The sequence below is a fragment of the Camelus dromedarius genome, chromosome 10, assembly GCF_036321535.1.
Source record: "Camelus dromedarius isolate mCamDro1 chromosome 10, mCamDro1.pat, whole genome shotgun sequence".
Lineage (NCBI taxonomy): Eukaryota > Metazoa > Chordata > Mammalia > Artiodactyla > Camelidae > Camelus > Camelus dromedarius.
Window position 1 is genome coordinate 21,348,420 of NC_087445.1, and position 72,089 is coordinate 21,420,508.

The window sequence follows — 72,089 nt, forward strand, 5'->3', positions numbered from 1 at the left end:
ATTATCTCTCCAAAAGGTCTGAAGTTGAGGCCAAAAATAATTCATATTAAAAAGCAAAAAAAAAAAAAAAAAAAAGAATCACCATCAAAATCTGGAGCCACAGAAGAGATGTTAACGGAATAATTTGTCAAGAGAATTAGAAAATAACTAAGAGAAAAAAGAGGAAGCTAGGCATAAGCAGGCCTGTCCTTAAAAACTTTAAGTGTATATAAAAAACACCACTATTCAGGCCATACACATCTAAGGGCATGACAGGTTGCTGTTTCTAATGCTAACTCCCTCTTTTGTACATCTATCTTGCAGTTCCAAACACCGACCAGGCAGCTTTACTTGTAGGACACCCTTCCAATTCCAACTCAATAAGTAAGAAATAAACTCTTTACCTACCCACCCCAAATTGACTTTTCTTCCTGTATTCCTATCTCAGTAAACTGCATTGCCACCCACATAAGCTATGTAGTTCTTAAGAGTCATCAGCTGCTTCTCCCTCTCTACTTGGCCCCTAAATTCAAACTGCTACCAAATTCTACTGCAAGAGGTCTGTCCTTCTTTACAGCTCACTGCCCAAACCCTCATTATCTCCCATCCAGATCCTTGAAATGCTTACACCAATATTCTTCTCCCCATCTGGAGCCTTTTCTCTTCTTAAGACCATTCTCCACAATGGTGTAAGGGTTACAATCTTAAAAATAAATTAAATCATCTCATTATGCTAAAATAAACACACAAACGAATGAAATAACCTTAGTAACTCTGGGCTAACATCAAACTTCTCACCAAAGTTTACAGAGCTTCTACAAATCTGGTCTTACCTACCACACTGTCTTATGTCCTACAATTGGTCCTACCACACTTATTATTTTATTCTTCCTAAAACACCCTTCTTCATGCTTCCATGCCTGTATCAATGCTACCCTCTACCAGTACCCTGGGTCTCCCCATTCCTCCAATCAGCCAGGAAGATTCAAGTCCAATGTCACTTTCTTAGTGACACTCTCCTTTCTTGAGCTGGCTTTATTACTCCCTCTTCTAAGTGCCCACAGGACTCTGCTAAAATATTCATCATAGTAGACATAATCTAGTATAATACAGTTCATACATGTCTGTCTACCTCTGATTATTACTTTCCAAGGGTGGGGTAATGTATTATTCATATTTTCATCTTTAGTTCTTAATACAGCGTAAGAATATGGTGTAAGTTCAACATATGTAAGTAAATGAATGAATGATGCAGAACATCAAACACCAGCTGAAAAAACAGAAATCCCACCAAGATTCATTATGATCACTACAATCATTCTTTCATTAAATGAGCTAAAGCTTCCCTTGAGGCAGACTTTTATATATCAACAGTCATACATCATTATTACCAGCCAAGTATACATTATATTAAAAGAGAATCTTGAAGACTTTTGGATGAGATGAAAAGACACTGATGAGGTGAAAAAGTCAGTATTTTAGACATTGGAGGTAGCAGAGAACATACTTCCCAAGTAAGAAAAGGAGTGGGGAGGGGTGGATATAGCTCAGTGGTAGAGCACATGCTCAGCACGCATGAGATCCTGGGTTCAATCCCCAGTACCTCCACTAAAAGTAAATAAATAAAAACCTAATTACCTCTCCGCAAAAAAACCCAAACAAACAAAATCAACAAAAAGAAAAGGAGTGAAGGGGGCCCAAGAGGAGATTCTAGTTTGACTAGAATCAAAGAAACCAACTGGAAGCCACAGGGGTTAAAAAGTCTAATGAAGGAAGGCTTTGCAAGGTTAAGTAGTATCACATTTATGCTCAAAGAAATAGTTCACTAGCAAAAGGAAAGCGACCAAGTAATAAACAAAATAAAATGATTTGAAGATATACAGTTTTCTAGAAATTGATAAAGTAGGGTAGTCCTAGTGAAACCAGATGACTAGACTACCTACAAAAGTTACCAGGCTGTACAAACGGACAGTAAAAGTGGGAACTGATGGATCTGTATGAGAAAGAAATAGAAAGCCTTGAAAGAAGTTCAGTGTGGAGGGAGCATAGCATAAGGAGGGGTGTTTTCCCTCCCAACAGGGACAGAGGCATTAGGCAGAGAATTGTTTAATGATTGGCCAAAAAAGGGTCTTCTCCATGTCTAGGTTAAGATGGTGGCAAGACACCCAGACAGAAATATCAGGGGAAAGCAGTGGACCAGATTAGAGTTACTAGCTCCATAATTTGGGGGGAAAATGTGCTCTTAAAATGTCACCATTTCCCCAGTTCCTCAAAGATCCAACAGTAAGGTCACCCAGTCAATAATGAAGGACAGTGACAGGGTGAGCTCTTCCAATACACACCTTTTGTTTGGTCAGGAGGATTTCCTGATATCCAACTGACACCTCTCTTGTAGTTTTCCAGTTTACAGTAAAGTCAAAGTTAAGTCAAAGTTCACAGGAACACCTGCGGCTAGTGAAATTATGGAGAATATTGGCTTCAAACGAAACTGAAACAATGACCAAAGGAACTGAAGAAGAATCTGTTACACACAAGGTTGTGGAGAAGACACTCCACCCTTGGCAGAGGGATGGAGAGTAAAGATGCCCAGCACAGCACCTGGATGTATCCCTTTGAAACTGTTTCCACTTTCACACACAAAGATTGAGGCAAACCTTATGAAATTTTCAAGAATCAGATTACAGGGAATTCATGTTACTCAATTCCCAAGAACTCATGTGAAACGAGTTTGCACATAGGGCCCTTGTGCCTTATGTCATTTTACAGGACTGTTACGCCTCCCTGACAGCAGCTCCGCAGAATAGTTTAAATGCTCTACTTAGGCACACACCCCATCTAAATTAGAGACGAGTGCACACAACTACTTGCAGGAGCCTACGAAAATCTTAAACTCTAATTCAAACATTTGGACTTGAACAAAGAACATTTTTTTTCCAAGAATATTTTCCCTTGGTTTTTAAACCCATGTGGATTTCAAGGGGGGGGGGGAATCCATCTGTTTCTGATTCATTTGTGCTTAACTCATCGGGATACCACTGGAGAAGAGTGACTGGGTGCCCACGTCACATTCCCCCCTCCTTACACTTCTTTTACTTCTCATATTAAAAGTAAGCACGTGTACTGTGTCACAATTAAACAGATATGAATGGTAAAACACTATCATTTTGATTAAAACCTCAAGCTCCATGTGCCTTAAAGGAAAGCTTTAGAGTCTTCCCCTTTTCCTCGTTTCTAGTTGTGTGACAGTGTTGGTGGAGGTGATATTTTGTTCTTTATTTTAAGCAAGAGAGACATGAGGAAACATAATATGGCCAACAATACTCAGTAGGACAATCCTCAACTCACCTGAAATGTCTACATTTTTTAGAAGAGGTGCCTGTGTAATGATCAAAAAATGGAACTTAAATCAACAAGTAAACCAAGTTCCTTCCTGTACATCCTACAAAGGGCCAATATTACAAAAGTTTCTATTTTTGAAAATCATAATTCATTTTTTCCATATAACAGTGTTGCATAATTAAGAGCTGGGCTTCTGATCAACCCATGAAAACGTAATTAACTATAAGGGGTCTTAGTCTAGCACTGGCTGTGTCTCGCAGGCAGGGTAGAACAGTTCAGTGGGGAACGTGCACTACAGAGTCAGAAAGGTTTGGATTCCAACTCAGCTCAACTCTTCACCGGTCGCTAATTAACATCTAGGTCACTTTCATCATTCCATCATTTCTAACACAGACAACAAGCCTCCCCTGGAAGGACTACCTTGGGGATTAAAGATAAGGCCAGTCCAGAGCCTGGCCCACAGCAGCATGCTTCTGGGGTTATCCCTCCTCATTACTTGCAACATCATTTTAGGGAAAATCCTTTCGGAGAGCTGACTCAGCATGTCTAAGTTGAGTGGTCTGAGTCTCTCTTCGGTGGCAGCCAGGCATGAAACACACCAGCAGACAGGCTGGCAAAGGCCACAGCTGCAGACATAGCTATCAGCATGCACAGAGACTAGCAGAGGGCCAGAAGAGCCAGGACATCTCCTGCCACACTCAGCTTCCTCCATGGATGGCAGGTGTAAACCATGTCCATGGGAAACCTGTCAATACAACCCAACCAAACACATCACCCTCAGACCCAAAGTCACATGGAAAGCATCAAAACATCATTATAAAACTCACTGCCAGTACCACTGGCAGCTTCTCACTCTTCAAGGGAGTACTTTAAAGTTTATTTGTGGAAAGGGACTGAAGCTGGCCAATTTCTCGCAAAAGCCCATCCAGACAGGCAGTGGCTAGGTAGGAGAGATACTTGGCAGTCAGCAGGGGTGATACCTGCTGTAAGTCCTTTGCCTCTGCTGTTCCTGTTTGGTGGAAAATTTTAACATGAGAGCTGGCAGAGAGCAGGTAAGAAAAGGGAGAGACCTCAATATAATGGAGCAGGTATTTACAGCCTGAGTGGTGCCCCTGCCCACAGTCACAGGTTGTTAGGGCTAAAAAGAGCCCCAGAGATTAACTGGTTCAAGCACTTTCCCCTCTACAGATGGGAAAGGAAGGCTCACAGGGGTTACAGGGTTTGCCTGAGGTCACATGGCCAATTGTGTGGCTGAGCCACACCCAACCTGTGTTGTTTCCCTTTCCCTCACAGGCCCTGGATGAGAGAAGACTTGGTCACGACCATGGCCTCCATCATCTGTGAACTTCTACTTATGTTAGGGGTACCTTCAATTCTTCTTCGTTTATGGTGCCAATGAGTTTTGAGTACACCCCTAATAGTTAGAGAAAAAAAAAAAGAATCACAATTTTAAAGTGAGCCACAATGATTAAAAAATGCATAAGACAATGAGGATTTCAACTATTTTGTGAAGTTGCAAAAAAGGAGAGTTAACCAGCCTGTAAAAATGACATAAGACACCAGTGTTGGGTATAAATTCATTTCACATAGAAATAGTTTTTATTTAGCAAATAGCGAGGAAATCATGCTTAGAAAAATCACATACATGCATGTGACTGTCCACAAACTGGGTGAGTATAGATGAGCATAAATGGAGATACTGGTTTTATTTTGTTTTGTTTTCATAAAGAGCTAAATACTAAATAGAAAGCCCTGTGGGTAGGGGCATGCATGGTATGTTTGAGGAACAACATGAAGCATAGGCGGAGGGAAAGCGAAGTGTGATGTTCTAGAGGCCAAGCAATGGGAGATTTCACAGAAAAAGGGAAGGACCATTTGCGTTAAATGTTAAGGTGATAAGTCAAGTAAAATGAGGACTGAGAACTGTCCACTGCATTTGAGACAATGAAAGTTATTGATGGCCTTGATAAAAATCATTTCAGAGAAGTAATGGCTTGAGAACTTGACTAAAATTGTTTCAAGAGATAATTATAGCAAATATAGGTGACTCTTTTAAAGAGTTTGAATGTACAAGAGTGAGGGAAAATGTTGAGTAAATGAAGTGGCAAGTAGCATCAAGAGAATACTTTTAAGATGGTGGCATGTTTGTGGGCTGACGGGAGAAGTCCATGACATAAGGAAGGAGGAGGGGAGGGAGGGAGGATGGATGCAGAAAGGAGGGGAAGAATGATCAGAGCAGCATCTTTGAACAGGCAAATGGGATGGGATCTGGGACACCAAGTGGAGAGACCAGCCTTTTTGAGAGGAATGGATGAGTGATTGATTCACAAGAATTAGATGCAGGTAGGTGGGAAATGTGGAAATTTTCTTCCAATAGTTTCTATTTTCTCAATTAAATAGGAATCTTTAAGTGGGAATTTGGAAGAATTGTAGGAGGTTTGATCAGAGAAAAGAAAGAAAATAATTATCTGGGGAGCATGAGAGTGGATGGACCAGGGAAATACAGTGTGACTGCTGAGCAGCCTAGGGGTCCAGCAGGATGCTGGCACTGGAGGATGGTGATCATCAATTTGAAGCAATCACATAGGTAGGATTAACTTGGGTTAAGGTTTAGCCACGTGAGTGCACCAAAGAGAGAGGAAGAAAGAAATTGAGGGAGAAATTGAAATAGAAGTAAGGTGAGTGAGGTACAGGAAAAAGGTGGCAGGAATTAGGGCCTGTAGGTACAGGTAGAGTTGAAGAATTGTGGAGTTGGGGATTCTAGAGGAAGTCAATTGTGAAAAACAGGGGTGAAGTTGAGAGAGTAAAATGCTCAAAACTGAGATTATGGGCGGATTGCATTTATTGTTACAGATAAGACTTTGATGCCATCTAACCTACGCAGTCATGATAAATCTGCCCTGGACACCAACACTCAGCTTGTCAGGAGTTTCAGGGTTGATAGTGATATCACTGTCCACAGCCCCATACATGTAAAACTCACTATCAGTGACAAAGACTGCCAAGACCAAAGCCATTCTCACTGCAAATAACTTGATACCCTAAAGACAAGAGAATAAAGAAGAGAATATTGTAACAGCAGTGACTTGAAATAAAAAGCTCCCTGCCCCCCAAATAAGATAGAAGCAAATATCTCTGAAGTCCTTCAGGTGGAGATCCAATGAGTGGCCATGGGAGTATGTGGAAACCTTACACAGGTGTGGTGAGCTTGATAATGGCTCCCACAAATACGTCATTGTCACACCCAAAGTCTAGAGAGAGGGTCTTTGAAGATGTGATCAAATTAAGAGTTTGGAGATGAGGAGACGATCCTGGATTGTCCATCTGAGTCTTGAAATTCATTACAAGAGAGAGGCAGAGTGAGGTGGATACACACCCAGAAGGTAATAGCAAGACAGAAGCAGAGATTGTAATGATGTGGCCACTAGCCAATGAAAGCTGGAAGCCACCAACGGTCAGAAGAGGCAAGGATAATATCCTCCCCCCCCCCCCCGAGTCTCTGGGTGAAACATTGTCTTGCTAACACCTTGATTTTGGATTTCTGGCCTCCATAACTTTGAGAGAATACATTTCTCTCATTTGAAGCTACCTAATTGGTGGTAATTTATTACAGCAGTCAAAGGAAATGCATACAATTTAACCTGAGTAGTGTCTATGAGGCATAGTGCTAGTAGGGGCAATTTGGGAGGATGCAAGATGTACAGGGCTTAGTCCTTTCCTTAAAAGTTTTAACTATCAAACTCTAATTTGAAAGATACATGCTCTCCAATGTTCATAGCAGCATTATTTTCAATAGCCAAGACATGGAAGCAACCTAAATGTCCAGAGACAAATGACTGGATAAAGAAGTTGTATATTTAAACAATGGAATACTACTCAGCCATAAAAAAGAATAAAATAATCCATTTGCAGCAACATGTATAGATCTAGAGATTGCCATACTAAGTGAAATAAGCCAGAAAGAGAAAGAAAAATACCATATGATATCATTTATATGTGGAATCTAAAAAAAAAAAAAAGACATAAATGAACTTATTTATAAAGCAGACAGACTCACACTCACAGACATAGAAAACAAACTTCTTATGGTTACCAGGGGGGAATGGAGGGGTGTTGGTTGGCAGTTTAGGATTTGCAGATACTAACTACAATATATAAAACAGATAAACAACAAGGTCCTACTTTATAGCACAGTACATTCAATACCTTGTAATAACCTATAATGAAAAAGAATATGAAAAGGAATATATGTGTACAACTGAATCACTATGCTCTATACCAGAAATTAAACATTGTAAATCAACTATACTTCAATTAAAAGAGGTTTTACTTATTCAGCTTAATTGCTCTGAAAAAACTGATCAATAAAATCCAGAAAATAAGAAGTCAAAACACTTGAAGAAATGTGTCCTTAAATGTGGGGAACATATCATATATGAGGTCACACTACAAGAAGAATTATCCAGACTATGGATTCCTGAATAAATTCCAAAGAACTTGCATGTTGCTTTTACATTTGTTTCCCCACCCCCCAAAAAAACAACATGGAGAATAATCTGTTGTAATAACCTGATTACTTAGATCACTGTATTCAAAATGAAAACATTTTCTGGGATAGCCTGCACAAAAGGGAATATATTTATCCCCACCCAACACAGAGAAAAGACTTACAAAATGAATGAAATAAATTTAGTGGAAGGGCTTCCTGTCATCTGCTCCAAAGTCTTCACTTCAGAAATCATTCAAGAAACAAACGACTCTAGAGGAGGAGCCTTTAAAGTTCAGGGAGATTTTTGAATCTCTATGGCATCTTCAAACCAAACTGAGTTTACCCCTCAGGCAGCCTTCTATTTGAAAAAAAAGTAACCAGGACTCAAAAAGTGTTAAGAGGTTGAAACTGTAACTCGTAAATTAACCGATGTCAAATTCAATTATTTTCCATTTTCCCTCAAAAACAGTCCGAAAGAAACGCATGCCCAACATTCAGCTTTATGTGTTCCACACCCTGGATGCTCTCTAGAGCAGCTGATAGAAAGGTGGCAGACCACCCTGGAAATGCCAGCCCCGGCGCTGGGCAGATGCTGCTCTGGGCTCATTACCAGTGGCAGCTAAACACATAATGGAGCACAGCTGTAAGGAAGAACCGCTTGAGCTCATGGTTGGCTGAGAGGCTCCCAAGTTCCCATGCAATACACATTTCTCTGAACAGCCATCTCCTACCTGGGGAAGACCTACAACAAAATCGAGCAGAAAATGGTATGTTTCCAAATAGAGGGACACCTAAAGCTTTTCATGGGTGGATTCCAATTAAATTTAAGTCACATACTCCTGCTCAGCCATTTCCACTCATCTTCTACATGGCTGCCTTGTTCCAAATAAGACCTTTTTTTTTTTGTTCTGTTTTTGTAAAACGTTTCTTCGTAATAGCAGGAGATCATTATCACCCTCCATCTTGTTACATACAAGTCAGCACTGCTGTGCAGTTCTGAAAAGCCAGAGAGCCTAGAGTTTTTACTCCTTGCTAATCCTACCAAGGCACCAAGAAGGATGCCAGCAAGAACCCGCCAACCTGCTTTTGGGGTTATGTTCACAACTACCACATCCATCAAATACTTTTCAGCTTCATCAGAAGCACAGAAAGCAGGGCAACACTGACCCGAAACTGTACCTGATGCAAAAGGAAAAACCAAAGAGCTGTAAGAGGTAAGAGGTGGGAAAAACATTCAATTTGCTAATCAACTTGCTTGAAATTTTTATATTTAAAATGCACAATTGTTTTCTATTTGGTGGTTAGAGACGGTTTCCAAATGCTGTTTGTTCCTCTAACTTTTCTAAAGGGATCACTAGCTACAGAGTTAGATGGATGGTAGAAGGGAAAAGAAAATAGCAAGTTTCAAAAGCTGGTCAAGAATAAATAGAAGAAACACCAGAGCTCATCTAACACACCAAGCTCTGAACCCTCTCTCTTTCTGCTAAGGACAGGAGTTAGAGAGAGAGGCTCACGCACAGCACAAAAGAAACACCAAGGCTCATATTTCCGCTCCCATCCCATGGCACAGGGGAGAATAGCAAACTAGAAGGATGGCCAGGTAAATTCTGGCCCAGATAAAAGCACAGTATCATGATTTTGCAGATCAATTACAACTGCCTTGTGGTATTTTGAGCCAGACATGTGATAGGTCTTTTTCTTCTTTCTTTAAACAGACATTATTTGATTAACAGCCCCATGGGATGGAGAACCAGTTTTTATTTGTAGTGCATCAAAAGAATAGGACTTATCAGGTGATTTGGGAACTGAAAACAGACCTTTTGGTTAGAAAAACAGTCTCCATTTTATTAATGACATCGCTGCCAGCAGCCCAACCAGAACCCCACCTGGGCTTGCATTCACCTGCCGGGATGCCAGCCTGCAATCTCATGAACACAGCAATGTTAGAAGAGCCTGGGAAGATACGTTGTCACACCTCAATGAACTGTTTTGTTGAGTTAGATGTACAGAGCACCTCTCTAACCCAGAGCCCATTCTCCCCTAATTTTAGCCCATCTTCTCTCTGCTTATAATTTTGAAAATAATGAAGCAGACAGATTATTGAAAATAATGAAGCAGACAGTTCTCCTAACATAAAACTCACATACTCCTAACTTTAGTGATTCCCATTCTCTGCTTCCTGAACTTCCACAAGGGCACCTAAGTTACTGAAAGTGATTTGTAAATCCACAGACATCTAGAAATCAACTACACACTTGCACATATATGTGCAACTTTCCAAGTGTCTGATGGAGGAGGCCATCTGACCTCCTGAGTTCACAGCTGTCTTCCCAGCCTCCCTGGCTAGGAAGTATAGCCAAGTGACTGGGTTCTTGTGGTGGGATAATAGGGATTGGGACCCTCCTGGAGATCTGAATCTCGGTCAGGAATGCAAAAAATGGATGTGGGCAGAAGTGATGCATTCCACTCCCCAGATTACCCCCAAGAAAGCCTCCCATGCAATTTTCAACATCCTCCTCTGACATCCTTCTCCCCCATCATCCAGACTCAGGCACCAGGGTGACCTTGGAAGCCATGGAATGAGAACACAAGTCTCCATCAACCCAGTCCCTAAATGGCTACTTGGAGCAGACCCTCTACCCCGACTTTGGTCCTGCCAACTGAACTTTTATGTGAACAAGAAATAAACTATTTTATCAAAACACTGACCGTTCAGGATTTTGTTGTTATAGCAGCTAGGGTTTCCTGACCTAGTACATGCATATAGGTGCTGCTGTGATTAGCAATGTATATATTTTATTTTGATAAGAACACTTAACATGAGTGCATACATCCGGTTAAAACAATACAAAATTCAGAGCAGGTTTTTCCCCCCAACTGCGTATTTTCACAAAAATACTTCATTAGCCCTTTTTTTCAACAATTCCAGGCACTGAGCTAAATGTGATACACACAGAGGAAAGTCAGTCTCTGGTCTCAAGCCTACAATATACTGGGGATGGCAGACATACAGCAAACATACAAATAAGGCTATCATTACAAATTTCCTGTGTTTGAAGGACACCAGGCATTGTGAGAGCACAAGGGAGGAGATGGAATATAGACTAGGGCGAGGGAGTTGGAGGACAGGTTCTTCCAGGGCAATGTATTTGAGCAGGAGAACAGATGTATGAGCATCAACTAATTAAAAAGAAATATCCTTCCAGCAAAGAGAACAACTTGTGCAAAGACCCTAAAGTAGGAACAAACTTGATGCCTCTGAGTTACTGAAAGGAAGTCAGTGGGGCTGGATAGGAGTGAACAAGGGGAGGGTGGGAGAGGAAAGGGGCAAGAAGGAGCCCTCAGGAGGAGATAACTCATGTCAGGCCTTGAGCACCAGTAAGGATTTGCAATCTTAGACTAAGCATGTGTGCTCAATGGGGGATAATGCCCCAAATCAGGTGAAAAATTGGTTCTTGGAAGTAGGAGAGGAAAGGACTTGAAGAGTACAGTAGTGTTAGGCCCTACAAAGGACCACAGCACATGTAAGCAGATCTTTTTGCCATGTCCCTAGATCTATAGAGGAAAAATAATGTGCTAGCCATATATTGCCACCTATCTTGGAAAATGTCAAGATTTGCAGGGTCCATGCAAGACTAAACAAGAACCCCTTGGCTCTGATGATTCAGTTGAATGTGTAGGAGGCGGGTGGAGTCTGGCTCAGTTTTTGTTGGAACCATTGGCAGACGATTCCCAAGGTGAGCCTACTAGTTCAATATTTAAATAACTATTTCCTGTCCCTCTCAAATAGTAGAGATCTGAAGGGGCTGCCTCCCTTTTATACAGAAAAAGCGGCACACATAGAACAAAATGCAATACCCATGTTCACAGCAGCATTGTTCACAACGGCCAAAAGGTGGAAGCCACCCAAAAGTCTATCAACATTTGTATAAATAAACAAAACATGGTAAATACATACAATGGGAGACTATTCGGCCTTAAAAAGGAAGGCAATTCTGACACAAGGTACAACCTGAACGAACTTTGTGGACATTATGTTAAGAGAAATAAAACAATTACAAAAATACAAATACTGTACGATCCCACCTCTACGAGGTACCTAGAGTAGTCAGATTCATAGAGACAGAAATGGTTACTGCCCGGAGTGGGTGGGGGACCACAGGGAGTTATTTAATAGTCAGAGAGTTTCAGTTTTGCAGGATGAAAGAGTTCTGGAGATGGGTTACAGAACAATGTCAACATACTCAATACTATTGAACAGTACATTTAAAAATGATTAAAGGTGGGAGGATATACATACTCAGTGGTAGAGTGCATGCTTACCATGCACAAGGTCCTGGGTTCAATCCTCAGTATCTCCATTAATACATACATACATACCTAATTGCCACCCTCCCCCCAAAAATCAATTACAATTTGAAAATAAAATAAAAACTATTAAGATGGTAAATTATACGTATATTTAAATTTTTTTTTAACTTGAGAAATCAAAGGTAATTTCACGTGGTTTCACAGTCATGACAAAGAACCCCTGTTCACATACACACCCACGAGAAAATTTAAAGTCTAGGTCATATCTAGAAAGTCTGAAAATTCGTAAAAGCTAATGAGGTTGAAATGGAAGCAAGAAAAAGAACATTCTGGGTTCATGATAACGTTGGGTTACACTTCCAAAACTCCTGAATTTGCTTTGGCCAATACAATGTGAGCAGCAGCAGTATCTGTCACCAGGTAGAAGCATTTAGCATTAGAAGCAAGGCAGAGCAGCGTTCCCCTCTCCCTGCCCTGGCAGCTGTGAAAGCAGGAGGGTTGAAATGGAGCTGCAATTAGCATGGATTCCTGAGTGCACACAGTGGGCTGAGCCCCACTGACAACCCACACGGGATGCGTGGCCTGATGGGAAGTACACTTTGGTTGTGTTAAGCCACCATGATTTGGGGAGGGGGGGTTGTAACCACAGCATAATCTAACCCATCCTGACTAATAAGGAGTTTAAAAAGAGAGAGAGAGAGAAGAGAGAATTTGAATATCACCTTAATCAATAGATACTCTTTAACTCTAAAAATTCTTTATTTCTCTGACATTTATTTCTAAAAGAAAATTCACAAAGATTCTTCTTCACAAAATGTGGAAGATGTTAGCAGTCAAGAAAACTCTCCTTTCCACATGCAGGACTACATTGCAGACCGTGCATGACTCAGCAGAGAGCATGCGTGTGTTTTGTTTGGCTGGCTTTGGGTAGAGATGGGAGGACATCCTAAACAACAGGCACATGAAACATTTCCTTCCTTCCCTCCAAGAACGTAGCAACCGTTGCTACATCACACTCAGGCAGAGAAGGTGTTCGGAAGCACGTCCTCCCCCTTTCAACAAGTGTCAAGTTCCTGGATGCTTTGGACAGTTTTCTAAATAAGTATCTGTTAATCTTCCAGGGGCATGATGACTCGCAGAGAAAATACACAGAAGGCAGTTTCCAGCAGGTTAGGTGAGGAGGGTAAGGACAGAGGGCTTTCCCTTCGCCTCCTCTGCTGCAGGCAGAGTGACTGGGAGCTGAAGCTGTTCCCAAACATCTGAAAACCATTTATAAAAAAATGGAGACTACCACAAATAAAGACACTTTAAGCTGATGGTTCATATCTTTAGTTCATGATGTAACTAGACACTCAAATAATAGTGCATGCTTCAGTGGGAAAAATCACTGATCTGAATTCTGAGATGTATGGCTCACTCCCACCTCTCCCACTAACAAACTGGGACATGTCACTCAACTTCCTAGGACCTTATCTCTCACATCTGTAAATAAGACAGATCGGGCCAGTGTTTCCCAAAATGTGGTCTTCGCTCCAACCGTGTCTGAATCCTCTGTGAGTACGTGGTGAGGGGTTGGGGGGGGTGGGTGGTCTATAACACAGGCAGATTCCTAGCACCCATCCTTTTCCTATGGAATCAGAATCTCTGAGTGTGAGACCCAGGAATCTGCATTTCAAAGCTTCTCAGTTTCTACCTGCACAGCTCCAGTCTTTGGTGACCTTGTGCAGTAAGATCAAACTGACTTATGCACAATAAGGTTTGTGAACCAAAAGACTGAAGAATCTCTGAGGCGCTTTCTGGCTTTATAATCCTACAGCCATGAGCACAGCTGAAAAGAAATATGTAGCTCCTACACCACCCACTTCATCCCCCTCAAAAAATGAGTAATTCTCTACTTAGAGATCATCCTGGTGCAAAATAAAATATTAAAACTGATATGGTATTACGTGCTAACCATTCAAAACTACTTCCCCATTCATTTCACCTCATCTCCATTCTTCACCACAAAAAAAAAAAGCCTGAACCTCAATCACACCTTAGAGAATAAATTTTAATACCGCATATAATATCATATTATACAGCCAGATCTTTACATCATGTTAACTCCATGTTCTCTCATAAAACTGTTTCCAAATATGAACATCAAAATTTGTAAAACGATATAGTATTTCTGTACTATATGTGTGAGCAAATAGGTTAGACTGTATTTATTTAAGCAGGGAATGGGAAATAAACAGTAACTGAAAGACTGAAACCTAAAACATAAAACAGGGGAGGAGAGAGTACCTGTTATCATGTTTGGCAACTAGCAGGCAGTCAGTAGCACAGATTCCCTTCCCTAAAAAGGCTGCTTCTCTATTTGCAGAGAGGATCAGTAAATCCAGAACTAGAACCTGGGTTTTTGGACCTCAAATTTAGTGTCTTTTTTGTAATACTGACCAAAGTTTCACTTGCACTGGGAAACAAAAGTCTGAGTTTCTGAAAAGTGTGCATAATAACCAGAATGAGCTTTAATGGGATTTGGAAATGGATCAAGACAGGAAAATAGAAATAATGAAAGAGAATAAATAGTGCTAACTTCCAGTAAAACATGGCAGGTTGAACACCATATTTTCTCCATTCTCTCCCAAATGTCCGCTACAATAACAGTAAATAAACGAAAATGACAAGAGAACTGGAAAGGAGACAACAGCAGACAAAAGACGCCAATAAAATTTTGGAATACGGAAAGCTGGTGGAGGAATTGTAACTGATGAAACAGAATTGCGCCTGCAACAGGATATAACAATGAGAAGCAAGACCATTTGGCCTGTAAAACCTCAGAAAAGCTTCAGACATGCAGGCAGCTGGTGCTGCAAAAGAGGGGGCACAATGTTTTGGTTACAACTAGGAATAGTGGTTGGAAACCTACCAAAAGAAGACCCTGTTGAAAAATGAAATTGAGAAAATCTTTCAGAAAGTATAACAAAAAGATCATGATAAAGACAAGAGAAAAGACTTTAAGAGATATATAGTCCACCCAGGAGGCTTAATAACTGACTCAAAGGAGTTTCACAGAAATCAAACACATACAATGCTGGAGAGGAAATTATCAAAGACACATGAAAATAAATATTTCCCAAACTGAAGAACAGATCTATTGAAGGTCCATTAAGAACTGAGCACAACGAATGTAAATAATTCACACCAAGGCACAGCATCATGAAACTTTGGTCTGGAGGTTGGCAAATTATGGCCCATGGTTCAAATCTGGCCCACCGTCCATTTTTGCAACTAGGTCATTGGAACACAACCAGGTTCATTCATTTACATAGTCTATCACTGCTTTCCTGTGATAGTAGCAGAGTTGAGTAGTTGTGGCAGAAGACAGTATAGCCTACAGATCCTAAAACATGTTTCCAAGAGAAACGAAACTTATGTCCACATAAAAACTTACACATGAATGCTTACAGCAGCATTATTCATAACAGCCACAAGTTAGAAACAACCCAAATGTCCAATCACAGTCAAATGGATAAACTAAATGTGGTATATCCATATAATGGAACATTATTCAGCCATAAAAGGAATATAGTACTGATTTATGCTACAATGTGGGTGAACCCGGAAAATGTGCTAAGTGAAAGAAGCCAGTCCCCCAAATTCACATATTATATGACTCCAGTATATAACTTCATTCTTATTAAAATCTAGAGTAGGGAATTCCACAGAGGAAGAAAGTAAATTACGGTTGCTTGGGCTTGGGTTTGCTGGAGAGTAGTGGTAAGCTAAAAGGTACAAAGTTTCTTTTTGAGGTGACAAAAATTGCTAAAACAGACTGTGGTGATGGTGCACATATCAGTGAATATAATAAAAACCACTGAATTATATACTTTAAATGGGTGAACTGTATGATATGTGCATTATATCTCAATAAAGCTATTTTTAAAAGGAAATACAACAGAAAAATAGAATAATAATACGCTACTTGGCACACTGTAGACATTACAATGTATTCATACTTAACACTGGGTCTTTAAAATGTGATAAAATATAAAAGAATAATAAGGATGAGAAAGAGAATTAGGAAATCATACCATAATGAAAATTTAATAGACTATAATAAGTCACATTAAAGGTATACTATCATAACTACAAAGTTACCACCATCATATAAAAAAATCACAAAGAACTAAAAATGATTATCTAATATTAATATAACCAAAGGCAAAGTTGATTTTAGAGCACAGACTATTAACAGGGATAGATAAGGTCATTTAATATTTTTAAAGGGATCAGTTCACCCAAAAGACATAATTTTAAATGCTTATCCACCCATAACAGAGCTTCAAAATAAAGCAAAAACTGGTAGAACGGCCAGGAGAAATAGATAAACCCACAATGGTAGATGCAGACTGTAATATATCTTTCTCAACAATTGAGACAGTAAGTATAGCAGTAAAGACAGAATATTTTAACAATACTTTCAACTAAATTGACCTAATTGACATTTATATGCTATTCCACCCAACAACAGCTAGACCAATCAAGAAAATTTAGAAGGCACAGATTTTTAGGAAGTTTAATTTTTTTCAGATCCCATATAACATTTACCAAGACAGACCATATTCTGAGCCATAAAACAAATGTCAATTAACTTAAAAAGATTCAAGTTATATAAAGTGTGTTCTCTGAACACACTGGAATTGAAAGTAAATAACCCAAAGATACCTGCAAAATCTCCAAATATTTAGAAACTAAACAACTCATTTCAAAATACCCATGAGTCAAAGAGGAAATCAAAGGGAAATAAAGTATTTTGAAATGAAGAAAAATTAAAACACATTTATGATATGCCACTAAAACAGCATTGAATAAAAATTTTTATCACTAAACACCTATGTTTGAAAACATTAAAGGTCTTTTATCAGTGACCTCAGCATCCACCTTAAGAAACTTGAAAAATAAGAACTAATGAGACACAAAATAGTAGAAGGAGGAAAATAAAGATGAGAGAAGAAATTATTGAAATAGAAAACTAAACAATAGAGAAAATCCATGAAATCAAAACCTGGTTCTTTGAGAAGATCTGTAAAATTGCTAAGCCACTAAGCAGATCAGTAAGGAAAAGGGATAAATAATAACCAGTATCAGGAATGACAGAGGTAACGTAACTACATGTTCTAATAATATTAAAAAGATAAAAAGGGAGCATCATAAACTACTTTATGCCAATAAATGCAACAACTTAAATGAAATAGACAAATTTATGAAAGACACATACTACCAAAGCTAACTCAAGATGGAACAAATAAACTGAATAGCCTTATATCTATTCAAGAATTTAAATTTGTAGTTAAAAACCTTCCCACTAAGCAAACTCCAGGTCCAGATGAATTCTCTGGTGAATCCTACCCAACAATTAAGGAAAAAATCATACACAATTTCTTCTAGAAAATTGAAAAGAAAGGAATATTTTCCCACTCATTCTGTGAAGCCAGCATTACCTTGTACCACAACCAGACAATGACCCTGCAAGAAAATACAACTACAGACCAATATTTTTCATGGACATAAAGGCAAAAATTCTAATCAAAATTTAGTAAATCAAATCCATCAATACAGAAAAAGGATAATATATTATCAGCAAATTGAGTTTATCCCAAGAATGCAAGATGAATTTAACATTCAAAAATCAAGCAATGAATTCACCATGTTGACAAACTATAAAGGAAAAATAGTCAGATGCAGAAAAAAGCTTTTGACAAAAATCCAGGATCCATTTCTGATACAAAAAAAAAAAAAAAAAAAAAAAAAAAAACCTTTCTCAAGCTGATAAAGGGAATTTACGAAAAACCTTCACTTAATGGTGAAACATTAAATTATTGTTCCCTCAGATCAGGAACAGGCAAGGTTATCTGTTCATTTCACTTCCTTTCAACTGTGTACTGGAGGTTCTAGCCAATGTTATGAAACAAAAAAAGAAATAAAAGGCATCCAGATTGGTAGAAAAGAACTGTCTTTATTTGTATGTAACATGATCATATGTGTAGAAAGTCTGATGGAATATACCAAAATACTACAACTACTAAGTGAGGTTGCAGAAAATAAGAAAAATAAACAAAAATCAAATGTGTTTTTATATACTAACAAGGAAAAATCAGAAACAAATTTTAAAACAGTGCCATTTAAAACAGTATCATAAACATGAAATACTTAATACAAGACCTATACACTAAAAACTACCAAATATTGCTTAGAGAAATTAAAGAAAACCTAAACAGAGAGGTATATCATGTTCAGGGATCATGAAACTCAATACTGTTAAGAGGCTACTTCTATCAAAATAGATCTATAGATTAAAACACCCCCAATCAATCCCTGTTTACATTTAAAGAAAAGGTTAGCAAACTCATTTAAAAATTTATATAGGGTAGTCAAATCAGCATTCTTGAAAATGAAGGACAAAGCTGGAGGAATCACACTTCCTGAGTTCAAAACTTAGGGTAAAGCTACAGTACTCAAGACCACGTAGTACCAGCCTAACAACTGGCATGCAGTTCACTGAAATAGAGGATCCAAAAACAGACCCACATATATAGACAACTAATTTTCCGCAAAGGTTCAAAGGCAATTCAGTGGAAAAAGTCCTTTCAAAAAATCTTATTATTGAAAATTCATGGGCAAAAAATGAACTTTCACCCATATCTTGCATCACATACAAAATTAACTCAAAATAAAACATAGACAATAAATATAATGCATAATAAAACTTCTAGGGGAAAAAACCCCCTGAGATCTTGAGTTAGGTAAATATTTCTGAAGAACATGAGCAAAAACGCATTCTACCAATAAACAGTAAGTTCAATTACATCAAAATTAAAAACTTCTGCCCATCAAAAGACACTGTCAAGAAAACAAAAAGACAAGCCACAGGCTGGGAGAAAATACTTGCAAATGGTAATGTGATAAAGGACTTATAGCCAGAATACATAAAGAATTCTCATAACTTAATAAGGAAACAACTCAATAAGAAATGGGCAAAATATATGAATAGATATTTTGCCAAAGAAGGTAAATATATATACACACACTCATACTCTAAATAAATCCATGAAAAATGCTCTGTATTGTTAATCATTAGGGAACTCCACATTAAAACTCAGAACAAACTGCTACTATACTGATTTGCATGGCTAAAATAAAAGACTGACCTTATCAGGTGTTGGCAAGGATGCAGAGGAACTGGAACTCTCATAAATTGCTAGTAAGAATGTAAAATGGTACAACCTTCTGAAAAACTGACGGTTTCTTAAAAAGTTAAACATATACCTACCAATGATTCAGCCATTCTGCTCCTGAAGCAAATGAAACTACATGACCATACAAAGACTTACACACAAGTCTTCATAGCAGCTTTCTTTATAATAGCCAAAAGCTGGAACCACACTGTCCATCAATAGGTGAATGTTGATGGACAACAATTTGTGGTATATCCATACAATATAATACTACTTGGGAATAAAAAGAAACAAATTATTGAAACATGCTACAGTATTGATAATCTCAAAATAATTATCCTGAGTGAAAAATAAAAGCCAGAACAAAAAAGGAAGGGGCAAGGAGGGGTACCTACTCTATGATTCTATGTACATAAAATTCAAGAAAATGCAAACATTTCTATAGTGACAGAAAGTAGGTAACTGTGTGCTGATTCAGGGTGTGAGAAAGGGTGGCAGGAAGGGACAAAGAGGGTAATGAGGAAACTTTAATGGTGTCATGGGTGTATATATACATCACAACTTAGCAAACTGTAGAGTTTAAATATGTGCAATTTACTGTATGTCAATTATATCTTAATATAATACAAAACAAACAGATTGCCTTTGGGCCATAGGATCTAATGTTAGGAGAAAGAGTAGGCTTATATTTATTTATAAGTCCTTACTAGTACTTTTTTAACCATGCAGAATTATTATCAAAGCAGAAATGAAAAGAAATAATAAGAGCAAAACATACCAGAGAATAACAAAAGAGACAAGAAAATCTTTCCTTTAAGGTCTTTAGTTAAAAATCAGGTACCCACAAAGGCACAAATTCTTTCCAGGTATCCTGTTTTTTATCTCATTACTGAATTCCTAACAAGGATACAATTTAGAATGCCATAGTAAATGAAAATATTCACTCTTAGTATTTGAATAAACTGTCACTGATGTACCACCAAAAGAACATGAATTGCTGCTAAGCAACATTTTTAACAATAGTCATGGATTTGTGCTGACCTAGCCACAAACCGTCTCCAGCAAACTTGGTTATTTTTCCAGTGGATTGCTGCAGATGGGTTGTAGAAATCATTAAGTAGCTGGTAACCCCTAGTGGTTAAAACAGTTAATTATGTACTTCCTTACCTGGGAGCAATTTGGGCAATAGGATAAATTTGAGTTCAGTTGATGAAATGAAATTGTTATCAGTAAAATAATCAGTTTCATAAGAACGTAAAGAGTGAGCTGCCTTCCAGTTGCACAGGGAGAAAAAAAGTCTTACAAGTTAGGAGGGTAATTCTATCAGGACAGAAGGAAAGGGAAATAACCCCTGAGGGTAGAAATTCAGTGAGAAGAAAAGAGAAATGCTGAGGTTTCCAAGTAATTTTCATTTGCATTAAAATTGTTCTTTGGAGAATATAGCTCAGGTGTAATTCAGCTTAGGGAGTGAGAAGCTCTTGAACACAAAACCACCTTTAACTATGGACACAACATATACAAGAGGTCTGATAACTCGTCCCCATATCTTCATGCACTGTGTGCTCAGATTTTTAGAAGATTTTAAACAGTGTATACATTTCAAATAAGCTCAAATCCTTTGTCACTGGCTAGGGGTTTGATTTCTTCTTGATCTGATATTAAGTATCCTCAAGTTTTTGGTCTGTTTAATTCACTTATTAGGTATAACACCCACCCATGTGGTTTTAAAAAAAAAAGTGTTAAATTATGTTGCAAGATCAGCTGCTTCCAACCATCACCTGACTAAGTTATCTCTAAAGTGTATTGCATTCCACCAGGATACGGACCCCATCTACCACTTTCAACTCTCTCTTCTCCCTTACCTGACAAGTTTAGTCAGGCTTCTCACATGTGGAGACTAGCCCTGCCCATTGCAACAAGAAAAAGTCATTTGGAATTAAACAATAAACCACTTTCAACACACACACAAGGCTCACATCTCCTTTCATCATCTTCATCCAGAAGGAAGTTGGGTGAGAAGAGATGCAAGGAAGAACAGGTGTGAAATACTGGGGAAATCAGTTTGTCCTGAATGTCAAGAAGGCACTGAATGATTTGAAGTAGGTCTAAACAAGCAGTGTTTAAACAAACAAACAAAAAGGCAGAGTATTAAAGTATTAAAAAAAAAAACCACTCAAGTGTACGAAACTACATTATGCATCTTTGCATCTTTAGCATCTTTGCTGGATTCAAATATTACCAGATAATTTACTGAAATCTCAGGGTAAGGCAGACTTTCTACCCCTAGGATTGTTTTAAAATAAGACACAAGGCGCTCTGTCTTGACTTGGGGTAGACGCTGACCTGCCTGCTGTTGGAGCTGGCAGTACCTTCAAGAACATAGGCCAACATGCTCACTACTGATGAGGAAATGCAAGGTTAAGGGCCTCGACCAAAATGACACAGCTAGTTAGGGACAGAGCCAGCACTTGAAGCTCCACATTGACTCTCTCCCTAGCATGTCTCTTAGTCTCTCTTTACCATCCTTTTTTGAGTTTCCAGTTGGGCTCCCAATTCTATAGTTCTTACAGGTCAATGTAAAGCAGGTCATTTTTACACAGTGGTTTTCAACCCACCTGCACAATATAATTCGCCAGGAGCTTTACAAGTCCCGATGCCACGACCTCATCACCATGCCCCCAAGGATTGTGATGCAATCCAGCTGGGGTTGGGGGCTCAGCCCAAGCAGTTTCAAGAGCCCCCATAGGCAATGCTAATGTACAGCCACCTCTAAGAAGTCCTGCTGCTGGAGCAAAGCATACTGGGAATAAAACTGGCTGATAATTAAGTAAAGCTTTTGCAAGGGTTTTTCAGACTCCAAATTAAGCAGGTGTTCCCTGTTGAAAAGATCCATCACCTATTAAGGTAGTCCCTGCCTGTCAGGTTCCAGCGGGCTCTGGGCCCTTTTCAGCCTTCATTCTTGGTCCTCACTCAGCCTCTGAAAGCACACCATTGCAATCAAAATGACCATTAAAATAGAGATCTGAAAACAAGTTTCAAAACTTTAAGTGAGGGAAGGAAATCCCCCGATTTGGACAAGTCTCCATGAGCAAAACAGAGGAAAGGGAGGCTATCTGGCGATAATTCTGGCCAAGAGTATTTGGGCATCTTCCCAGAATTACCCAAGTAATCCTGTGAAAAGCAAATCTATGTAGGCTACATTATGTACAAACTGCCTAACTCGTGAGCTTTAATCAAATGTTAAATTACGCTGGAAAGTGTGAAAACCGAAGACACCACATGCATCACGAGTTTGACCCCCTACCCAACCCTGTTCCCTAAGCAGGGTTTCCCTCCAGGGTCTTTGAGTAATAAACCCTAGCTTCTAGCCCCTAGCCAAGCAGCCTGTGAATTAGACATCCTTCCAGGGCCCTTCTGCTCTACCTCGGGGCCTGAGCCACCCACTCAGGAGAGCTCCCCAATTCCTACACTCTATCTGGTTCAGGAGAAAATTCTGGGAGCATTCGGAGGGGGCGTGGTGAAGAGGAGTCCTCGTGCACCCGCGGGGGAGCCACTTCTCCGCTACAGAGCATCCTGGAGCCCACCTGGTCCTGCGTCTGCACACCTTACAGCGCCTCGCCCCCGACTCTCGGATGCGGGTGGCCCTAGAGTGACACTATCAGAAGTTCCCTGGCAAGGCCCAAGCCTTCCCGGAGCCGCCCAAGCCAACGCCAGGAAGGACAGAGGAGGCTCCTTGAAGGACCGCCCGGAAGGGATGCAGGGTCGCCGGCTCCCTGGGAGAAGGCCGCACCCCGGCTCAGGCGCCACCTCCTCTCCCCGACTCTGCCCAGCTGGAGGCAGGACCCCGGCGTGGGCGGGAAGCCGGGATGCGGCCTCAGGAGGCTGGGCAGAGAGGCTCAGCGTAGGGTCTGATCCCGCCAGCTAGGGTCTCGCCGCGAGGGGCTGTCTTAGCCCCAACCCCGCGCCACCTGTCCCAGCTCTTGTGGCGGGTGGCGGTGCAACCCTAAGACAGACCCTGATCGGAGAGAGCGCGCCCCAAGCTATAGCACTTCCCGCTGTAGCACAACTTAGAAGAAAGTCCCAGGAGGGGGAAGGACCCGAAACACTCAGAACTGCCCTACCTGTCCGGCGACACAGAGCAGGCACCAGGTGCCGCCGAGGATGCGGGCCAGGAGCCCCGAGCGCCAGGACGCAGTCAGCCGGGCCATGGGCCCCCGGCGTGGAAGGAGGGGAGTCCCGGACGAGACCCCTCCCTGCGAGCGGTAGCCGCCTCCCGCGCGGGCTGCGGGGCTCGGCGGCGGACGGACTCGGGATGTGCGCCTGCGGGGCAGGGCTGCGCTGGGGCCGCCGCGCGTCCTCAGAACCGCCCTGCGGCCGCGGAGCCGGGCGGCTTTGAATGGGAGCGCGTGCGCTGGGGGTGGGGGCGTTATTTGTGAATGTGCTGCTTGTCTTGGCTCGGGATGGTTCGCGCTCCCCCACCCCCAGCACCCCCTCCAGCTCCTGCTCCTCCCCTCCTGTGTCAGCCCAGTGAAGGCGGGGAGCGCAGACACCCAGCCGCCGGGGCAGCGACGGCGGTGCGCGTTTTAGGAAACCAGAGCGGGACTAGGAGCTGGCTTTCTATTTAATTCTTTTTAAAGGGAGCATTTTGCGTTGCACACCTTGCTTGCGTTTGGAATGCCACCCTGCCTGCCCTAGGAGAGCGCGGGTTGAGAAGGGAAGGCTCACCCCAGATGCTGGCGCCTTCCCCGGAACGAGTCCCCAGGGCCATTCCCTGCGCGCTTTACCTGGAGCCGGGCGCGCTGCAGCCACCTTGGGAACCACGGAAGACCCTCCAGGGAGTAGAGAAGAGTTTGTGCGTATGCAGAGGAGCGATGATTAAGGAACTCACGATCCCACACGATGGTTTGGTGTGTTTGTCCGTAGGGAAACAAACTCTGGGCGTGCGCAGAGAGATTCTCCCGTGGAGTTAATTTGTTTTGCCACCTGGGTCTGGGGAGTCATCACAGCTAAGTAGGGACACGTGTAAGGGGTCCACAATAGGGGTTGAGTGAGAATGACTTTGCTTGTTATATTCTTGTGCCACTGGATTTCTGGGGGCAAGCCAGTGCGTCCCCTTCTTCAGTGTGGGCCGGGTTCTTAGTTAGACTTGAGACTTCCAGGCTTTCTTGTAACAGATAACATACCTCTTGCCCTTTTGAAGCTCTTTTCCACTGGCTCATCTCTTCCTGAAAACCTGGAGCTCCAGAGCCAGTCTCCCAAAGCATCGTTGTAAGAAAGCAAATTCCCCACCCTTCTCCAACCATCTTCCAGGCCACTCCACCCCTCTCGAACATTGGCAGTGAAGTTAGGAGAGGCGGAGAACTGGCCCCACTTCAGTAAACTCCGTATGATAAGAGGATTCAGCCCAGTGCTGGTGAAATAACTTTTGTGAAGTTCCCACGTGCACCCATTGGGATGAGCCCAGCATAAAATGAGGATGCGGCCATACTCCCTAGCAACTATTCATTCAATCCACATATTCCAAAAGCCAAGCTCTGTGCTTAAACATTGTAGCCGGTCAGTGACCTAGACAGACTGGGATCTGGCCCATTTTAATTGCGTAAACAGACCAGACACAAACCACTGACAAGGAGAGGAACGGTCAGGGCACAAATGCCTATAGGAAATGAACATTATAAGTGCCAGCATTAGCATCTGTGTCCAGAATATGGAGATTTTGTTCTTGTATATGGTAAACGAGCTGCTTCATAGCATTCATCTATTTACTCATTATGTGTATATTTGAATTCCCAAGATATAAAAGAAAAAAATCAGAAGTAGAGAAAAAAAAAACAAAAAACTCCCTTTGAGCTTAAAACCTCAGAAAGTCAAAGCTGGATGGCCAAAATCTTTACAGATCTTTTCTGAAAAAGGGATTTGGGGCAAGGTTTTCACCTTGAACTGGTGAACAGGGGAGGAGAAGATAGTAAAAAGCAAACAAAACCAAGCACAAAAATATAAGAACACAAACCACAGAGGCTGGAAATAGGAAAGTGTTCCTATGGAGGACTGCAAGTGGTTGGCCTTGCTGGCATATTTGAGTCACAAAGTTGAACAGCAAAAGGCAAGGCTGTGCTTGGTGAGGTGGTGGTCCTAAAATACCAGGTAACCTAAAGTACCAGGCTGGAATAAAGAAGAGAATCCACACTGGCATGCAAGGTGGCAGAGCTAGGCAACAGTAACTGAATTAAGCTTTCAAACAGCCATCAAGATGGGTGCAGATTATCCCAATTTGACATAGGAGAATTCTGAAGCTCAATGGCTATACTAACAGGATTGGAAGCAGGCCCTGGATGGAAATACAGCAACAGAATTTCAGGATTAGAAGGGAATTCTAGTCCAGCTATGTACCCCAAACCCCAGAGCTTGGCCATCTAGTTCAATAGCCATATTTTTATTTTTAAATGGGTGAAGAAACTAAAGCCCAAGAAAATTAAGTGGGGGGCATTGGATAAATCACTTAAGAAGCAGATAAATTTATTCCTACCTCAGAGTGGAAAGAAAAGAGTGAGACTCTATTCCTTGATACAAGGAGGTAAAGGAAACAGGAAGTTAAATAATGGGGCAGTTAAATATACGGTAAAAAGGCAGTAGAAAGTCCAAAAGGAGGGAGACCAGCTAAGAAGATGCTGCTGTAAACCAGCCATGAGGTGATGAAGGCTTCCTGGAGATGCATTTCACCTCCTGGAGAACAACATGTGTTCAGAAAACCAGAGAGGAGAAGGAAAGCATTATTTGTTCTATATATTATGAGAAGATTGTGCCCCATTAGAGCATTTCCATACCAGAGGTTCAAGTCCAGATTCTTGACACCAGACTCAAATGTTAGCAGATAGTCTGATTTTGTTGATTGTTCATAGTCTGCTTAAAAATCTATAGGTTCTTCAATTACCTTCCAATCAATATACATCATTGACAGTTCAAGGAATAACCAAATGAAATGGAAGAAAGTATTCTCATTATCCACTGAAGATCAAGTTTCCTTGACACTGCATAAAATTTAGGGAGGATGCTTTAAAACAGATGTCTTTACTTAACAGCTTAATGACCTCACTGTAACACAAGGACTAAAAATGTCGAATTCTTCAGGTGCTAGAATACACATGGAGTATCAGAAGACCTCAGCCACCACCGATAGTTCTTTATCTCACCCTAGTTCCAGTCTTTCCAGACCTCTTGCTCTGGACCATAAGCCCTTTCATTTGAGGCTTGCAGCAGGAGATGTTTTGACATCATGAGTCTGACCTTTTAAAGAATCACCCCATTAGAACATTAGACTATTTGATTTGAAGTCTAACTCTGGGTCTCCTTATTGATCTCAGGGCACTTCTACTCCATTGACTATGTCCCAATCCTTTCTTCAGTCCTCTCTTCTCTTCCTATCCCTTTTTATACAGCATCTTTTTTCCAGGGCCCATCATTTCAATAACATTCTTTCAATACCCCACACACCCTGGCTTCTTGGACTTTTATTCACACTTCAACTCAAAACAAACTCAGTTATCTGCTTTCTCAGTGCCTGCCCTATATGAGCCAAGCAAAGCAGGGGAAAGCCACAGAATGGAAGAGATGAGGGTTATCATCTTCACCCACCTCAAATGGACTCTCAACACTGCCCATCAATCCTCCTGGTCCATTCACTCCCACTCCATTTCAACCCCTACAATGACTATTTGAAACTTTCTCCAAACCTCCAGCTACTCTTTCACCTCTTTGCCTTTCAACAGGGCATATAGAATTCCATCTTTACAGAGAAAACCAAATCAGCAGAATGGGAACAACTTCTACGTTTACCTTTTCCCACCAAATCTGCTTATATACACAACTATTCTCTCCTTCTGTTTTCTCTCTAAGGGCAGCACCTCCATGGGGCTCTAGGTCTAACCTTCCCTTCCCTTCAGCTATAAGGAAACTTACTACAAATTGTCCCTTCTTTCTGTTGTATAGTCAACAACCCCCTGTAAACTCTGTCCTATCTTTCAATATTCAAACATGCTCCAGCCTCTATCATGTATAAGTCTACAAAGGAATTAATAACTCTCCTTCAGGAATTAATAACTCTTCACATCTTTCCTTCATAACCATATTTCTTGAAGGTTTTATTTATACTCTCTATTGCCTTCTGCCTTTCTACGTAATCCTCAACCCATTACAGTTAGAATTCAGCCACCATCACGCTACAGAAATAGAACCTTTTCAATCACCTGTTACCTCCGTGCTGCCATATCCAATGAACACTGGTGGGTCCTGCTTCCTACTTGTCCTTGCAGAACCATATGGCATGGCTGATTGTTCTTTCCTTCTTGGCTGTTCCTCAGACACTGGCATGCTCCTCCTATGAACACATCTGCCTTTTGTTCATGTTGTTCCTTTCCCTCCCAATTCCCTCTATCTGGTATAACTCCTTACAAGCCCCTCCCATATCTGGTTGGAGTCCTTATTTGTATGTTCTCCTGTATCTGCATTATTTTTCTTCAAAGAATTTATTCTAATTTGTAATTATACTTTCCCTAATGTGATTAATTGACCAAAATGTGTCTTTCCCTCTCCCACTAGGAGGTAAATTCTATAGAAGCAGTCATCATTGTGGTTCCAATACCGACCCAGTCCAAATGCCTAGCACATCAAGTCTGACAGTTACTGAAATTTGCTGAATTAATAAATAATTAATAAATGAATAAACTCTTTCAGTGAGCTGACCTGGAAACTTAGCCATCAAGTAAGATGCAAATGGAAAGTCCCTGAGGACAGACATTATATGCTATTCATCCAGTATCTACGTAAGTCCCAGGAACAGGGTAGGTACACACAAAAAAAGGACTGGCTGACTGAATAAATGAATGAATGAACAATGAACAAATCCACTAGTGGAATGGATCACCTAATCATATAAATTCCTAAGCAAACTCCAAATAAAAATCCAGAGGCCATACAATTCCTGAAGAGATAATAAAACATTCCAATAATCCTCCCTCCTTTAAAACATATAATGAAGTTTGGTACAGAGGCAATTATATTCCTCATCATCAACCTGAAGTTTCCCCAGTAAGAAGGAAACAAACAAACAAAAAATAATGTAAATAATATATACAGAATGTCCACCAAAATACCAATTATACTTTTATACTTTTCAGAGAATATACTAAAAAGAATTTTACTAAATACTTAGAAGCAGGAGGAAGGAGGAGGCACATATTCTGTGACCCAGAGTTAATACTTATCTAAATTATTTCTAGTTAGTGTATCATATACATTATAAAACGTTCAGCAAGAAAGGAATTTTCTGATAACTGGCTCAAATCCTGCTTCATTCCCCGCTTGGTCTTTAACTAGCTGGAAATGCCCTTCTTGTCAGGCTTTATTTGCCTCAGTAGACAAGCAAAACGCAGAGCAAAGCTGTTCAGTCAAGCAAAATGTTCACTTTTGACAAGTTGAATGTCACACACTTTGTTCAAAGAAAATATCCATACCTGAGTTAAACAGTTAACGTCTCCTCACTTGAGTGAAGCTGTTTCAACAATATCCCAGTCCATGGAGACATGTGGCTTCAACTATTACAAACTGTTAAATGATGTGCCTAATAAAAAAAATAGGAAACATAAAGTAGTATGTTTATATCTCACAGAAATGACTCAAAACCATATTTCAGGAAAGCCAACACTGCAAACCAGTGGTTTTACTGACTCTCTAACCTAATTTCATCTCTGTTCTAATTTTGTCTTATATATGAACATACAGATTTGTCTTTCATTTGAGCTGCTGTATTTCTGGAATTTTAAATTATAAGCGTAAAGATTTGCTGGAACTTGATAAATATAGTTATATAAATTAACATTCAAGTCCAAATACTTAAGATTACCTTGGCTTCCTTCTATTGGGAAAACATAGTGTCTCACGAGGGTTATAACTTATCAGCAGACTTATCTTTCCATTCTATAACGCTGAGTTACTGAGGAGGGTTTGAGGTCTCAGTGATTTCCTGGCACCCAGCTAACTGCATCCACGATAGTGTGTTAGTAATGCGCATACTTAATCTCTTGATGTTGGCTTGCTGGAGTCTCAAATATAAAATGTGACAGCATTTGTTTTTCTTACCACATAAAAAATGACATCACAAACTGTTAAGAGGTTAAACCATATATTATGGCTTCATTTCAGAGTCACCGTTTGCATCATATGACTGCCCAACAGGGACCGAATCTAACACACTTAACATTCCTGAGTCTAATAACATATATAAGCTCCTCTGGGTGAGGCCCGTTGGGTGTGGTTTTATCACACAGAAAATCTATAATAATAACCTTTTCAAAAAATTGTCATTCTTTCTCCATGTGTTGAAGGATTTGTCCAAATAACACAGCAAAGGACAACAGAGATTATAAAGAAATCAAAAAATTACATTTAGAAATGGACATTTTCATTCCATTCAGCTTCTCTAGAGAACTCAGAAACTGTTTACCTGAACTTGGCAACAATTTTTCCCTAAGTCAGCTGGTCTGTCAACAATAATATTCAGTTTCTGTTTTGTCCTAGCCATTGTGAAAATATGTGAAAGAAGTAAAACTTGTGATCCTTGTTCTTTCAAAATGCACAATTAAGTTTTGCAAAATACATGTGTGAAAGAAACTTCTATCTCCAAAATATCTCTTCTACATTATTTCTTAAGCCCTCTGAAAGCATGGTGACCTGTCACAATCATTTTTGTATCCTCAACGCCTACCACACAGTAGGCACTCAATAAATAGTTGATGAACTGCACCAAACACTTATCCTAATGCCAACACCATCAACAAGAACTTTGCGGACATACACTGATCTGGTACTGATGACTAGTTCCCCAAATCCCCTGTCAGAGAATGTCAATGATCAGAATCCTTATTTCTCTAAAGTGCAGATATGGCAGACTTTGAGATATGACTTCAACTATTATACAAAGTACCGGTGGTTTAGCAGGTAGTTCTGTCAACTAATTCAACATTTTATTGTAGAGGTTTGTCCTCGTATAAAAGAATGCCATTTTTTAAATCCAAGCCATTTGTGTGTTTTGATATGTTTTGCTTCATCGCAACATCGCCCAGCCCAATATCTGTCCAAATTCTCTCTGTTCCCGTGGATAGTGGGCATGCTAGAAAGCTAATGGATGAAATACAGTGCTGATTCCAAACTCAGCATCTGAAGTTCCTTGAGAGTGTCACAAGACCCCAAAATATGTCCCAGGAGCTGGGTTTCCATGTCTTATAAAATCGCTTTAGCAAACACAACAAAAGTAAAGTATTATCATCAGTGTATTAAACAACATTCCACTTGTCAGTTTTTTCCTGTGCCTGGATATGAAGAGTATCTGCTTATTATAGTCTTTTTTTTTTTTTAACTTGAAATCAGTATCTAAACAAAAGGAAAACAGACCTATTTCTCTGAAACTAAGTTATCATCCTCAGTCTACCTAGCGACATTTATAGAAGCTAGTGGTGTAAGCTATACCTCCATTTGGTTCATTCTGAAAGAAATACCAATGCATATGTGGACACAATCCCCTTGAGTTTTACTGGAAAAATCAGAAAAATCAACACTGAGTCTCTGGATAGCTCAGAGAAAAAAAAATCACACAATGAGAATAAATACACTGGAACACACAATTTTGTTAGCTTCTCATTAACAACTTAGCAAAATAATTCCTCTTCAAATCAGGCTAAAACAAATTGTGATATGAAACAGAATTTGAAAGCAACTGTTACTTTTGACCTGCAATTAATGACTTACATATGTTTACCTGTTCTACTGCTCCACATGTTCTTATATGTTGCCCTTCCTATTCTAAGATGCAACAAACAATGATCTCACTATCAACTGGGCAGAATGTGAACATAAAGTCTGAGATATGACTTACAGTTTTTTCTGAACTGAATACACTGGCCAAAAAAAAAAAAAAAGGCACTGGCAGGAAAACGAAATTCAGCCAAATCAACGAAATTTTTGGCAATAAAATGAACATGTTTTAGAAGATACTGATCTTTGCTTATAAGATTAAATGAGCTAAAGCTTGTGAAAGTGCTTTGTAAATTATGAAGCACTATTAAAAACACTTTAAATCATTATTTAGTGGTACACTGCTATGTTCCAGGAGAACTTAAGCCAACTTATAAAGATAGATGTTTAAAAAATATGTCAAGATATCTAATTAAAGGTAGGTGAGAACATGAACATTCTCAGGAGATGAGAGTCAGGTGGGATTATTGGGATATTTCAAATACTACTCTGCTTTTCAATATTGATTGAATATTGTTACTTGGAGCATGAATTAACTTCATAATTTCTGATTAAAACAATAAAGATATTTCCATTTGGAAAAAATTTAGATGAGAAAGAAAACCAAGGATATGGCCTTAAAATGGAACCAAGGATGATGTTAATACAAATACACATTCCATAAAGAGCAACAGCCACAGATTCAGCTCTCAACTTTCAGGCAGTCGTGAAACCTGATAAATTACAGTGCCCATATGGGGGGAAAAAAAGAAATCAGACTAGCTGTGTAGACAAAGTACTACAGGCCTTGACAAAATTCAGAAAAGCTTCATGGTTCTTTTTCATCCTGCCTCATCTAATTTCATCACATATGCCCTTGGGTTTTTTAGCACATAGTTATTAGCAGAACAGGATACAGTAAGATAATTAATAAAGGAAACTATTGTTGGGATTCCTAGTGTCTACTTCTTTTAGCAAAATTTCTTGACCATGTATTTTCCCCTTTAAATGTATATTTAAAGTTTTCAAAGATAAGACATAAAGAAGGGAGGAAATTCAGAACTGCAGTTTGGAGAAGGTAAGTTAAATAAGAAATGCAAATTGTTACCTTGATCTTGGGCCAGGTAACGGAGGGAAGGGGAGCGGCATGGGCTCAGGCTTCTTCTGGGGTTTCCACGGCATTCAGCCCCAGAGGTCCATGGGGGATCCCACAGCTGGTCTGAATCAGGATCAAGGGACGGATAAGAGTAACCGTGGTTAACAGATAAAGCCTCAATTCTCAATAGTATAACACAATAGCTGTTTAGGATAAATAGTTAAATTTGGCCAATAGAAAGGTGGCTGGAATATGTGAAAAATGCTTTCAGAAGGTCAAGGAAACTTTCAGAAAAGGAAGTATTGTTTTAAAGAGCAAGGAAAGCTGATGCCATTTGGAGTTAAAAGACTGCAATGGTCCTAAATTAACCACGTACTAGGGAGATTCTCCAGGAAACCTTATTTGGCCTTCCCTCTCCCAAGACTGGGTTAGGAATCTTGCCAGGTGCTCTGGTCAACTCACACTTCTCCTCCATGCTGTCCCTATTATGTGCCCATCGCGCACAATATTGTAACTGGTTCTTTACTTCTTTTACCATTAACTTGACAGTTAGACCCCAAGAGAGCAAGAATTGTGTCTTCTCACTTTGCATCCCCACTGCTCAGAAGAATGCCTGGCACATAGTAGGTGTTTATTCATATTCACTGAATGAAGCAATGGAAGGAAGGAGGGAAAGAGAAGTGGAGACAGAAGAGGAGCACATGAACTCAGAAAGTTGTTCAACCTTAGAAGATAAAGACTAACTGGAATCCTTTAGTTAAGAAGGTAAATTAATTAGAAAGCAAATCACAGAAATGTGATGAATCTAAATTATTAAGTGCCTTGATGCTGGGCAGGGGAGGGGGTGAAAAGACAGATTAGATTTCATTTTTGCTTTTAAGCTTTTCTATTATGTGCCATTGTGTGAAAATAACATTAAAATCTAGGGAAGAAACATTAGAGTTAAACTGCCAATCTTAATTTATTTAACTATAATATGTAAAAACTTTACTTTGCGAGCAAGTGCTATTTGTGCCTGATTCCATCCTTTCAAAAGGGTAAACAAAGAAATTTGTGGGCAAATATACAGAGCAAACAGCACCTTCTGAAATTCTTGTGCCTTGGACACTGCTCCTTAGAGTACCTGAACGTATTCATCCAGCTACATGTGCAAATTACGGTGTTGGCTGTGCAAACAAGAGCACATTACTTTAGTCATTGATGGAGCCATATTTGGAATGTTTTCAAAGTCTAAAACAGCCTTATCAGAGATTATAAAGCTCCTTACTAACAGTCATCTTAAGTGAATTCTACACTTATTTGAGAAAATAAGGTATGAGGCTTATAGGGATACTTACAAAAGGGTAAAAGTTGTGAATTATTTCAGGAATTCGTTCATTTCTGTAACATTTGCACTTTCCTAAATATTTCCACATATATTTTTTAAAGGATTCCATTTTCTTCTTGAACTCAGTCCTTAAGACCTAAAGCAAAATTAACACACCAACTGTGCAAAACCTCCAAAGCAATTCCTATTAATTCTAACCCATGTCATATTAACATCACATATATTCAAAACTCCAGGCCTTGTTGACCTTGATAAGGGTAATGTTTATATTACTTGAATAATACATTTAACATGCAGTTTTATTTAGCACGGACTCGTGTACTAGTTTCACAGAAGTGTAAATACATGATTCTGAAATACTCTGACCAATTTGGCAACTGTATGTTTACGTTTCTGTGAGTGACTTTGCATAATCTACTGTATCCCTCAAATTTCATTAAAGGTAATATATTTCTTGCTGTTTTTCTTCTAATTTTGTAAGAAAGTAAGCTCACATTCTTAATTACTTTCTTGTGTTCTTTCCCCATTGATGAAATCCTGAGTTAAGTCACATTTCAATAAACTGATTTTCCCCCTCTGCGATTTTGTGTGCCTTTGAAACTTTAACACACAAAGAACTCTAACTCAATCTCAGTAGTGAACTTGGATTGATTATCCAGTTGATGGACAGTAATCATTGACATTTGCTTCTCTTCTTTGTTCAGGTGAAGAATTCTGTCAGGGTGTGAAGATTTAGAAAAATCTTGGAAGCAATGGCTTAAATGAGAATTCTGAATTATTAGATTTATATTACCCAGTTTCATCATAATCAAAAATAATTGAAATTTCACAGTGGAAAATTTGCAGACATATTTCAGGTGTGAATAAAGTCTCGGTGCTTCCCAAGGTGTGGTCTGTGGACCATCTACATCAGAATTACCTGAGGTGCTTGTTAAGCATGCATATTCCCAGGTCCTACCTTTTTAACAATATCTCAGAATCTCCCTTCTCTGTTTTAATATTTTTGAAACAAGGAAGATTAACGATTTGGATTAAAAAAAGAAAGATAATCTGATCAACATACATCACAGATTTTTCTTTATCTCCCCAAATATTTCGGTCTAATATGAATTCTCCCAAATGAGACCATCAGGGTTCACTGTTTGGGATTCCACTGAATGATGGGAAGGTTGAGGTCCTCCCCAAGGTCATCTGCATTCCCCTCAGCTATCAGAAAGGAATCTGAAGTGGGCTTTCCAGGAAGAGGGTGTGGAATCTGAAATCTTGTTTCTTTCCAAGATCAGGGTGGCTGCCCAAAGGAAATCCCTCACTTTCTGGGATTACATTCCAGTTTCTAACTGTTTGGAAAACATCAGAGTTGACTAGCAAGATGGAGAGTTAAAGAGAAAATGAAGAGGATCTGAACCATGAAGGATTCAGCTAGTTGATTTGGGCACAGTGCCTGGCTTGAAAGGCAAGTGTTTTATTACTTGGCAAGATTCCCATTACGTGTCACTCCTTATAGCTTGCATTTCCTAGTCCTTTCATACATCGATTTTGTTAGACCTCATTCTTTTCTTCCATTCAAGGACTAAAGACAGACTCCACAAGTACTAAAGAAGTTCCCTCCCCGTATCTAGGGATGAATGGAAAAATGCTAGAATCTATTAAGAGTTCCCCTATATGAATTTATTGTTGGTTCCCACTGATTTCTAAGTTGGGAATGTTAGAAATCCCCTCTATTCAGGTGATTTTTTTTCCATTTCTGTTAAGCCTATAAAACAGGGATGGCAAACACTGATAGCTTCAATGACCAGGAACATAATTTAAATAAGTGAATAAGTCACTTTAAGATAGTAGGAAGTGGTAGGAAGTAGTAGAAACTGTGGCAAAGTGGAGAATCAATGTCCAGCCTGAAGGAATTTTTTTTTTAATTGTACAAGCCAAATCAAACAGTAGGTTTTAAACACTGTTGGCATGGGTCCATGAAAAGGTTTTCCTAAACTTCCCTCTAAAATATCTATGATTCAGAAGAAAGGGAACAGAAAAATGAAAACCAACAGCTATGGTGAAAAACAGTACTATCAGTCAAGCTATTGCCAGAATTTGAAAAGAATTTCCAATTAAAAGAAAACTCATATGTGGAATCTTAAAAAAAGAAAAAAAGACACTCTGAACTCATCTACAAAACAGAAACAGACTCAGAGACATAGTAAACAATCTTATGGTTACTGGGGAAAGGGGGTGGGAAAGGATAAATTTGGGAGTTTGAGATTTGTAAATGTTAGCCACTATATATAAAAGTAGATTTAAAAAAAACTAGTTTCTTATATATAGGATAGGGAGCTATATTCAATATCTTGTAATAACCTTTAATGAAAAAGAGTATGAGAATGAATATATGAATGTATATGCATGACTGGGACATTGTGCTACACACCAGAAATTGACAGCTTAACTGACTGTAGTTCAATAAAAAAATAATAAAATTTTTTAAAAAAGAAAGAAAACTGATGGAGCTGGATGAAAGAATGATCATGTTATGCCTACTTAGGAGTCTGCAAGTGAAAACTTTTTCTGATTTTCATTCAATCCAAGCCCCAAAATTGAGGAACTATCCTTGTTCCAACTGATTGATATTTTTTGTGGAAAGAAGAATATCTTCGATTCTCCTTAAACATATCTCTACCAACCAAAGACTACAACTCCCAGAAAGCTCACGGGTAGGAACTAGAAAATAGGGGCTTTGTGAAAGGCTTCACCATACCAGGAAGCGGTCCCATAGGAAACCTTCATCAGACACTCCATGTGCTGTGCCTGGTGGAGATACAGGTAGCTGGGGTGGAAGAAGATTCCATCTCACCCCTAGAGATGCTGTAGAGAGATTAGGAGCAGAATTCTTCACATTGCCTAATATTCTAATCTATGAAGGTACTGTAATTATTTAACCCATTTCCCATTCTAGTATAGTTGCTTACAGTACTTTTTTGATTCTTTTCTATGACTAACAAGCCTAAATCTTTTTTTTCCAAATCCTTTTTCCCTTCAATATTATAAAAATTTTCCAGATAATTATCTACTTTTTAAAAATATATAGACACAGCTCTCTCATTATGCCCCCAATGCATTCTTTCACTTGTTTCATTGTTAAATAACTGCTTAGTTTCCCTTTCCAGGTGTGAGTTCCTCTAGGGATGAAAGAGGATGGTTTACAAGACTTTGGCTAACAGGGGGCTAAAACAGTGCCTCATATGCATAGATAATCAATGAATATTCATTGAATGAGTGAGTAAGAGTGACAGGAGGGAAAGAGTTAGTGGAGAGTCCTGATGGCCAACTTTATTAGTTAAGAGGTGGTATTTTGCAATAAAGCATTGATGAAAGGTCTTGAACATAGAATACAAACTTGTGGTTGCCAAGGGGGCAGGGGGTGGGAAGGGACAGACTGGGATTTCAAAATGTAGAATAGATAAATAAGATTATACTGTATAGCACAGGGAAATATATACAAGATCTTGTAGTAGCTCACAGCGAAAAAAAAGTAACAATGAATATATATATGTTCATGTATAACTGAAAAATTGTGTTCTACACTGGAATTTGACACAACATTGTAAAATGACTATAACTCAATAAAAAATGTGAAAGAAAGAAAGAAAGAGAGAGAGAGAAAGAGAGAAAGAAAGAAAGGTCTTGAGCTCAGAAATGATTTAAGGGGAATTATTGGGGGAGCTGTGAGTACTCTGTGTTCAGTGGAATTGGTCAATAGGTGTAAGGATGAGGGCCTGAATAACCACAAGTGCATATAGTGCCACTTCAGCAATCTAAATTGCCCAACTGTGCAAATTCTAATTTAAAAAAGAACATTTTGCATAATTAAAAAGAAAATTCCATAAAGAAGACTTTCCAGATTCCCTGTGGAAAAAAAAAAAAAAGTTCCTTCTCATTCAAGAGGCCAACATTAGTCCAGGGTGCCTGTTCTGTTTCTATTCCTGTAAATAAAGATATTTACTTTTTTTTTTCTGCTGTTGAACACATCGAAAGCTCAGTTGAGAGAAGTAAGTCTTGAGGAGTCATCTGTGGTAATTTTTTAAAATGAGGTATAGTTGATGTGCTCCATCCAGTACTACGTAAGTTTCAGGTGTACAACACAGTGATGTATGATTTTTTAAGGTTACACTCCATTTATAGTTATTATACAATACTGACTATGTTCCTTGTGCTGTCCAGTATAGCTTTGTTGCTTATGTATTTTATACACAGTAGTCTGTACCCCTTAATCCTCTACCTATACCTTTTCCCTCTCCCCACTGGTAACCTAGTCTGTTCTCTAAAAGGTATGTTCTTTTAAATGAGAAGTTCAATGGATTGTGCCATCGTGGGCCTAGCAATATTCAGGGAGTCTTTAAATCTGGATTCTGCTGCCATTTTCCTACCTGAACTTCTTTCATGTGACATTTGGAAAATCTTCAGTTCTTTCCTTGCATTGGTGGCTATATTTGTCAAATGGAGATCATGGCTTCTGCCTGCTCACAGGAGTGGTATGAAGAGGAACGAGAAAATAATAGGGAAGCGCTGAGGTTCTGAAGCATCTTAATCCAATGATTCCATGTGGACACCGTGGATTACCCTTGTATCTCATCACATCCAAACATATTTTCTTGTGGTGATTAACTGCAGGGTAACCTGTAACCTAATTTGGACATATTTTATTACAAATAGCAAGACAGAATGAAGAATACCTCTTTATTCATCTAGATGTGTGGGATGGGAAGGTGATGAGGGGGCAATCTCTGGTAATCATCTGTTGTTCTATTTGTGAACATTTCATCCCAGCCTGTTAGTTCCTGGAAGTCCAAATCGCTTTCACCTCTCCTAGAGCAACATCTGTTGTACGGGCCGAGTGCAACTGAGAAAATTCTGACACCCCTAGTCCTTTAACTACTTTGTTGACTGAAGCTTTAATTATTTCAACTAAGTCTGTTGCTGGTCAATACAGATTTTTTTGTTTTTATCTTAAAAATATTGGCCATGTCTCCATAAATACAATGAAAGATTTCTTTCTTTTCTTTTCTTTTCTTTTAAGGCCATGGGCATAACACTGAAAAGGAATAATTCACTAAAAGGAAATAATTCTTTTATAATGTTCACTCAACTGGAACTAAACTCACCTTCATGAGAAACAGACCGTAATTTCTATCCACGTGCACAACAGAAGAAGCCAGAACCCAGTCAGAGTGAAGACGTGCAATGTAACAGTGTAATATAACACAGCTATGACATTATAAAAAGGATAAAAATCATACTTATTAAGTAATTCCATCAGGATTAGCATTAACAGTAATCTGGGCAGGAGTTTTTAATACCCAAATAGTTGGCTCTCTGAAGTTGTCAAGCAAGAGAGAGCTGTGTATTACAGGCAGATTTACAGCCATCTCCTGGGCATTAAGACCAAAATTCCTGCTAAAATATTTATGTGTCATTTTATCAGATCAGATTTTTAATTCACAGCATACTTCCATCCTTGACTAGAGTTCAAGAAAGGCCTTTTTTGGGTAAACAGTAAATATTTTCCTATCTATCTTGAAGATTAAAAAAAAATTTTTACATTGTATTTATTTTCTTTGGAAGATAATACAGAAGGCATTTGAATTTGACTTGCTTGATTTAACTACACTAAATTACAATAAACATTTCTTTCATAAATTAAAAATTATTTATGTTGTTTAAAAGGCCTCAAGTTGGTGAGGAAATGACCTGCTAGGGAAAAAGAAGTAAGTGCATGATTTGAGCAAATGTGACAGTTTTGAAACAGCAGAAACCTACGATGTTAGATGGACAGGAGCATATGGTATTGCCTGGGTTTTCTTATGCCATTTTCTACACTGCAGGGAAGCCAATGCATTAGCAGTCTGGTGGACACGATTTACCAATGTCTTTAAAATAAGCTCCACTGTGAGAAGGAGAAAGGGGGTGAACTTGTCTCTCCATGTGAACTGATAATTGTAAACCTGGAAATCTGGCCTTCAAAACTGATCCATCTTGGATCACTTAAGTCCTTTTTATACTGGGAAAACCTTTCCAACCTCTCAAACTTCATTGTAATGGTATCTGTTTGTTGTGCTGAAACTTTGAACTTGTGATCCATCCAGATATCTAAAATATGAGATGAGCTCTAAACAAGCCTATTTTCCATGTCACATATATTTTGGATATTTTCTAGCTCTGTTTGCCATTGATTAGTAAGACAGTTTGTATTTGACCTAGGACATGGTCTCATCACAGCCCCATTTTCATGTCTGTCTTGATCAGGGCTAGAATTGAGATTTCAGCATTTGGATTATCAAAATCACCTCTTCCCTGCCAGAAAAAAAAAAAAAAGAAGAAGAAGAAGAAAAGAAAAAAGAAGAAAGGAAGAAAAGGAAAAGAGAACATTTTGAGAACAGCACCATGTCTTGGAGCTCAACCCCCATAAACTTACATTTGAAAAAATGGCACCAGCAGTATCACTAGTATTTTCAATAGCATTAAATTTGTCTAAAACAACATGGAATTTGATAGCACAAATATTTCTCAATTCAATAATGTATGTTTTCTCAATTCCTGTTTTTAACAGGTGTCATGATCAGGATTTTCTTGGATAAGACAGAAGTTTCAATTCTGCTTTTAATGTAAATTTATCAAATGTTTTTCTATATTCTTAATTCAATAAAGGTTGTTTAAGTGCCAGGCACTGTTACAAGGCCTGAGGATTGAGTGATAAATCACACCCCTTGCCCTGATGGAACTTACACTCTAACAGGGGAGACAGGCAATAACCAAGGAAGCTAACAAATAGAGAACACGCCTCCTGTAATCGTGCCTGGAGCACTGAGTGTGATAAAGACAAGAGGCCGTGATGGGAGGAGGGAGGAGTTGTCTGTTTTAGGTCGGGCCATCAGGGAAGGCTATTCTAGAAGGTAAACTTTAATGAAGTGAGGGAAGGAGTCAAGCAAGACATACGCAGAATGTTCCAGGAAAAGGGAAAAACAATTATACAGGACCTGGAATACAACCTTACTTGGCATCATAAAGGAAAAGCAGAAAGGCCAGTGTAGCTGGAGCACAGCAAGGGAAACAATGGTCGGAAACACGATCGGAGAAGTCGCCAGGGACCACATGGTGCAGGGCCTTGAGGTCATGGTAAGGCGTCTGGATTTTATTCTAAGGGTCCTGAAATGTCACGGATGCATCCCGCCCAGAGTGGTATGGCTTGATCTACATCAAAATACTCACTGTGCCTGCAGTGATGGAGTTACTGCTTGGAACAGGGAGAGCAGTCAGATGCTGTCGTGGGGGTCCAGGCCGAAGGAGGAGGTGGCCTGGGCCAACATGGCTGCAGGAGAGAGAGGAGAAGCTGTTGGATGCAGGCTACATTGTGATGAGACACCCTATAGGATGTGCAAATGAACTGTGTGCAGGTTATGAGGGAAGGAGAGGCATCAAGGATCATTCTAGTTTTTAGGCCTGAACAACTTACTCTGAAGAGGAAAATGTAAGAGGGTGGAAAGAAATCAAGAGTTCTTTGGATGTGTGAAGTGTGAGATTCTTCCTCCGCACTGACGAAGAGAAGTAAACTTGGCAGTTGGTGCATGCATTTCCTACTGCTGTGCTACAACGTACCACATATTTAGCAGCTTAGGACAACACCCATTGATTATCTCTCAGTTTCTGTACATCAGAATTCCAGTTACGGGTTAGCGGGGTCACTGGCTCAGGGGCTCACCAGGATGAAATCAAAGTGGCGGCCAGGGCTGTGATTCTCATCTGAGGCCTGGGATCCTCTTCCAAGCTCACTGGTTGTTGGCAGAATCCATTTCCTTGCAGCTGTAGGACCGAGGCCTCCGTTTTCTTGCCGGCTGTCAGCCAGGGACTGCTCTCAGCTCCCAGCGCCTGCTCTCAGTCCTCGCCATGTGGCTCCCATGGGCGAGCAGCACCATTGCTGTTCACTTTCTTCCAGGCCAGCAGGAGTGCACCTCGTTGACGCTTCACCTTCTTTTAAAGGCTCCCCTGATTAGGTCAGGCCCATTTGAGATAATCTCCTTTTTGATTATTTCAAAGGTAACCGATTAGTGTCCTAATAACAGGAGTGATATGACATCATAGTCACGAAATCTACCCACACTCGAGGAGGAGATTACACAGGGTGTGTACACCAGGGGGCAGGAAGCTTGGGGTGACCTTAGAGTCCTGCCTGCCACAGCTGGATGTATAATGGCTATATGAGCCTGGAGCTCAGAGGCAGTTCAAGGCTATTAGAGCCATGGGATTAGATAAGGTCACCTAGAAACTACAGATGACCAAAAAGTGATATTAATATAAAAATTATTATATCTAATATTTGCTAAGTGCATTCTACATGCCAGGTGCCATCTAAGTGTTTTACATATATCCCTCATTTAACAATGCCATGAGATACCTACCATCCCCATTTCACAAATAAGGATACTGAGGCATAGAGAAGTTAATTCACTTGCCTGAACTCATGCTTCTATTTCAGTAGTGGAGCCAGAATTTGAACCCAGGCAATCCGGTTCCAGAATCTATGCTTTAGTCACTACTTAATATTGCATCTCCTATCAGAAGAGATGAGGGCACAGGACTGAGACCTGAAGCTCCAATCTTTACATCTAGAAATAAGGGAGCTAGTAAAGGAAATGGTGATGGGGCAGCCCTGAAGGTAGAAGAGGAAATCAGGGGCCCATGGCTTCCTAAAAGCCAAATGTAGAAAGCACCATGAGAAGAAGAGAATGATCAGCTGGGTCAAATATTAATATTTGGGGGAAAATCTCCCATGCTCACATTCATAAAGGTGCACCAAAACGACCACATCATTTATGCATTCACTTGGTAAATACATTATCTGTTTACTATGTGCCAGGGAGTATAGCAGGGACCAAAACAGGCAAGTCCTCTCCTTGTGGGGTTTACATGGTAAATGGGGAAAAGGGGATTGCCAAAAGCATGTAAATAAATGCTTAAATAATCTCAGTTCATAGCACTAGGACAAAAATAAAACTGAGTTCAGCATCAGAGATAAGTCAGAATGAACTCATTAACATTTGCTTCCTTCCCTCTTTGAATTAATCTGCCAGGGCTATCACAACCAAATACCACATCCTACTGGGTGGCTTAAACAACACCAATTTCTTTTCTTACAGTTCTGGAGACTAGAAGTCCATGATCAAGGTGCTGTCAGGGTTGGTCTCTGGTGAGAGCTCTCTTTCTTGCTCATGGATGACTATGTTCTTGCTCTGTCCTCACGTGGTCTCTCCTCTGCGTGTGCACAAGGAAAGAAAGAGGGCACTGGTGTTTTATTCTATTCTAATAAGGACACCAATCTATCAGATTAGGGCTCCACACTTCTGACCTCATTTCACCTAATTACATCCCTGAAGGCTCTGTCTCCAAATATAGTCATATTGAGGGTTAGAGCATCAACACAGGAATCTTGGAGAGCAGGATACAGAATTCAGCCCATAACATTCTTTGACCCCTAAAAGAACTTCTCAGCATAGAGGGGGAAAGGAGAAAGTGAGCCTTTACACAGGAACACTAGAGAAAAATAGCAAAAACAGAGTCCTATTTCTTTTATAATAGTGAAGAATATGATTGGTTATGAGCCCTGTTTACACTCTGAGCTCCATTTCCATTGCTAGCATGGGAATGCTTTTATTCCTGACGATGGAGAGAGGAGGAGAGCCATTAAGGTGCTCTGATCTCAGGATGAGATATCTAAAGAAAAATAGGACATCCCGCCATGGGGAGCTAATCTCCTTCCTTTCATAGCTTTTATATCTTATTGCACCAAAAGGCCTCCCTTCATTCTCAAACTTGAACTGAGTAACAAAGAGCCCTCTTAAGGATGTGGGCTCCAGACTTAGATTCTGATATTTTCGCAGATCACTGCAGTAAACTCCTTTTTCACTGAAGTCAGTGATGAACATCTTTGTTCTTTGCAATTTAAAAAGCCCAACTAAACCAAAGTGTTCAACAATCTTTTAATAAATAAATATAAATATTATAAATAACATTTGAGAGTGAATGGATGCAGTTAACAATTTTCCAAAGAATTTCCTAAGTATACTAACATTCCACTGTGATATCCTCTTTATTGATAATTTTCTTAGTAAAGCCTTTCTTTATAACTAACACAGAAAGTCAATTGCCAAATTATCATTAGTTTTGAGTGTGGTATAGTATGAATTATTGAGGTTTTATTATGTTTTCAAACACCACTCAACTTCTGCTGATATATTCACTAGATGTTAAAAGCATACTTGGATATGAAAAGGAGTGAAGTTAGACCCTTACCTCACACCAAATACAAAACTTGACTCAAAATGAACAAAAGAGCTAAATCTAAGAGATAACAGTACACGAGTCTTAGAAAAAAATGTAGGTGTAAACCTTTGTGATGTTGATTTAGTGAATAGTTTCTTAGATATGACAACTAAGCCACAAGAAATCACAGGAAAACCTAGATACACTGGACTATCATCAAAATGAAAAAATTCTGTGCTTCAAAGGATGCCATTAAAAAAGTGAAAAGGAAACTCATAGATTGGGAGAAAGTATTTTAGAATCATATCTCTGATAAGGAACATGTATCCAGAATATATAAAAACAAAATCTTACAACTAAAAAAATAAAAGGACAAATAACCCAATTTTTCAAATGGGCAAAAGATACAAATAGACATTTCTCCAAAGAAGATAACCAAATGGCTAATAAGTACATGGAAAGATGCACAACATCATTTAGTCACCAGAGAGATCAAAATCAAAATCACAATGAGATGCCATTTCACACACACTAGGATGGCTAAAATAAAAAAGACAGACAATAACAAGTGTTGGTGAAGATGTGGAAAAAACTGAACCTTCATGCATTGTGAGACTGTAAAAGGGTGAAGCTACTTTAGAAAGCAGTTTGGCAGTTCCTCAAAAAGTTAAAAATAGAGTTACCATTTGACCTACTAATTTCACTCCTTGGTACATACCCAAGAGAACTGAAAACATGTCCACACATACCTGGACATAGTAATGGGTTGACATAATTACTTGGTCATATTTTAAACATTATACTGACCTTTTGTTACTCATTTAATTACTCAAAAATCATTAATTAAGACACTTCTATTATAGTCCATCACCTAGGTACAGGGAATAGAGAACTGAACACGACACAGTGCCCTTAAGGAAAGAATAGACAAGTAGGGCTAACAGAAACATTAATGTATGGTTATAGTAGTATATGATGCATGTCATAAACCACAATAGGGATACGTACAGAGGACCAGCTAAGATCTGACCTATAACAAAAGGGTATCTTGAAATTAACTTCTTTGCCTTCCCTGCTTTACTCTTTAGAGATCAAGGAGACAAACATCAGGAAACTGAAGAGACAGAAGAGAAAAGGGAGCCAAGGAGCCTGGTTTTCCTAGATCTAGACCATCAATAATTGGTCACCATGAGGACTGCAGACAGGCTGCTGTTTATGGGCCAAGTGACCATGTTGGCTACTTCCGCCTTACAGAATAGTACAGCTTTTCAAGCAGTTTAACCCAATGAGCTTCACTTTCTGACCTGATGTGAATTCGTATGTTGTCATCAAAACCATCATCCTGTGATTGCCTTGCAGTCATCAAACGTGAACAGTTAACAAAATAGGTGCAACATTTTCATCGAAGCAGCATGGACATGTGTCTGTGGGTGGTACTGAAGGCAACGCTAGATGTTCACCAAAACCCCCTAAAATCTCGCCTGTTTATCATCATCCATCTAGAAGTCCCAGTAACACCACCAGGTCTGTCAGACGTACCTAATTCACTGCTTCATTCCCACAAGGCTACCTAAGTCTGAACTGAGTCTGAGAGAAACCAGTGAAGTGACCACAGCCTCTTTAGAAAGCAGGTCCTGTAACCAGGGGGCAGCTCTACCCATACACTGTGGTTGCATATGTTTTCAGAGGAACACTGGCAATTAACAAATATCTGCCAGTAAAAATTACTCTGAAGTGGTTGGCAACTTTAACTAGAGTTATTTCCCCATTTATTTAACCTTAAAAACATTTCCAAAGATTTAAGCTATTTCCTGTGCTTCATGGTATGGCTTCCCACACCCCAACGACTTTACATCATCGAAGGAGAATGCACCACGGGGAATGGTCAGAATCTAACGAAGAACAGTCTTATTTCAGCACAGTTGTATGGGTGGCTATTTTTTCTCCCTCCTCTCTTTATTTCATGTGCTAGAAGAGCAGCCCTTAGATGGCCTGGTTCCAAGCAGATACATTTCCAACAGAGCAGCCAGGCATCTAGGTAAGGCAAATGCCTTCTCCTAAATGCCAGTGGTTCACGTTGGGCTGTATCACTCCAGGACCATCCTCTTGGCTGCAGCTGATTGCATGCCACCGGCAAAAACGGTGTACATCAGATTCAAAAACAAACACTGGGACATTTCTGGATTAAAAGCTATTAAGAATGTGCATAATTGCCTCTTTGTTTATAAAAGTTTTTGCTAATCTTTTGTGACCCGCTTGCCTTGGCCTGAATGATCTTACCAGAGCTGCATTCCTGAAGTTTTCCTAAGATAATTTTTTGGTCCATTTTGTCTTTAAGTTTCCTCTCCCCAATTCTAATGGAAAGGCAAAGGGAGCTGCTCCAGCTAACAATCCCCGGCACGACAAAGGATCCTCTTAAGGAAGAAAATAGGATTGTCACCTGTTTCCAGAAACAACATTCAAATCCAATGGCTCAGCCCAAAGGGAATGCCTGCAGTATCTACAACAGTACAAAAAAAAAAAAATTACAATCATTTCATGCACACAATATTAGAAACACAAAAGCAAAGACGCCTTCCCGGCACAACTTGCCAGAGCACCTGTAAGCCAGCTGCCTTGTGCCAAGTCACTAAAGTACATGTGGTCCTACAACAACGTTATACACGTTCTCATATTTATTCCATCCTCCTGGGAAAACAAACAAGAATACTTCCACTGAGATTTTACCCTACAACATTACCCTTCATTACAGAGTTATATGGCATCATCTGTGTTGTGGGGACACTCTGGGATTTTTTTTTTTTTTTTTGGTTATTGTAACATTTTGTGTATATAAACACTTTACGATCAGAAAGAAAATAATCTGAGTAGATGTTTACAAATTATATTCAAGTGCCCTCTATCTTTTTGGTACAGTGGCAGATTTCATAGACTACTGGATTATAAACATTTTTAAGTACAAGGATTTAAATTATAAACTGCTTCCTTATGGAATTCCGGTCAAGATGGTGGAGTGGTAGGACCACAAGCTCACCTCTCCTCGAGACTACAATGAAACCACAATTGAATGCTAAACAACCATCGAAGAAAGACTGGAACCTAGCAAAAAAGATCTTCTGCAACTGGAAACATAAAGAGGGAACCACAGTAGGATGGTAGGAGGGGCGTGCTCATGATATAATTGGGCCCCATACCCCCCAGGTGGACGACCCACAAGCTGATGATTTGTCAACTTGCAAAGGCCCCCCCACAGGAGTAAGAGTTCTAAGCCCCATGTCAGGCTCCCCAGCTTGGATCCCGGCATCGGGAAGAGAAGGAGACCCAGGGCATCTGGTTTTGAAGGCCAGGGGGGCTTGGCTCCAGGACCCCCATGGGACTGAGGGGAATGGAGACTCCAATCACTTGAGAAGCATACACGGAAACTCACATGCACCAGGTCCAAGGGCAGAGGCAGTGATTTCATAGGAACCTGGGCCAGACTTGCCTGCTGGATTTGGAGGGTGTCCTGGGGACATGGGGGATGGCTACAGCTCACTCAGGGGACATAAAAGCTGGTGGCAGACATTCAGGGAGTGTTCATCTACATGAGCTTTCCTGGAGGCTGACATCTTGATTGGATCATTAGCACCAAGACCTACCCCCACCCAACAGCCTGTAGGGAAGCCTCAGGCCAAACAATATACAGGGTGGGAGCATAGCCACACCCATCATCAGGCTTCTTAAGCCACAAAGGCCTCTAGACACAGCCCTACCCACCAGAGGTCCAGGACCAAGCTTCACCCAGCACTGGGCAGGCACTGGCTCCTCCTGCCAGGAAACCTGCATAAGCCTCTAGTCCAGCCCCATCCACCAGGAGCAGATAGTAGAAATAAGAAAACAATAATCCCAAAGCCTGTGGAAGGAATCCACAACACATAGAAAGATAGACAATATGAGGCGGTAAAGGAATAGCTCCCAGGCCAAGGCACAAGATAAAATCCCAGAAGAAGACATAAGTGAGAGGAGATAGGTGATTTATCTGAGAAAGAGTTTGAAGTAATGATGGCCAAGATGTTCAGAGAACTCAAGAGGAGTATAGATGCACTGAGTGAAGTTTTTAGCAGAGTTGGAAAATATAAAGAATACCCAAACAGAGTTGAAGGATAAAATCACTGAAATGAACAATACATTAGAAGGAACCAAGAATAGACTAAATGAGGCAGAAGAACAGATCAGTGGGCTAGGAGACAGATTAGTGGAAATCACTAATTCAGAACAGAAAAAAAGCATAAAGAATAAAAAGGAATGAAGATAGTCTAAGAGAACTCTGGGACAACATGAAGCGCTCTAATATTTGCTTTATAGGAGTCCCAGAAAGAGAAGAGAGAGAGAAAGGACCTGAGAAGATTTTTGGAGAGAGAACAACAGAAAACTTCCCCAACTTGGGAAAGGAAATAGTCAACCCAAGTCCTGGAAGCGCTGAGAGTACCACACAGGATCAACCCAAAGAGGAACACACCAAGGCACATAGTCCTCTAATTGACAACAATTAAGGATAAGGAGAAAATATTAAAATTAGCAAGAGAAACGCGATGAATAACATACAATGGAACTCCCATAAGGTTATCAACTGATTTTTCAGCAGAAACTCTACAGGCCAGAAGGGAGTGACACGGAATATTTAAAGTGATGCAAGGGGGAAACTTACAACAAAGAATACTCTATCCAGCAAGGCTCTCGTTCATACTTGATGGAGAAATCAAAAGCTTCCCAGATAAACAAAAGCTAAAAGATTTCAACACCAGCAAACCAGCATTACAACAAATGTTAAAAGACCTTCTCTAGTCATCAAACCGTAAGAAAAGAGAACAAAAAGAAGAAAGAGAAAAAAAAAAAAAGAGAGAGAGCGAGAGACCTACAATAGATTGCTTTGGCTGTTCGGGGTCTTTCGTGGTTCCTTATACATTTTAGAATTGTTTGTTCTAGTTCTGTGAGGAATGTCGTGAGTGTTTTGATGGGGGTTGCGTTGGATCTATGGATTGCTTTGGGTAGTTTGGCCATTTTGATAGTGTTAAGTCTTCCAATCCAAGAGCACAAGAAATCTTTCCATTTCTTTGTGTCATTTTGGTTTTCAGAGTATAGGTAACCTCCTTAGTTAAGTTTATTTCTAGGTGTTTTGTTGTTTTTGATGGAATGGAAATGTTTCTGCCAGTTATAAAATTCTGGTTTTTGAAGTGGAAAAAAAAAGTGAATGAAGGGCCACAAATGGCAAAATATCTTTCTTTTTTATGGGTGAGTTGTATTCCATTACACACACACACACACACACACACACACACACACACACACTGCATCTCCATTATCTATTCAACTATTGATGTGTACTTAGGATGCTTCCATATCTTGGCAATTATAAATAATGTTGCTGTTAACAGCAGGGTGTATGTATCTTTTTTGAGTTAATTCTCATTTTGTGGTTGGCTTTATTCCTTTGATAACTATGTAAGTTTAAAAAGCTAAAGTTCTAAACCTTCTTAGAAACAATGGAAGTACATATATTTAAATTAAAAAATATATGTGCAGTTAAAAAAAAAAGATCTATTAAACCATGAAAGACATAGAAGAAACTTAAAAAGACATATTACTAAATGAAAGAAGCCAATCTGAAAAGGCTACAAACTACAATTCTAACCAAATGACATTCTGAAAATGGCACAGCCACAGAAACAATAAAAAGATGGTGATTTCCAAGGGTTTGGGGAGAGGGAGGCGGGGAGGAATGAATAGATGGAGCACAAGGGATTTTTAGGGCAATGAAATTATTCAGTATGATACTATAGTGGCTACATGTCATTATGCATTTGTTAAAACCCATAGAATGTACAACATCAAGAGTAAACCCTAATGTAAACTGTGGACTTTGGTTGATAATAATGTGCCCATGTTGGTTCATCAGTTGTACCAAATATGCCACACTGATGAGGGATGTTGAGGGTAGGGGAGTATGTATGTGTGGGTGGGAAAGGCTATGTGGGAACTCCATATTTTCTGCTCAATTCTGCTGTAAACCTGAAACTGCTCTAAAAAATAAAGTCTATCAAAAAAATTAAAATAAATAAAATAAATAAATAAACTGCTTCCTTATTAAATATAGGGTATTGTATTCAAGTATCTATGGCTAACCAATAAAACAATTCCATCCGGCTGTATATCACAGCCAACATTAAGCATCCTCCCAGGTATATAGGCATTTATAGCTAAAAACAAAGTTCTATAAACTTGTATGTTCTGTCATTATTAAATGCTTATCCCTCTACCACCTTGTTTGGTTAGCCCTGTAAACAGGAAGCTCAAGTTCTTAGTCTACCAGCACTTCAGGGGAGGGAAAGTGTCCTATGTCAGGTCAGTCCTCCCTTCTTTCTAAGGGGAAGCCTAGAATAAACCACAGATTTCCTGCTGCTATCACAGGGTTGAGGTTCTGTTGATTTGGTTACAAGATAGTAAAGAAATTAGTGACTCTGCAAGCTATTAACCCAGACAAAACGATGGCTTTAGACTCCCAATTCCAGTATTTCCCAAGAGAGGCTACCCTAAAGCACATTCATTTCAAAGAAGGTATGAAAGCGACTTTGAAAGAAAAAGTCAACTTTTATGAGGAAGCAATCATATTCTTTAACATTTTTGTTACAGACCTGAAACATTTCTAAAGACTTCTTTTGTATAAATGAGTGTATAACCTCCACTTGTACTTCTATGTTTGCTGCTAAATTATACAAAAATTGACCATGCACTTAATATTTCTACCTGATACTTTCGTTTTTATATATGGTGGTTAAATTTATCATTTAGCTAATCATTTGTCAAATAGTTGTTTTGTACTCAGAAACAAATATCATCAGGAGAGAGTGGATTCCAAGAGCCTTGGCCCTGTAAACAAGATCTCTCCGTGCATTAGTTGCAAGGGATTATGGCTTGCTCCCCCTGGGGATGGTAAGTTTGTATTTCTAGTTGTGTCTGAGAAGGTTGGCTTGTCGTAAGCAGGGGAAGCAATGGCACTGCACGTGGGGGCAGAAGGGTGTGCTGACCAGATAATCAAGGGATGCAATGACATTGACATCTTGGAGTGTGTGCGCAAATGCCACCCAGACCTCCCCTCTGCTGTCATTTTCTTGGCCCCTGGCCCTAACTTACTGGACAAGTGATAAGCACCTGACCTTAGCTAGGCCAAATCTATGCTGTCTCATGTAGGAATCTGAAATGAGAAACACAGAAACTGTTGGGTGGAAGGTGAGTCTCATTAATGGCAGAGCGCTAAAGGTGAACTGAAAAAATGGTCCAAAGAGAAAGGGGATATGAACAGCTAAGCTGAGGGAAGCAGAAGAGAGGCCCGTGGCTTGAAGAAGAAGAGAAGGAGGGCCATTTGGGTCTCTGGCAAGTTTGCCGATACTCAACCAGAACCCCAGGAGTCCTACCATTCTTCTGCTTTAGATCCCTCCACTCACGCTCAGTTTTGCTTAAGCTCATTTGCAAGGGTTTCTTCTGCTGACATCAGAAATATTGCTGCATGAGGCAGCACATTTTTCACTTCAGAATATATGTGGCTGGGAGTCATATTCAAACACTGTCACCCACAGATATTGAATGGCCTTGATCTGCTCTAACACCACCAGTCCAAACATGAGGATGGGTCCAGGGAGGCCCCTGCTTTGCCAGGCACTGACCCTGTATGCCAGGGCTGCATCATGGGGAGGAAACAGGTGGGGCCCTGGGTATTTGTTCAAGGTAATTTTGTCTTTGTGGGCTCTGTCCTCCATAAAACACCAAAATTAGATTTTATGGCTCTTTTGGTAATAAAGAGAAATGTAATCTTGGCTAGATCCATTTTTAAGTCACTATTATTATTATATTCATTTTTTTCTTCTGATTTTCAGAGAAATTAAAAGTAAGACATTTTTGTGGATCCATGAATGTGCCTTTGGTCCTGGTGCTGGGAGAGCAGCAGGGACTATTAACCAAATGGTCCAGAAGGGTTTCAGAGTGTCAGCTACAGGTACAGCCCAACCACTGCAGAACCCTGCTGAATATCAGCCCTGCAGCCAAAGGCCACTGAATGTGTACTGTCAGAGAAAGGGCTTAATATATACAATTAAAATGCTTTAATTAGTTATACATGTTGCTCTCCATGTACAGTTAAAGAAGAAACCACAGTAATTGGTCTTTTCTGTTGCCACACAGGTGCATGTAAATGCACAGAGAATGGTTAAGAAGGACAGACAGAAAACTGGGTACACGGGTTCTCCCTTGGGAAAGGAGATGCAGGTCAGGGCTATCAAAGGAGGTCAAACAGGGACTTTTACTTTATCTGAAGGTATTAACTGCTTTAAAGAAGAATTTATTTCATGCATTACTTATGTAATAAACCATTAAACATTTAATTAGAGGCTAAATACGCCCTCTGGCCTAGGGAAGGCTAATGACAGGCCCAGAAGAGCTATCTTTAAGAACTGCAATGTTTCCAGCCTAACAGCTAAGCACAGGGTCCCTTGAGCCAGACTGAGCAGGCTCATGTCCAGCCCTGTCACTGACAAGTTCCTTGGACCCTCAGTGCCTCAGTTTCCTTAGCTCTAAAATGGAGGAAATAATTGTAACCTACCTTGTGGGATTACTGTTAGGATCAGATGAGTTAATTTGCAAAAACTAATATGCAAAACTCTTGGAATAGTGCCTGGTACATGTTATCCTATATATTTGAACTCATTGTTATGAGCGTTACCATCAGTTTTTAAATTTTTAACAAGTTCTCATAAATACTCCCTTCAGCAAATAGTACAGAAGTTGGAAAGCCCTCCGTGTCTATCAACAGACTCAGGGGGATTCAGTTCAAGCCAGTGGGTGAGGGGAAAAGGGAGGCTTTTCCCGGAGTGTCGTGTCACCCAAGGTTGAGTTGCTGAGGTGGGTGGAGAGGTCAACTCTCTGGGGTCCAGGGAACAGCTACGTGTTCACCTGCCTTCCATTTCAGAAAACAGAGGCAGATTTCATTCTGTCCAAACCAAAACACAGTAAGGCCCAGGTATGTGTCAGGCTCTATGATAGATGCCAAGGGTGTTAAGGAAGAATAAATACTACTTTTCCTAGAGGACCATATCCTTCTACATAGATGCTCAAAGGAGAATTCAAATCTTTTGCTCAGCTGACCCCCACCATGGCCTTAGGGCCCAAGCACCAACATGGTTTTGCCAGAAGGAATGCCTACTTTGCTGAGCTTTATTCTTTCCATCTAAAGAGGAAATGGCTCCTGCCTTCAGGGAGCTCACATTTTACCAGCAACCGACAATAAACTGGGCATCAGTTCACATGCAGATTAATCACAGTTGATGCTCAGCGGTATGGAATATCGAGGCTACTGTGATAAGGAGTGATGAGACAAGAGGACCCCTTTGGATAAAGCAGCTGAAGAAAGGGTCCCTGGGAAGGTGATAACTAAGATCTGTCCAGTGCAGGAACGAGGATTCAGCTGTGCAGGGGGAAGAGTGCTCCAGTCAAAGCAAGTGAAAACTGTAAAGGCTGTGAAATGGAAATGACCTTGGTATGGTCAGGGAAATATCAGAAGTCAGTGCAGCTAAAAAGGTATAAGCCCAAGGGACGTACATTTACAGAGGGAAGCATGGCCAGATGACGTTGTTTCAAAGTGAAAATGTGGACCTACTTAAACTAGCTAAGGGTTTTAAGATAAGAACAACAGGGTCTGGTGACACTTCCCTCTTCTCTATATTTGTGAGTCAGCAAATTCTTCATTAGGACACTTGTCTAAAGAGATGCTAGGAGACCACATGTTTCAAGGCAAAAATGGAGCAAAGAGAGGCACTCTACAGTTTACAAAATGCTTTTAGATGAGTTTGTCCTTTGGTCATAGTATAATTTTATTTGAACTACCAACAGTTTAAGGCATCATGATGGCCATTTTATGGATAAGGAAAAAAGAGATTCACAAAAGTTTGGAATCTTGTTTAAGGTAACAGAGTGAATGTGTGACCAAGCTGGCCCTGCAACCCAGGTCTTAAGGCTCTCGTCTTCTTTCTGATAAACTAGACCAAGAGGGACAGGACAGGGACACATGACGTCTTCCTCACGGTGGTCTCTATGGAAGACGTTAGGGCTGAGAGAGAGGAGAGGCTGTGTCCCTGAGCTGAAAAAATAAGTGCAGTTGAGAGATTTTCTGAGAATGTTTTACCTCAAATGGAAGGGAAAAAATTAGAAAACCACAATCCTCAGAGCCATGCCAAATTCAGTTAGGCCTGGTCTGATCAGCTGTGTAATTGCTGAAGCTGCAATCTACAGCCTCCTCCATGCTGTTCCAACTCACTCCTAAAAATGCAGAAAAGTTGGAGAGGATTTGTATCACATGTTCAATTGGGTCGTGTCTTCACTGTCTCCAGCATGTCATTTTATTTAGGACGTGCAAGAATTTGGCAAGTTTACCTAAATCAACACCAAAATCCAGGAGTTTGAATGTTGACATAAAAAATCTTTTTTTTTTTTAAAAGGTTTCTTTTTTTTTTTTTCTTTTTGGTTGTTCTTCATTCAAGAAAAGTATTAGCAAGCAGTAACTGAGAGGCACCACCCATGTGAGGGCATGTGCAAAACATTTCAAGGCCCTATGCTCCTTTTCCAAATGACACGGATCTATAAGCTCTCAGGAGAGCTGATTAAAGACTGATGCCTAATAACACCATAGATCAGCAAGGAACCGAGTTCCTGGCATCTTTCCCCCATTGCTGGTATACTGGTTAGTAGTCATGCTGGTTAACCCATGTCTTATCAAAGCAAACTAAAATCCACAGTGAAAAGTTCTAAGACAGGAAAATCCAGCTAAATGCTGAATAGAGTACAGATAGGTGTCCCAAAATACTGATGAGCATCACCGATGGTTTGTAAAGTAATTTAGGGAGAGGGGCTATGTGAAACAATAATTTAATGGGTATGGGCGTATCTTAACGCATATTCAAAAATATATCGTTAGTATATATCAAACTTACGATTTTTAGAAACATATTTGCATTGGGAGAGGTTGAAGCCAGTAGCAACATGGTAATTCACCCAATGCTAACCCCCCAAATCATAGGTGTGGTGTCAGGTGATATGAAGTCATGGTTAAAAGTCACGATGGTGATGCCTGGTAACTGGGAAATATTGCAACACAAAAAGCACTGAATTAAGAACAGGTAAAACAGGCCAATTGAGAATGGTTAAGCAGTAATAATAATATCCTTGAAGATAGGGACTGGGTCTTCTTTAAAATTATACTTGTTTGCTATCACTGCTATATCAATAACTACAAACATAGTGGCTTAAAGCAACACAAATCTATTATCTTCCAATTGTAGAAATCAGAAGTCAGAAATGGGTCTTACAAGGCTAAAATCATGGTGCCAGTAAACTGTGTTCCTTCTGGAGGTTCTAAGGGACACTTTGTTCCTTGCCTTTTCCAGCTTCGAGAGAACACCTGCATTCCTTTGCTCATGGCTGCATCACTCTAACCTCTGGTTCTATCATTGCATCTCCCTCTCTGACTCTAGCTCTCCTACAGCCCTTTTTCACTTTTAAGGGACCCATGTGTTTACACTGGGTCCACTTGGATAACCCAGGAGACATTCCCTATCTCAAGAGCTAGAATTCAATCACAGCTGCAAAGCCTCTTTTGCCATGTGCAGTAACACATTCACAGGTTCTGTGGATACCTTTGAGGGGCCATTATTCTGCCTCCCACGAAAACCGTATCTCCAGGATATACCATATGCCTGAAACTGCACACTCAAAAAGTGTCTGTTAAATACATTTTAAATAATAACTTTGCTGATATAGGCGTCTAAGATATTTCAAGACTGCATTAGATACACTTCACGCTGTATGCCATTTAGCTGTCATCTAATGTAAATGAAGATGCTAAAGACTTTCAAGGTTAAATAACATGTAAAGGTCACAGAGGTGGTCAACGTAGAGTCAAGAAACAGACACAGGTCTGTAGTGATATTAGGGCCTTTGCTTTTGCCACTGCTTTATTCTATTTCATTTAACCTCTCTGAGCTTCATTTTCCTCATCAAGAAAAATAGAAGAATACAGTAGGTAATGTCTGAGGTCTCTTCCAGTTTGAGAAGCCATTTTTTCTCCACTCTGAAATAGGCTTTTAAAATATGAAACTGTGGGTCAATATTACCTCTAGGGTCACCCCCTGAGTTGCTAAAGTTATCACTTTTAATCGCAAGCAGAAATGAAACAATGGTGTGGTTTCCTTTGAATATGCCTGCTCCAAGTCCTTTCTAATTACTAAAATGTTATTAAAATTCAAAAACAATGGCTTTGTTTATATAAACCATATATGTCTTTTTTTTTACAAACCCCTTTTCCCAAATTCCAACCTGATGCTCTCAAAAATGGCAGAATAAAATAGTTTAAAATTTTCATTGAAAAGTGCCTACTATAAAGTAGAATTCTAGTTAAGTAAATGCAGAATAAATGATAGAATTAGAAAATCATGATTTACCAATCCCAATGAAGCAATGTCAAATATTGTGAATAAATACCAAAACTATTAAATAAAAGGGAGTTTTTTGATTGGTGGAACTTATAACAGGGATTGGAATGTTCATACATGAATACAATGACCCATCTTAGCATTACTCTAAGTTGGAAAGCCAGACATTATTTGCCTTATGAAGTAATGCATCAGGAGTATACAATATATAATAATGAAATATTATTATCTAAAAAATTTCACCTGAATTTTTGAAACTCTATATCTAACCACAGCTCTCCAGGAACAGAAGGATGAGTTAAATAATAACACAAGGAAGGAATCAGCCAAATCCAGATTTTCAAAGTACAACTATTCAATTTAACTAAGAAGCCAATAGCATAAAAAAGGAAAAGAATGAATTACAAAAGAAAAGAGATGTTTACAGACAAAACCTTTGTAACATGTGATCTTCTTTGGATCCTGATTCAAATTAACTGTAAAAAGACTTAGTTAAGAAGTCCACTCCCAGCCATGAAGGAGTAGCAAAGATTTGATTTACCTTGTTTGATTTCCCCAAACAGAAAACTAGAAAACAAGGGGTGGGGGTGGGAATGAAACAGCTGCCATTGGCCAACGTGCACAACAGGATTCTGATGAGACAAGAGAAACAAGAGATGATTCAAACAATCATGCTTATTTTCTGCCTGAAGGCACACTGCAGACCACAGGAGGGTAGGGCTCCAAGAAGAGCATAGAAGTCTTGCTAAGTTACGGAGACAGAGATCTGACTTCTGGAAGTTTGAGGTGACTGGCAGTTGCAAGCAAAGTTCTGGGAGAAGGGACCAATGCAGAAAAATAGCTTCAGATATCCTCATATGGGCCCCCTGGAGTCTCAGCTAACTATTAAGATCTGGTGCGTAGTGTGAAAATTCAGGAGGCTAAGCAAGCAGTGCCTCAGGAGTTACGGACTAAATAGTTCAGAGAGCTCACCCAGGACTGGGAGGTGTTCTGTTTCTCTGACCAACATAGGAAGTCTTGCTGATCACTTCAAGTGTTCAGGAGAAACCCCAGAAAGACTACATCTTAGAAGGGGGTTAAATAAAATATTCCTAAAGTATAAGATACTGTAGAATCACCCTAAGAAAAGTCTTTAAAAGTCTCAAGAGGATCAAAGTGAACAGCAAACTGAACTGAACACCAGAAGAAAGGCTAACACTCTTAAAGGATAACAATAAAATCCAGATCCTTGAGGATATAATATTCACAAAGTCCAGCATCTAACAAGAAAGTATTTGACATCTCAAGAAGCAGGAAAATGTGACCCATAACCAAGATAAAAATTTTTCAATAGAAATAGACAAACAGATGATAGAGATTATGAAACTGCAATCAAAGTCATTTAAAAATCTATTTTAGCTACATTCAAGTAATTAACAAAACACATGAACTTAGTGAGGATGTAAGTGAAAGATATAAAAATGAACCAAATGGAACTTCTGAATTAAAAAACACCACAAGATCTATATGAAAAGGATTAGACACTCCAAAGGGAAAGATTAGTGAAGACACAGTAATAGAAATTTTCTAAATGAGCAGAAAGAGAGAGAGAGAGAAAAAAAAAACTTAATGTATCTCAGTGATCTGTGAGACACTACCAAGTGGTTTTTTAACATCTGCATATTTGGAGTTCCAGGAGGAGAGAGAAAAAACAGAATAAAAGTGTTAGAAAAAATAATGGCTGTGAATTTTCTGAATTTGATGATACACAAGCTCAATTAAACCAAAAAAGGATTTTAAAAAGAAGAAGAAAAACAAAAAAAAATTCAAGGCACATGATAATAAAATGTATGAAGACACATTACTTAAGGAGAACTAGGATAAGAAATAGGGGGGAGGAGGGTGGGTAGGGACAGACTGGAGTTCGAGATTGGTAGATACTGACAGGTATATATAGAATAGATAAACAAGTTTGTACTGTATAGCACAGGGAAATATATTCAAGATCTTGTAGTAGCTCATGATGAAAAAGAATATGAAAATGAACATATGTATGTTCATGTATGACCAAAAAACTGTGCTGTACACCAGAAATTGACACAATATTGTAAACCGACTATAACTCAATTTTTAAAAAAGAAAGAAAGAAATTACATTTCTCGTCATTACCTATGTGAGCCAGAAGACGATGGAACAGCATCTTTTCAAGCACTGAAGGAGCTAGTGTGGGCGTAGGGGACTCTTAACAACCTAAGATTCTAAATCCAGCAAAAACATCTTTCAAGAATGTAGAAAAAAAATTCAGGACTTTTTCAGAGAAACAAAAAGTCAGAAGTCATTTCCAGATGATCTAAATTATGCAATTTGTTGAAGGAAGTTCCTTGAGCAAGGAAAATGATACCAGATTGAACTTGGACCTTCCAAAAGGAATGAAGCACACCACCAATGGGAAGTCAATAGATAAATATTTTAAACTTTTCCATTTTTGTTTTAGTTAAGAGATAAAGCAAAACTAGCAACAATGTATTGTGGAGTTTATAACATATGTATGTTTAAAGCAAAAATAATAACAATACATTGTGGATTTAGAACACGGTATGAACACAACAGTGAAAGAACAGGGTAATAGAAATGAAAACAGATTATTGTAAGTTTCTTTAATTATCCATGTAACACTGTAATATTTCTTAAGGGAATGTGAAAATTTAAAGAATATTGTTCATCTATAGCAACCACTGAAAACTATATCAATGAGATCTAACTAATAAGGTTTTAAGCCAGTAGTGGCCATAAAATGAAATCATGAACAATTCTCAGTTAATCCAAAAGAAGGAAGGGAAAATAAAAAACAAAAAAATGTGATAAATAAAAAACAAATACCAATATGGTTGATGTAAACCCAACCAGATCAATAATCACCTTAATTGTGAAGGATGTAAACTACAATAAAAGCAGACATTTTCATAATGATTAAAAAACCAAAAGAAACCATGTGTTGTCTACAAGGAAGAGATAAATCTTAATGTAAAAGGATGGAAAAAACAGGCCATAGAAACACTAATGATCATGATAGCAAACAGCTTATTGTGCCTTCTTTCTTGTTTTTTGTATGAGATGATGCTATGCAATAATTTCTGGAACAAAATGGATCTATCAAATGTGCATGTGACACCTTTAAAACTGAGGAATGTGAATGTCAGCAGGTATCAGACTGAGAGTACACAGGAGAGACAGGCAGAGGTTTTCAGCATCTCACCTGGTACGGCGTTCAAGCTAAATGAGCCTTTTGGTGAAGTTCAAAGCAGGGCCCATTGCCTGTTGCAGTTGGACTTGTCATCTGTTTATGAAGCATGTGCAGTTTCAGGCCCTCCTCCTCAGCCACAGAGAGCCTGTCCAAAAAGTGTTAACCAAGAATTAGAAAAAAGTAGGCCAGGGACGTTCTAAATAATGATTTCATTCTTTGGGTTTATCCTGGGTTTCCCTGAGTTTCCAGGGTAACCATTTATTGTAAAGTCTTGGCATCTTTTGGGTTAAGTTATAGGGAAAAATTCTATGAAAATTAGTGGAACAGAGCTGTTTTAAGGTCATTCAGTGTATCAAGCAGCCTAAGCCAAGGTCTGGCTCAGGGACCACAGCTAGCTCCTCAGCCCCCACCCTCCCTGTGATTCTCCTGGGATGGAGAGGCAACGGGATAGCAAAGCTTTCACCTAATCTCCAGAGTTATTTCACCACTGGGGACCAGCTAGTATGGAGAGGAATAGAGAGAATTTTCTTAAATTGAAGTATAGTCAGTTTACAATGCATCAGTTATTTCTGGTTTACAGCATAATGAACATTTTGTTTGCACGTCTTTACATTGATTCATATCACCTTAGCAAGGATCATAATGAAGACCTTCATCTGGAAATCTTTCTTAGAAACTCTGTAAGGAGTTTGGCCACCAGGAAAGTTGTGTGCATGAGAGCATCTAGTCCTCCTGGAAGAAAAGTGAAGGGAACTTCAGCAGAATTATTGATCCTGCTCATTCCACCCCCTCACTCCTTTCCCCACTCTTGAACAAAGAGTCGGGAAGACACTTCCCCGGGGAAATGAAGACTCTTGAACAAAGAAAGGCAGAGTAAATCTCTGCCAGCCCCTGTGAGGGAGGTCCTTGGGAAACAGACTATTGGCACTGAGGCATAAGGTTACTGAGTCCATCTTAGGACAGTCAATGGGAATTGGTTACTAGGTATCCCAGGCTGACACTGCACTATGATCCGACTCTGGGGAGCCTAGCATGAGCTCCTCAATAGCAAGAGAGACACACGGACATCACCTACTTACAGATTTTCACCTTACATACTTTTGAAATCATAAACATATTGATACCCCAAAGCAAAAGACTATGAACTCTACCTGCCACCAAGGATGCTGTCACTGGTCATGTTGGTCATTTTAGGCTCAATCATCCTTTGGTTTGTTGGTCCATACTCTGATTGCTTCTATTTCTGTTATTTTTGATAAGTGCTTAATTTTTGATGAGTACAAAGACATTGAGAACTTTGAAAGTGCCATTAATAAAAGGTTATGATGACAATGGAAGCACAGGTCAAAAAAAATTTTTAAATGGAAAGTGACAAGATGTCCACAGATCCATGGGATGAGTCGTTCATCAGTAGGAACAATTTTGAAGGACAAAGAGCAAATCATGTAAAGTGAAAACCTCTAGGTCTACACAAAGGACGGTAATCAGCAAGAGACAAGGAAAAGTAACTGATGAAATGGAATATTTAGCCTTCATATCAAAAGCCTATCAGACTAATATTAATTCAGGAGAAGGCCAGAAGGGTACTGGAGAACTAAACTATGAAAATTGGCTGCATAAACCTTTTTTCTCAATGTTTCCTATGGTTCCACTGTTTGGAGGCCCTTTCAAGTCTGTGCATCAGAGTGAGTGCTGACTAGACTGTCAGTGTGAATACTGCAGCTGCTAAGATATTCCTGATGTCACTTACAGAGGTCGCAGGGTAAGGTGAGGTAGGTATACGTGGAGGGTGATTCTGAGGCAATAGAATTTCGATACGGGTAACACTAGCTTATTATTCCAAAAAGATGCTCAATAGAAATCAGTACAAAATAAAATAATATGCCTAGTTTTAAAGTTTAAACCTTTACTTATGAAGGACTTAGGAACAAGTGGACCTACAAACAGCCCTTTATAGCCCCTTGTGCAGGCAGAGGTGTTTGGGATGGACTGAACTGTCTTGTGGTGCTCTGTTGGAGGTGTTGTCACTGGGGCTGGTCCACTGCAGAGAGACATCAGTCCCACTTGGGATGAGAACAGTGGCAGTTCTCAGCAGATTGTCTGGCCCCCAGTTTTGGAAATGACAAGGCAGAGGTCATGGAGTTATAAGGGCAACAGAGGAGGAGTCTCTTGGAACCACAAGGAAGTTTTAGGAAAAGAGTTTAAAAGAAGGGCATATGTGTTCTTCCCAAGTCTGCCGTGCTTGCTTCGACAGCATATATATACCAAGTCTACCTTTTAGCATATAAGGGGAGTGAGTTGGCAGAGGAGAACTCCCATGGCCTCCATGATTCCTTCTCCAAGGCCTGTATGGTTCAAATGAAAAGGGCCACTGCTCTTACATGCCCACAGAGGAAGCGAGTAAGTGTTAAGTGTTCAAAAGGTACTTTATTGATTGAGTGATGGGTGTGCCTTGAAGCACTGAAACAAAGTGAAAATTCATTGAACATAACTGTTTAACTCTTGCTAAGGAATAGAATTCCTTTGAGGGAAAGAACCATCTTTGTTTAATGCAGTTAAGGAAAAATGAAGATGAGTTTGAATTGAGATACAGAGTAAGCTAAACTGATCTCTATATACAAACGAATAGGAATTTGAGGGGAAGGGGAGGAGGCGTAAATGAGCTGGAAGGGAGAGGAAAGAATGATGAATGAGTTAGAGACAGAGAAGCATTAGGGAAGGAAATTTCTGGTTTCAGTAACTGCCACAATATTTTAAGAAGAAGGATACCGACTTCCATTTTGATTTTTACACTGTGCAATCCTAGTCCTAAGCCTTAAGTGAAGGCTGCCACACACACTCTTGAGTCATCATACTTTGGATAAGAGGGGATTAGGATTGTACCCAGAAGGATGACCTGGGGCTGGAAAGGAACAGGAGGGAAAATTCGGATGGCCCAGAGATCTCACTGCATGTAAGAATTCAGTGTCAGGGCTTCCCAAGAGAAAGTCTCACTACCACGATCACCACCACCACCTCCCCGCCCCCACGCCTACCACACCACTACCACCACCAAGAACTCCTAGATATGTAGTCAAATACCAGATATAGCACTGTATATTTCATGGGGTTCACACCAACCATATCTAAACATGAAAGGGCAAGGTAGCCAGAACAACTAGAGATCTTGGACACAGCGGACCACTAAATAGAGCACAGCCTCCACTCTAAACAGAGCACCCTGAACTCTCACTGTCATTAACAACAGCACAGTTCCAAACCCTAGTTTTGTTGTGTTTTTAATTCCATTCCACTTAATGCCTTTGGAGCATTTCTCAGAGATGCTGAGAAAAATCCCAGGAGAAAAAAATCAGGTAGGTTGCAGACACTGAGACAGCGAATCTTCCCTATTAGAGAGGTCCTGGGCCATTCCTCAATGCCTCGGGGAGAAGTGTTCATTGCTTCTGCTTCTTCTGGCAGAAAATCACTGGATATGGAATTATACTTACTTCCCGTGTTCCTTTCACATGGGAATAGGATGTAGAAATCTTCAGCTACAACTGCTGATATTTAGAGCCTCTGAGAAGTCAGATAAACTAAAATATCTAGACATCAAGTGAGGGTGTGTTGGATATCTTAGAGATATCTAACTGCAAGGAACTCTAACACTGTTAGAGAGATTAATTCTTTACTTCTCCAGGTTCTTGTAATTAAAAAAATTCTTTTTGCTTTTGTTTTTTACTTAAGCTCTGATAGAATTTAGAATCTGATATGGAATCTAACAAAGAGGGCTAAGCCTACAGCTTTGGTGTCATCTGGATCTTCTGTTCAGCATGTGCGGCTGAATCATTTCCATGATCAAAATACCTAATTACTGTATGTATGTATGTGTGTGTGTGTGTGTGTGTGTGTATACAGGATTGGGACATGCTGTGCACCAGAAATTGACACACTGTAACTGACTACTTCAATTTAAAAAATTTTTAAATAAATAAATGTATTTAAAGCAAAAAAAAAAAAAAAAAAACCCTCCATTATCTGCACACACCAGACCTCAGACTGACAGACCCACATGGGTCTGTTTCTTCAGCTTTTCTCGAGACAGCCTATGATTCCTATCTCCCCCATAAGCTGTGGCCAAGAACTTTGTGTTTACATCCTAAGTATTTTCCAACATGGCATCTTTTAACTTTAATACTTTTGCACAGTTTCTTGCTTTACCCAATAAGTTGGCTCCTGAAAAGCAGTATACCCACCGGATGTTTGCAAATCAAATATATATATATATATATTAAAGATAACCAAGAAATTTATCCTCCTTTGTGGAGACCCTAGCAAAAAGTAAAGAAATTTGTAATGTAAACCATAGCCCCTAATTCATTGGTTCCATAATTTGAATATAAGCTGCCTTTCCTTGTCAGTGACACCTATATACTTTAAAATGTGATGAGATTTAATTTTTTATCACCAAATTTCTAAGACTTCCCGTGATCTCTTTTCTTCCCCCCAATCCCAATTAAACTAGCGGTCTGCAATCCTACAGCAAATCTCAGCCACACGACACACCGGTGTCCCATGTGCACTTCTTTTCCTCATGGAATGATTTTCTAATTGGCTTAGATATAGAAGAATTGTGTCACAAAAGAAAAATGCCCATTACCATTAAATCTGCACTCTGGACTATTAACAAGAACAGAGAGGGAGGAGGTGCTGAGGAAGACCAATTCCTCTAAACCCCGAGCCTAAGATTAAATGTGTACTAATCTATCATTGTATCAGTCTATAAAAGTACTCTGCTGCTGCCTCAGCCTTCACACTACACAGAATCAGTTCATATATATTTCCCTTTTGGGGCTTTGGGCAAAGTTCCACTGAGGTCTGATCCAGGAAACTCCCCCAGGGCTTTCAAGGTCATAAGTCCTGCAGGTTTACGATGGTTTGGTTTTAACTTCTGACTGCACTGGGCAAGATTTTACATACCTGATGATAGCAAGCCTCACTGTGGGCCAAAAAGCTCTGCAATGCAATTGGTGGTAAGTCCTGCTAATTCCCTGAAGCCTAGCAAGGAAGCTGAGAAGAAGGATAAAACACACAAAAAAATAGAATTGTTGCTAGGCGTACGGAATCTGGCCCTCTGAAAGTGTTAGAGGACTGACTTGCAAGAATGCATGCTTGTGAATTTTTATGCAGGGAATGTGTCTTGTGAATTCTATGGCCATGCTGCACTTGACAATGGTGTCCCCGAGAGCTATTTTGCAAATCTTGGAGAATCAAAGACTTGAATCTTGGAGGTTACAACCTATGAGAAGAAACCATAGGACCAGCAAGAACTCCTTGACTTCTGATGACACGCTTACATCTTCCATGAAGAGTTTCCTGACCATTCTTTCTCCTGGTACTTTCAATGGGATAAAGGTTCTTAAATGTTTGGAAAGGTACTTCCTAAAAATATCTCTGGGTGGCGTTTATGGTCTTGGTTAATGATGTCAACTCTGTATTTATTTTGCTTCCCAGGCAAGAAAGAAAAAGCACCGACCGACAAGTTCATTTATCCTTGTTTCTTTTTTTCTTCCTTTTTTCCCCCAGATTATATTTGGACTCAAACATCAACCTATGGATTAGGAAGGGCCCCCTTTGTAAAGAGAGCAAAGAGTTCTCTAATAGGACTGTGACACCTTCCAACATGCTGTCAAACATCACTCTGACAGTCGTCCTCTCCTGGCTCTAACCTGAAGCCATATTCATCATCACTAACATATTCCACATTGCTTTTAGGAAATGAAGTGAGGAGACAGGTTTTAATCATTAATGAGATATGTTTCAATCACATCTGATGCAATGTTCACATGACTGACAAACTCTGCTACCACTAGAGTTTTGGGGTTTTTGGGGGGGGGGGAGGCGTTTCATGATTTTTATTCTTTACATGCTTTCAGCACTGTTGTTAAATGTTTGACCTTTTAGGTTCACCCTGGGGGGTTGTGGTGGGGCTACTTTTTAAGCCTTTATCTGGGTAATTACTGAACAAATACTTCTTAGAATTCTCACCAAGGTTTCAGCCTGTGCTACAAGTTGTAGAAGATACATAAGCCAAGGAGGATGTGTATGCTCTCCTCAGGAAGCTCATAATTAAGATGGGGAAGAAGGGTTGACAGCATGAAGCAACGCCCAGCATTCAGGGTGGTGTATCATGAAGGTTGAGTCCCCTAGTGCCATCTAATATCAATGGTTCAGAACCTCGTCTGGGTCCAGAGGCACTCTGAAGTTCAGAAGAAGGCTATGTAGTCTCTCCCAGAAATCAGCATGTGGTTCATACACGCAAAATTTCTCATTGGTTCCAAAGTGGGTGGGATGGAAATTCCTGAAATGCATTCATGAATGCAGGAGCAGCTTATAGATTGCTCCCCTAAGAACACAGCAGGTCAGAGGAGGAGCTCAATGAATTCAACAGGAAGTTAAAGATGGTTTAGGGAAGGCAATGGGACTTAAAATTTACCCTGGATGTAGACAAGACTTAGGGGAAGGGAAAGTAATCTTTATGGGAGACATAGTAATTGATATAAGTCGTCTCATTTAATGTTCAGAGTAAGTCAATGAAGAAGGTAATTTGTCCCCCATGCTAGAAGAAATGGACACTAGGAAAGCTTAATAAATTGCCCAAGATTACTCTCAGCTATTTAGGTCCTGAGCCGAACTGAAACTAATGTCTGTATGAACATAGATCCCAGGCTATTTCCACTACACACCCTATCACAGAGGAGAAACAATGAATCTTTCTCTAACCTAATAAACGTGTCCTCTGGTGTGCATCTATGGTGAGGCTGGAGGGGAGGAATAGTGGAAGAAATCTTTTTTTAGCTCTCTAGGAAAAGTAAGTTAAAGGAGGTATTAATCTATATAGGTACTCTACTGCTACTGTATGACCTATGAACTGAGGCCATCTAGTAAAAACAGGAAAGAATCATGGTGAATCTTTTTTTCGGGCCATTATATGGTTGGTGTGATAGAACAGACTTATTGTTTTCAACTTTCTGCTCCGTCCCTGGAATAAGATAATACCCGTTTTTCATGTGACTTGTCCGTACTCTAGCAGGCAGAATATACAGCGTCACACCATCAACCTTGGACTTGGCCTTGTGAATTAGTTCCTTTGGCCAATGGAATGTGAATGGAAGTGTCTGTGTGCTGGTTCGGAGCAGAAGCTTCAAGGAGGATGTCTTCTGTCCGTCCTCCTGATCCCCCACCCTCCTCCACAAGGATGACATGTCACAGTGAGCGGCTGTTCCTTCAGCCTGGATCACAGAGTGAGAAGGTGCCCAGAGCAGACAGGAACTCACCCTGTAGCCTGGAGGCAGTTTCAGCTGAGCCCAGTTCAGCCATCAGAGCTGCAGCTGACACGCACAACTCAGAGAGAAGCGGCCACTGCAGTAAGTGATACAGATTTTGAGGTTGTTACCACAGAAAACCTTGACTTTTGATCATTGGTCAAGCATGGCCTCATTTTGAGACCAACCAAGAATCTAAGTGTCACCAGAAGAACTCAAAAAACATTAGGGAAAATTCCAGAACCAACAAAGTAACTTGGTCCCCTCAAGTCAGGGATAACGTGGACAAGACAGGATTCTTGGCTGCTGCTATTCCACCCTGTCAGCACAGGGCTCAGCCTCCAGGGAGATGGTGGTGTTAGAGCAGGCAGGTAGCTAGATGTGAGCAGAGAAAGGGGGTCACAGGCCAGATGGCAGGAAACCACACATCTTGTGAACAACAGGGGCCCTTGGGCAGACCAAGAAAAGCAGGAAACTCTGGACTGATAAGAAGCCATACATTCTGGGTTGACAAGTGTCCTGGAGGCAAAGAAAGGTGGGACAAGGCAGGAATCTCCCCCATCCAAATGTAAATTTGTGCTCATTATGCCCTCATAGGACTTCCTGATCAAGACTAAATAAGGACAAAAAGAACCTCTCTTCCCCTTGGGAAGGTGGAGCTGGGGTGAAGATCAGGAAAGATGACCCCAAACCCCCACTCACCAATGAATATTCTGCCCATTTATTTTTATACCCATGTAACCAACTTGCCAAAGAAACTCAGGGCAGTTACCCACGGGTCTGCCGGCTCTCCCCTTGAGAGGGTCCCTCTATCGCTTAACACATCCTTGCTTTGCTTTCTTGACCTCAGCTTGTTTCTGAATTCTTTCTGCAACAAGCCACAACCTGCTCTCTGATAACAGCGGGAGGCTGACTGCCATTTGAGGACTGTGTTCCTGGGGAGACAATCTTAGCTAAATTAAACTTAAGAATCTGATTTGACAGTGGGTCTTCTCCTCTTTGTTCTCCATGTGGAGGAGTCATAAGATGGATATGAGACAGAGAAATATAGGGAAATGAAGCACTGGTAGGCAGTTCACGAAGTTGACAACCAGACTGAATAACTGAACGTGTGCTGTACTTTTAGAATCCACACACACACACGTGAGCAAAAACACACATTCTAGCCCCTACAAATGATTCCCGTGAGCATCCTTCTTTAGTCACTGGCCACACAAGCTTGATGCCAACCCTGATTAGGACCCTGTCTAATTAGCATTCTCTCATGTGTGATTCTCTGCTTAGGGCTGTGTAGATGATGGAGTAGTGCTGACCAGACAGATGACCACTCACTTCTCATCAGCACCCCCCAACACCTAATGACTTTAACGCAGTGAAAAATCAGTCTGTGGCCTCAGCAAAAAGACTTTTCAAGACATCGTATACTACTTACTGGATCCTGCCTCTTAGCTGTTCTCCTGAAACTCCAGTGGACCAGGCTCAGAGCCCTGCAGTTCTGGTGAAAGAGGAGTGGGGCAACGGGAACGAACGCACCCTCACGTGTCTTTTTGTTCCACCCAACCGAGTGCATCCTGAGGCCCTTGCAAGAAATCACCAGTGTGCAGGGCAGTCCCTCAAGTGGAGGCTAGACTGACTCTTGTTCAATTCAGGTTTTGTAAAGCCAGCTGTTAGGACTCTGCGGTTTTGGCCACAGAACATTGCCGGGCTCCAAGCAGCTACGATGTTGGAGCCCCAGATCCGTTCTGGTGCCAAACATTTGTCCACATGCTGTTCCCAGGCAGCAAAGACTCAGCTCTGTCAACATCCCTGTGACAGGAGGACGGCACTCCTCTTCCCATCCCGCAGTGGGACACGTCCCATGGCAGTGAAGTCACGGAGGCTGGACGCACATCTTGAAGTGTGCAGTGTGCAGGGCTGGTCCTCAGGGGGGAAGGAGAAGTTGGTCCGCATCCTACAGTGACTGACCCCTGAGCGGGGAGAATACGATCTGTTCTCCGGGTTGTGTGTTTCTTATTCAGGTGTTTCTAAGCTCTGCTATTAGATCATTAGAATTTACAGAATCTCTCCACATAAGGTGAATGGGTTAAAAGATCAGATGGTTTCATCAATGTAGTCTTTCTGTCAATGCAGTCTCCCCAGACAATGAGAAACGTTGTTACAAGAAATCTATTCCTCAATTAGAAGTCTCCCTGCCTTAGAGAACTTGTCCCAGCTGAATAGACCTTTCTTTCCTGTCAGGTACAGGATGCGTTATCTACAAGGATATCAACATAACCATATTTTGGACCAAAGGGCTTTTTGACTTTTACGAAATGAAGACTGGGAGAGAGTTGGGTTTAAAATGGCAGCTGGCTTCGAGGCCCTTATTCAGCCTCTCCCAACAGTTCAACAAAAATATGTCAAAAGACACAGAAAAAAATGCAAACTTAAAAATGCAAAACTGAAACTAAATAACCTTTTTTCAGAATTGAGGATTAATTTCCATTAACTGAAAGACTGGCAAAATGGGATTAAAACCACAATCCATGATTTCTCGTGTTATACCCATGGGAAATGGGGCTCACTTACCCCTCCCCACTTGAAAATAGCTGGGAGGGAGGTAAGCAGTCCCTGCCCCCTCTCAGCATCAGATCCCCAGCTCAGAAATACAAGATGTGTGTTGAGTGGATAACCGAGGCCATCTCTCTAAATGGTGATGCTCTTTGGGACTGGTGCCATCCTCATCTACCTTTCATCCTGATCTCTCATCTGGATCTCATCTGGATCTCTTTTCTATATTTAGTCAGAGGTGGGAATTCCCAGCAAATGTATGTAAGGAGAAATTCTCCAAAGTAAATCACGACAGGCAGCCCTGCTCTCCAGAATCAGTCCCAGGAAGGGCAGACACCAGGGATGTGATAGCATTTTAGCATTTCCATCAGGTCAGTGTCAGGAGGCGGGAGTGAGGTGGAATGAAATGTCAGTCTCACAGGGGTCCTAAACATGCCTCTGCCTAGAGTATGGAGATGGATTTAGAGATGGATCTGGGAGCTATGCATGTAAACCTACTGTTCAGCTGCTCATTTAAAGAATGAGATCAAAATCGAACCACAGACTTTGTCTATGGAAAATACTGTATCTTCCCTTTAAAAATAAGAGAAGTGAAAAAATAATAACATCAAGCCTATTTAACATTCTAGACCCCCCCCAAAAGGTGACCCTGACTCTGAAGATGTGAAGGATGAACCAAAATTTGAAAATAATTTATTATAGTAACTAGAAAGAAATTTGAGAAAACAATCTCTCATCCTAAGTACGAAGATAGAAAAGGAGCAAAAATCTTCTTGAAAATTGGCTAAAATGATAAACCAACGAAGGAGAGGAATAAACGACGAGTAGGTAAAACACAGACTGCCAAGAAAGTAAACACTGAACAGCAGAATTTCAATCTGTAGAAATAAAGAAAACTTTTGACACTCACCAAAAATTAAAATGATTTGAGACGGTATCATGTAACAAGTATTCAATAGATGACTGTTCTATATACAATAAAGAGATCTAAAAGAACGCTGACAGAGCTATGACCTCTCCAGAAATGCTAGCTTGTTCCATGGAATTAAATGCAGAGAAAAAAACCGAGCTTTTCCATAGCTGTTGAGTTTGCCATCTTCCTTTGGTGACGGTTAAATAAAAGGCTCACAGTGTAAAGAGACCACTGGGTCTGTAAGGAGGATGACAAGAATGGACACACACCTCTCTAACCAGAGGGTCTCGGGTGCCCCAAACCAGGTCCCTGCACATATCTCCCAGGCCCAGGTGGAAGTGAGGATGTCTGGCAATGGCAGACTTATTTTGCACTGAGGCAGCAAATTCCTTCAAGGAATTGACAGCAGATCTCCTTATAACCCTCTTAGCAAATACGAGGTGGGGGGGTACCCAAATGGTGATTCCTACTTTCATGGTTCAATAGTCAAAAAAACTTATGGGATGTCCATGAACATCTGGAGAATCAGCACAAAGCAGCCTGCAAGAAACTGCAGGGATAGCTGTGTTCCTGGGTGGGCAAGTCCACATTCCGTGATGTTAAGCATCTAAATTTAGTTCCTGGTGTCATGTTAGATATGATTTATTCTGAATTCCTTATTATGCCTCTCCCACAAATCAAATCATGTTATAGTACACACTTAATTGGGGTTGAAATTCTTCCCAATGTGGTTGGTGCTTGTTAACTTCCTCTTTATTTGAGGTTAACCAAAAGGCAATGATGAAAATCTTCATCACCAGCCTCTAAAGAGAGAGATGAAGTGCTGAAACAATAACACCCAGTGTCAGAACCGTGGCAAATCTCATCAATCAGAGCACAGCGGGCCACCCACACCTCCAGCTGTGAGGCTGTCAGGCCTCATAATCTCAGTAGGGCTGGGCGGGAGCAGCGGGTCAAAGGCAGGCTTCCCAAGAGAGCCAAGGCACAGACTCATTGTTGGGTCCTCTTCTTCAATCAAACTCCAGCACATCCATGACCAAGAGGCTGGGGTGGCCTCCCCGTGGTAGCTGACCCACAGCTTCCACAGGTGAAAGGCTTCCAAGGGGTGGGTGGTGGTTCCAAGGGCACGGGTGTGATGAAGTGGGAAGATGAAGGACTTTGGAGTGAGACTCTGGGTCAGCTCTGGCCTGTTTACTTAAGAGCTTCGTGATTTAACCTCCCTGAGCCTCTATAAAATGAGGAGATTATGCTAAGAGGAAAAAAAGGATTAAAACAACTAAACTCTTAAAGTTATACTCAACATCCAAGATCCTCGAAGGACTGGAGAGCTTGTGAGTGGCCGCTTGGGGACAAGCCCAGCAAATAAATAACTAGTGAGAGAAACAGTCGTGTCTTAGAGAATCAGAATGCTGGCTTCACTCTTGCGTTCAAATCCTGGCTTGTTCAATTAGTAGATCCGTGAGCACAGGGAGAATACTTAAGGCAACACACACACACACACACAAACACACACACACAGCCTATTGCTTTATATAAAGCAGGAATAACAGTAGCACCTACTGCTGATGTAGGATTAAATGAGATCAGCTTTGTAAAGCGCTTTGGCTAACGCCTGACATACAGACAGCGCTCCATAAACCAGCTGTAATATTTAAAGTCATTAGTGAGGCAGCTGGTTTTCATTTATATATACTAATATCTTATGTGTTCTAGTCTACACATGAATATATAATAATGCAG

At 40.2% G+C, this 72,089-nt stretch overlaps 2 long non-coding RNA genes across 2 annotated transcripts; both read right to left on the reverse strand.

The window, feature by feature from the left end:
- Positions 1-32,225: 32,225 nt before the first annotated feature.
- Positions 32,226-41,577, reverse strand: LOC135322340 (uncharacterized). The gene is made up of 3 exons (XR_010382865.1): positions 41,290-41,577; positions 40,800-40,899; positions 32,226-32,341 (listed from the first exon to the last, which is right to left on the reverse strand). It is a non-coding gene; the product is annotated as an uncharacterized LOC135322340 (long non-coding RNA).
- A 1,082-nt stretch (positions 41,578-42,659) lies between these two features.
- On the reverse strand, positions 42,660-59,698 carry LOC116152547 (uncharacterized). The gene is made up of 3 exons (XR_004136077.2): positions 59,595-59,698; positions 46,288-46,347; positions 42,660-42,839 (listed from the first exon to the last, which is right to left on the reverse strand). It is a non-coding gene; the product is annotated as an uncharacterized LOC116152547 (long non-coding RNA).
- Positions 59,699-72,089: the final 12,391 nt, after the last annotated feature.